This window comes from Dermacentor andersoni, chromosome 1 (assembly GCF_023375885.2).
Source record: "Dermacentor andersoni chromosome 1, qqDerAnde1_hic_scaffold, whole genome shotgun sequence".
NCBI classification, from domain to species: Eukaryota; Metazoa; Arthropoda; class Arachnida; order Ixodida; family Ixodidae; genus Dermacentor; species Dermacentor andersoni.
This window is the reverse complement of record NC_092814.1, coordinates 203,856,383-203,928,471: the sequence shown is the minus strand read 5'-3', so window position 1 is coordinate 203,928,471 and position 72,089 is coordinate 203,856,383. Positions and strand designations below refer to the sequence as shown.

General features: G+C 46.0%; 1 protein-coding gene across 3 annotated transcripts; it reads left to right on the top strand.

Annotated features, from left to right (window-relative positions):
- Positions 1 to 14,680: 14,680 nt before the first annotated feature.
- Positions 14,681 to 63,036, top strand: LOC126547026 (pancreatic lipase-related protein 2-like). 3 transcript variants are annotated; one of them, XM_050194845.3, is made up of 7 exons: positions 14,681 to 14,804; positions 41,620 to 41,702; positions 46,528 to 46,656; positions 47,728 to 48,027; positions 51,886 to 52,138; positions 55,661 to 55,855; positions 62,633 to 63,036. In XM_050194845.3, the coding sequence occupies exons 1-7, from the start codon at positions 14,795 to 14,797 to the stop codon at positions 62,932 to 62,934; spliced, it is 1,272 nt and encodes a 423-aa protein (XP_050050802.2). In that variant the 5' UTR covers positions 14,681 to 14,794; the 3' UTR covers positions 62,935 to 63,036. The 3 variants fall into 3 exon arrangements, with proteins under 3 accessions (XP_050050802.2, XP_054918960.2, XP_054918959.2); XM_055062985.2 differs by lacking the exon at positions 14,681 to 14,804 and adding an exon at positions 22,820 to 22,925; XM_055062984.2 differs by lacking the exon at positions 14,681 to 14,804 and adding an exon at positions 41,279 to 41,432.
- The last annotated feature ends 9,053 nt before the right edge of the window (positions 63,037 to 72,089 follow it).

Below are 72,089 nucleotides of genomic sequence, written 5' to 3'. Positions count from 1 at the left end.
ACGAAACCAGCATGCTATCGAAAATGTTTTACCGCCGTAGTATTCGAACGCCAACGGCCAGGAAACACATCGATACCAATAGGCTGTCGGCTGTCGGTGGTTAATCAAGTACAAAAACCTTGACGCTATGACTAAAAAGCAGCTTCAACAATCAAATTTTAAAAGAATCAACTGCCTATTTGCCTGAGGTAACAAAACATCCTCAGACACCTCGATTGTTTATGTCAATGGTTTGTGTAAAGTAAAAAATTCAGCATGTTCAGCGCCCCTAGCAGAAAAAGCACAAATTAAAGTATTCGACAAAATTACAGTAGCTCCACTTGCGCGCTTACGCTGAAACACGCCTCGATTGATTTTTCGCCCTCTGTGGCCATTTGTTGAACTTGAGAGTGTGCGGTGCCTGGTAGCACCCTAACTCGGCGCCGTTGCGCGGAACCGCCACCCGCCCGCGCCTTCATGGCGCTGCAGTCGCGCCCAGCTTCACTTCCTCACTAGCCGGCTATGCGGGCGGGCCGGACTAAGCACGCAGTGCAGCGTTGGTGTATTCTGTGGTTCGTTGTTGACGGCGAATTTCAGCAAGCATGTCATCCGCGAAACTGTAGCCTTCGCGGAGTTAACAATATCAGCAGACGATGCCGACGTGCTGCGTAACTGGCTGCATAGGCGGCTATCGGAACGATGTCGACAGTTCGGCGCGCCACTTTTTCTGTGCTCCCAGCAATGCGACGCTTCGCTCGTTGTGGAACAGAGCGTTTCCTTGTGCCGACCGCGAACTTTCTGCAAAATCCACGGCACGCGCTCGTGTACTGCTCCCGCGTTCGTCGTCATCTTCCACAGCAGGCTGCGTTGCCGTTCATCATTCCAGCGTAGAATTTCGCTTCTCTTCCCCCATTTATGCAGAGGCGATCGGGCAGCGCTACCAAAGGAGGTACGCCCTGGCAGTTGCGAACGCTATCAGCCAACAGCAAATTACCGCTTCGGCCACGGCGGGATCCGCCACCTCGGCTGAAATATTAGCAGAGGCGATCGCACTCGCTCACGCGGAGCGTTCGCAAAGGGACTCGTTCGTGGTCACGGACTCCCAGGAGACATGTCTCATGTTTCTCAAGGGGCACGTGACTGCGGCTAGCCTCGCGATAATCCCCAAATCCTTCAACCACCATCATCGCCTACTCTGGTGCCCGGGCCACGCGGGGGTACAGGGGAACGAAAAGGCTAACGCGTTAGCTCGAGGGTTCACTAACCGAGCGACGGCGTCCGCTTCTAACCCCAACCACCCGCACTATCCCTCACAAAATTCCACCAATTTAAATGCCAAAGACATCCTTGCTCATCAGCGTGCAGTCCGCAGAAAATACCTGCCGCCTCACCCACAACTTAACGGGGAAGAGGCCGCCGATTGGCGTAAAATACAGACCGGGGTGTTCCCCCATTTAAAATTGCTAAACGCCACGTATCCCACTCGTTATAGGGCCAACTGTCCTTGGTGCGGTGGCATACCTACCCTAATACACATAACCTGGGAGTGCACTAAGCACCCTCATAGGCCAAATACCAGTAGGACAATGGAGCAGTGGGAGGCGCAGCACGCCCGCTCCGACCTGGCAGAACAAAAGTCCTTAATTAGCCAGGTCAGGTAGGCGGCAGAGGCCAGTGGGGCCCTGGACTGAGAGGCTCCGACCACACCTCCTTCAAATCTTTACAATTGCAATAAAGTTTCTCTCTCTCTCTCTGTCGTCGTAATGGGGAGGCCGCGTGTACGAGGGTATGAGCCATTGCTTAAGGGAGTATGAGCCACTCATTGTCTTACGTAACGGGTAGATTTAATTTTGAAGAAATTATTTTCGAAGAATCACAAGCGGCAAATGGCGGGCGAAGGCTGCTAACCACGCCACCGAGCAAACTCGAGACATCGAACTCAAGCGACAACGGCGGACTGCGGGCATACCGTGAGTGACGTCGTTCTCTCTGTCGCAGCCGATTGTGTGTGTAACCTCGTAATTGAGAAATTCTTTAATGAACCCTCGGGATTAACACAGTGATAAGCACAGGGGCCGCAGGTTTCAGCTTCACTTGTTAACCATCTTCACGGGGTGGAAAAGCCGACGATGTTTTTTTTTTCTTTTTGTGTGTGTGTGTGTGGCTTGTGTGTTCAAACACTGACCTCATCTTTCTTTTTGTAGCGCTTCTTTGGCGTGGTGAGAAGCTTTGGTGGGGATGAAGATATCCTACAATCACGAACTTTGGCCAGATCTTCAGGCTCCTGAGCCTAAACTGCGCGAAGCGTTAAGATGACAGGAAGAAACACACGACATTTAGAAACGCTGCTTCTGCAGTTCGCTGTATGCGTTTCTTCTTTTCGTGCAGTTTACCCTTCTTTCAGTATGAACTAACTAGCCCGATAAATCTTATTGCTGTAGGAGGATACCGCTTTCTCATGGTATCACTAGTTCGGACAAGGGAGAATGCCAGCGAGCGTAAAACGCGCGCAAACTGCCCGTCCGCATGAACCCAAGGCTGCGGCGAGGCGTCTGCAGTGGAGCGCGATGGAACGGCGCTGCCATCTGGCGGCTGTCACAGAAGTGGCGACAGCTGCTGTAGGCGCGCGGGCGGAGAGTTTTTCAACTGAAGCTAGTCTAGAAACGTTGGTCCCACCTATCTCATTAACTAGCAACATGTGTAAACTTCTCGAGCACGTCATACATACACAATGCATCAACTACCTAGAAGACCATGATATCATCTTCAAGTACCAGCACGGTTTTCGCAGGGGTTATTCATGCGACACTCAGCTCGCCGGATTTACTAACGATATATTCTCCGCATTTAACGAAGGATTCCAAGTTGACGCAGTGTTTCTTGACTTCTCTAAAGCTTTTGATCGCGTTCCTCTCACAGGCTTCTAATCAAATTAACACACTTAAATATTCACCCAAACGTTCTTGCGTGGATTAAAGATTTCCTCTCCAACAGACAACAATTCACCTGTGCTAATGGCTTGTAACCCTTCTTCTGTTCCTTTAACATCTGGAGTCCCCCAGGGCAGCGTACTTGGTCCCCTACTTTTCTTATTTTTTATTAATGATCTACCCAAATGTGTCTCATCTAGAATTCGATTATTCGCAGATGATTGTGTTATATATCGTAATATTCGTAATAACGCTGACCGACTTTCCTTACAAACTGATCTTGATGCAGTGACCGCTTGGTGTTCCTCGTGGTTAATGTCGTTAAATACGTCTAAAACCAAGCTAATGTCATTTACCAGCCATTCCACTCGACTTCCTACCACCTAATTTCTCAATAATGCTAGAGTAGACCTTGCGCCAACTTACAAGTATCTTGGCCTTCATCTTCAGTCTGACTTAACTTGGCATTACCATATTAACACCGTCTTAGCATCAGCTAACCGAGCACTCGGTCTTCTTAAGCGTAACCTCAAGCACGCACCTTCTCACTTAACAGAACTTGCTTATATCACGCTGATCCACCCAAAAATTGAATATGCTTCTGCCATATGGGATCCTGACCAAGTATACATAATCAACAACATTGAATCTCTGCAAAACCGTGCTGCTCACTTCATCATTTCCGATTATTCACGCTTCACCAGCGTCACATCGTTAAAACAACGTGTCGAGTTGTAATCACTATCACGTCAACGCCAGTTTGCTCGCCTAACCTTATTTCATAAATTTTATCACCATTCCACGCTTCACGATGACTTCTTTTCACAGCAGCATTCCCGCGCCGTGACCACGCTAACAAAGTGAAACGCATAATGTGCCGCTCATCGCTCTACGCAAAATCATTTATTCCTCGCACACTAATAGAATGGAATAACCTACCATCACGCAGAGCAACTGAAGTTAACTTACCATCTTTCCAAACCTTGTAGCAAGAAAGCAGTTAGTGGTAGCAGATTAGTTATTAGTTATGGTTATATGCACATATTAACATATTATGTAAAATGTTCTTGTGCTTCCATGACTAAGTGCATATAGCCCTTGTTCATATCTATTTATTTTATGTTCCTTGTGTGCGGGCGTTTATTTCATGTAGTTTTATTTCTTGTGCATATTTCATATTTGCGCCCCCCGCCTATGTAATACCCTCGCGTGAGGGCCCTTAGGGGTAATGTCAATAAATAAATAAATAAATTAGTTAATGAATTAATTCAGATCAATTATTCCGACTCTTTCTAATAATCCTTTTACGACCAAATCATTCTCGTTAAGCTCTATGGGGGTTCATAAATAATCGATCCAATTTTTTGCGGCAACGTACATACTGCGTGGTAATTTTTTTTTTTTTTTTTTGCTGTTTAAAGAAAGCCCGCAAAATATGAAATAAAACCACCTGACTATGCTCATGCGCTATCGTACTGCAGCGCTCTCGACCCCGCTTCGAGCATATTGCTTACCAGAGAATACGGCGCTTCCTTTCCGCGTGCCACCGTAACAGATGCTGACGCAGTGTGAAGCTGATGCCTAGAGCTGCGGCCGCTCACTTGCATGGTTATCTCGTTAGAAGCAGGGCATACAGTTAAAACTCGATCTAACGAAACCCGATTTTCGAAGTTCCGGATCTAACGAAGAAATTTCCATACCACGACAAGTTCCCGTAAGGTTCAATGTTGTCATCAACCCAAATTAATGAAACTAGCTTGCATTAAACCCGATTTAACGAAGCTTTTCCAGAAATAAATGAGTAAAGAAAACTGCGATTTCTTTCTCATTTTGACGCAGACTGGTTTTTCTTTGAGCATGCGCCCTAACTCTATCGCGTTAAAACATCTAGGCCCCCTAGCCAGGGCCCTAGCTTTATTTTGACGAGGATGCACGCCAAACCCAGGCACAAAAAATACGGACTCACCTGTCGCTACCATTCTTACATACCAGATGGCGCTAGGGGTGACGGTAGCTGGGCCGCCCTCGGGGACATTTTACACGCGCAGGCGTGGGTTAGCGGCAAATACAATGCCGCGGTACCTTTTGGGTGTCGCTACATTACAATTTTAGATTTTGATGGACCGAAAAATCCCTTACTCGATTTTCCGAACTTCCCAATTGAACGAAATAATTCTAGCATGGTGATCACTTCGTTAAATCGAGTTTCAACTGTACACAGGGTGTCCCACCTAACTTCAGGCAGAGTTTAAAAATATGCGAATGCCATAGCTGGACAGAACCAAGGTAATGTTGTTTGCCGTCGCTTGGAGATACTCAAATTATTTTCTTCATTCCGCCAAATTAGATAATGAATCTGAAGTAACTAATCAACTTCTCATATATTATAATTAGATGGAAATTGCCAATAAGAGAATAGTAGAACGCCATGAAAAACTCCCGGTACAGCTTTCTGTTGCTCAATACGTGCTACATAAAAACGTTTTACCGAGCGTGAAAGCAGCCAGCGAATGCACGCAAAGTCCCTCGAGCGGCCAGTCGCGCGGCAATTTTGCGTGTATTCGCGGGCTCCTTTCACGCTCGGGAAAACACTTTTATGTAGCATGTATTGAGCAACAGAAAGCTGTACCGGGAGTTTTTCATGTCGCTCTACAAGTTTCTCACTGGCACTTTTCAGCTACTTACAATGTTTGACGAGTTGAATAATTAATCAAGACTAATTATCTAATTACGCGGAATTAAAATGTAATAATTTGAGTATTTCCAAGCGACGGCAAACAACATTACCTTAGTTCTGTTCAGCTACGTGGCATTCACCTATATTTAAGCTCTGGCTGAAATCAGCTGGGACACCCTGTGTATATTATTACTTGGCCTGAGGCGTGCATTTAGAAGGCTCGGCGCTAAAGCACTGGATAGGTCGAGGCTGCCTTGCATGCATGCTTGCTTCATATGTATACATGGCGCGTACCCACTGCGGGCGACTGGTCAAGAAGCCGGCGGTTAGACGGAAAAGGGTTATGAGAAAACACGTGTTTTTGAAAGCAGAGCAAGTTAGAAGCCAATACATATCAATCAATTTAATCTGATTTTTGTAAAGTAATAAATAATAAATCAGTAAATTAACGTCAATTCGAATTGTATAAAATAATAAATCAATAAATTAACTAGGTATTCGCCTTGTATCACCGAGGAACTCGCATACGGCCCTCCTTGCGTTCCTGTGCCTAAGACCCAATGCAGTTGCCCCAAGGGAGAGTACGTTTTCAGTGTTTATAGCAAAGGCTAATTTTCGGAATGGAATTTCGAAGTATTTCTTTGTCTGGATTGAGAATCGGCGGCAGGCTAATAAAAAATTATCAATTGTTTCAGGTTCTTTGCAGAAACGACAAAGAGGGGACAGCGCAACCTCACCTAAAGCAATGTCCTCGTCTTTTATCTCTTCCACCGCTCCGTCACTTCGTCCTCGTGCGTACAAACGCACCGTTACAATATAAATCCACAGATGGTAGTCCGGTGGCCGGCATAAGTGTAGCCCGACGTTCGGTATGTAGTGGCGCCTGTATTTCGAATGTTTATTTACGTCTCTCGCATCAGGCTGAGAAAGAAACAAATGTACTGTTATTTTTTTAACCGACAGTCCCACTAAACCAACCTCGTTACTAACGAATCTTTGCTGTTTGTTCATTAAAGACGAGGTTCATCTTTGAAAAACGTATCTGCCCTCCTCATTGTTATAACATGAAAAAAATATCAAAATGCACATTTAAAAATAATGGACCCGTATTCACGACAGTTCTGACGCAGTGGTTTGGAATGCCAAATTCCGACCCATCCGGATGTTGGACATTCGTGAAAAGAGCCGGTCAAGGGCCAAGAACCCGTAGACGAATGAAAAGCTTTCCGTACGATGTCGGGGCATTTCATTCCGCTGTGCGGTGTTCACCTCCACGACTCCGAAATATGAGATTTCCGCGATGAAGTGGCAACGTTGATGAGTACGTTCGAAGCGTTCGGGCGATTTATTTTGAGATGTGGCGAAAAAGCTCCGAAATATTGATGGTACGGGGGCGGCTAACTCACGTTCGCCTTATCGCAAAACTACACCTGCGAGGACGAAGCCACGTGGCCGCAGCGTGGGCGGCCTCATCGTTGCGTGGACAGGTTTACACACACGCTTCCGGTGGAGCTTGCGACTTCACTTTGAAAAGCGCGACTTTGTAAGGAAAATGTGCACTTTGGAGAAGCCCTACTCCAAGGTAACATAAACCGAGTATATATGACGACGACGACGACAACAACAACAACAACAATAATAATAATAATAATATAGCAGCTGTATTGTTGTCATATATATATATATATATATATATATATATATATATATATATATATATATATATATAAACGAGAAGAAGGAGGTTAACCGAAGGCCCCGTTATTTATTAAGCATATCATAAGAAGCCAACAAACATTCACACGAAGGACAACATAGGAGAAATTACTTGTACTTACTAAATGAAGTAAAGAAAATGATAAAACAATGGAAAGGAAAATAGATGAAAAAACAACTTGCCACAGGTGGGGAACGATCCCACAACCTTCGCATTTCGCGTGCGATGCTCTGTTGTTTCGAGTTGCGATTAATTTATCGTTTTCTTTAATTCATTTAGTAAGTACAAGTAATTTCCCCTATGTTGACTTGGTGTCAGTGTTTGTTGGCTTATATATATATATATATATATATATATATATATATATATATATATATATATATATATATATATATATAACTGTCATGCGCGGAAATTCCAACCGACTGGAAGTACGCGAAAGTCATCCCCATACCAAAAACAGCAAATCCGACTCTCCTCACATCATACAGGCCAATATCTTTACTACGCACATATGCAAAAACCCTCGAACACATCATTTTCAAACACATTTCTGCCTTTCTTAACAACAACGCAATAACTGACGCAAGACAACATGGCTTCCGGCGAGGTTTCTCTACTCAGCTCGTAGAAACAGTTCCCGACTTAGCGACAGCTTTTCATAGACAAAGCCAAATAGACTTAATATTTCTCAATTTTGAAAGAGCATTTGACCGCGTCTCTCACTCCAAACTACTTCTTAAACTAAAACCCATTTTAAAGAACGACGCCTTAGTTAACTGGATTACAGCATACCTTTCATTACGGAAACAAAGTGTTCAGGTCAATGATGCAGCTTCGACACCCGCAACTGTAGACTCAGGCATTCCACAGGGATCAGTGTTAGGGCCGCTTCTCTTTCTTATCTTTGTCAACGACGTCATCAGTGACATACGCGTCAAGATAAAGCTTCTTGCAGATGACTGCATTTTGTACAACGAAATACGCAATTCAAATGATCAGGAAGCTTTAAACACCGCGCTGTTTACAATACAAACATGGTGCTCGAAATGGCAGATGAGTATAAACCTGAAAAAGACTGTTGCAATGACCATTACTCGCAAAAAGAATCCCTTAACCCCTACTTATAGCATTAACAACCAGTCTTTATCAGTCGTGTCTACGTACAAATACTTGGGACTAGTAATAACATCAGATCTTAGGTGGAATGAACATGTAACGTACATTTAGAATAAAGCAATGAAGAAACTAGGCTTTTTAAGGCGATCAATAGGAAACACTTCACCTGCAATAAAACTCTTGGCATATAAAATATTCATCTGACCCATTCTAGAATACGCTGCGATTGTTTGGGATCCGCACACACAAACCAACGTCACTCAAATTGAGAAAGTCCAAAGAAAATCAGCCAGGTTTATTTTCAATTCGTACAGCTAGCGCACATCCTCATCATCTCTTCTAGAAGCTGCAGAACTGGAAAACTTTGCAATAAGGCGTTACCGGGACAGAATGAAATTTTTCTTCGTACTCTATAACAGTCAATTAGGAATAGATACAACATTAGATATTCTACCGGCTAGCGACCGCTGCACGCGCTCTTATCACAACAAAAAGGTTAGAGATTTTTCCTGCAGGACCAACGCATTTAAAAATAATTTTTTCCCGCGCGCGATTTCCGAACGGAACGCAGTACCTGCCACAACTATCGACTGTCCAAGGGTTTCATCTTCTCTTTCTGCACTTTGTGAATAAACCATAGCGTTCATCCCTCGTTTTTACCAGCGAAATCATGATTGTGAAAAGGTTTCTCTTATGTTGTTTGTTATGCAGATTGTTGTTCAGTGTCTGTTATCTTGTTTGATCTTATTTCATACTTGTTTTTTTTCCTCAAATGCCTACTCCTGCCTAAGGCTTGCTAACAAGGCTGGCAGTACTTGTAAAATAAAATTAATCAATAAGTAAAATAAAATTAAATAATATATATATATATTGTGGGAGATACGGGGTTCTCCTCCGTACTCTTGGGACAAAGGAACGACAACACAGTAGTGCAAACAATCACAAGGGCATTTATTGCACCTTTCATAGATCAATGCCTGCTAGCCGAGTTGCTATCCCCAAAACATGCCGATGGGCGCGCGACAAATCTAGAAGTCCGACTTACCGCGACCGCATTGCGAGCGAATATGTTCGCCCCATGCTGGATCCCAACGTCTGGTCGTTCGCGTGTTCGGTCACGCCAACGGTCGTGCGTTCGAAGGCGGCCACGCGAGGCGGTCTCGCAGAAGCATGGTCGCAGCGCGCGCGGAATGTCCACGCTGTTCGCCGGCCCGCCGGGAAAGAGTCAGCGCCTTGTCCCTCGGCGCCCGAGTAACCTCGCCGCGGCGCGACGGTCGCGACATCTCTCGCACCGCGCTTGTACCACTCCGAGCGCCGCGGGCGCCAGGCCACGCGAGCCGTGCGGGAAAACAGCATATCAGGGGATGCGTGAGAGTCGCGCATCCCCACAATATATATATATATATATATATATACATACATATATATATATATATATATATATATATATATATATATATATATATATATATTGCCAGCTTTAAGTCACACCTCACCCAATAATAATTTTTTCGAATGTCTTTCCGTTCGGCGCAAATTAAGGCTATTTCTACGCACTGCACAGTTGCAGTTCACGTGCGCATTGCAAAAAAATAACAATAAATAATAAAATCTGGCAGCGGCAGCTAACAGCTTCATTTTCTGCCAGTTACTATTTTATAGTGTGTGTGTGTGTGTGTGTGTGTATATGTGTGTGTGCGTGTATGTCGGGGAGGGGGGGCGGTAAGACCTCCTTCTTCCCTATCCGCAATGCCTTCGAGAAAAATTGCGTTCCTGTACACGCTCACTGGGAACTGCGGTGCAACCTGCCATTTGGAAGACCAGAAGAACCTTTGTTTGGCTGGTGTGAATGCGCGCTCGCACCTCCATATAGGAGACATCCGGTTTTGTGTGAACAAAATATTTTACATTGCTATAATGCTCAAAAGTTCAACATAGCTTCAACATAGCTTCAGTTTGTCGCATCCGTGTTGGCTATAACCGGTGTTCTAAATGTGGAAGATTTCAGATCAGGTAAATGTATCCAGAATGAAGGAGCGCGAACCGGTGCTGCGTACGAAAAACGTGAACTTCGAGTTCTCTTACTCATTACGCGTAAGATGAATGTACAGTGATCCGTTAACAACAGTGGCTGCCAGCACAACTCGGTGAGTTATATAGGTGCCTCACCAAAAAGCCACTCCTGTCCTATCAGGTCTTGGTGTTGTACAGCAGCTGGCGATTGGATTGGATAAACCTTATTAAAGGTCCTGCAGGAAGCAGCTGGCCATATCATATTTCTTCTCCGTGCCGTTTCAGGCCTCCGTGCAATCTTTCCCTATTCATTTGGCAACGATATATTCGCGGAAAATTCAGTCGAGCTGCGCGGTTGTCCGCTGTTCTTTGGTGCTGCTCGTCGACCTGGGCGTTAAGCTCAGAGTTTCGTGACTCGAAAGACGTATTGAAAGAGTCTTTAGCACTTTGTTTTCGCAGATTTTCAGGCGTCCCGCAGCGTCCTTCCATGGTGAGACGATCTTCGTTTGTTAGCTTATTCCTAATTACTTGCTCCATCCCATCCTTCTATGGAAGGATGTGTGTTTTACCTTTTTTTTGCCTTGTGTTTTTCACTGCTCTTTACTGTATCCTTTTTGTTTGTCTGTGTGCTCTGTACTTGTAATGTAGTTCTAATGTAATGTAGTCTCTACGTTGTAGGTAGTAGTGTTTAGTGATTTCATTGTACGTAGTGGGGGCGTCCTTGTTCTCCGAGTGGTCGGGTGAAGCCGCGCGGTCTGATGCCTTTGAAAAATCGATGTAAATGACGTCGGTCTGAAAAGACGAATCCAAGTTCAAGTTAAGGTCTGTAGTGAAATCGAATGATTGTGTTTCGCATGATAACCCAGGGCTAAAGCCGTGCTGCTTGCGGAAAAAGAAAGAATTATTATCGAGATGACTGGCGACGTGGGAATATATGATGTGTTCCATTAGATTGCATGCAACCCATGCCAGCGATATAGGCCGATAATTTGACGGGTCAGAGCGATTGCACTTTTTGAAAACCGGGGTTACTTTCGCAGTCTTCCAGTCGGGCGGAATTTCACCTTCTAAAATTTCACCTTCGCTTATCTTGTATTTTTTGGCAGTAAAAGCTTTTCTACGTCAATTAAAGTGCATTATTGCAAATGTTAAGCGCGCAGATTTTATTCATTTACGTTCCCCATTTCCTGTTTACACTATATAGGACAATAAAATGTTTTCAGTCAATGATAAACCGCGCATTTTGCCAATGACTGCTGTGTCAACAATGCCTTTTTTTGCATTTTCACGAAAATACTTTTCACACTCACGTTGGGCGTCCATTAAACGTTTTCAATGATGGCTTGAAAGCGCTGAAACTATCCCATTCTTATTTAACGTGGCCACCTCACTTGAAAAAAAGGTGCACGAATTGTACTGCTCCATATGATGTTAGACACAGTACAAAATGCCGCAGCGCCACACCTTTCCCTTTTTTCCTTTACGTGTGCAAATTGACAGTGCCCTAAAACGAGAGGAACTAACCCCTAGAACTCTTGAAGAGCCTAAAGATTGAGCCCATTTAACTATTCCGCGGTAAAATATTTCACTAATTATCCTTATCATTCTCGCCATTGTTAATCTATTGCAGCTGTCGAGGTACACACTATTTTTGCGAAGCAGCGCACTGAGCCCCAATACGTTCTAGCGAAACGCGATGGGAGGAGTAGGACCAAATATGGCGGACGCCGTAGCAGACGACGCGGTTGTGTCCACCCTAGGAGAGGACGCGTGCATCGAGGCACTCTATGGTGGCCTATCGTTCCACCATTTTTGCTGGAGCGTCAATAGCAACATTGTCGTGCCATGCATCATTTTGGTTTTTATTCAAAAATGTGGCTCTAGGAACTACTCATGAAAACTACTGTTTCCCATTGAAACCCTAGCGAAACCAACAAAGCGACAAGCCACCAGGACAGGTCCCGCCCCCTAGCGGTGCCGAACATTTATTCTACATCCTTCCCCCATTGCGGCGGCACGCCTTCGGAGCGCCTTCCTTCCTACACCGTGGTCTGGAGTACTGCGGAAAAAAAAACATTGTATTGTTCTTGTGCATGTATTCGAAAGTTGTGTCGAAACCTAAGTAATCAGGCACAACTGTTGATGCTTTCAAAGACATTTTCAATTATGAATGAGCCTGCGACCAACGCCTGTCACTATAGTACAATTCGTTCTTAGAAATGAAAGGAAATTGAGCTGATTCTTTTCTTTTTTTTTTTTAGGTGGGTGTGGATGATTTTTCTTTTCATGTGCTTCGAGGAAAGTAAATCACCATTTAGAGTTGAAAGGTTTTAGGTTCTTTACAGTGCAGCCCCTTATTACAGTATACTGCTGGCCTACGCTAATGGCTGCTTTTAATATACACCACGTATCATGATACGGCTTCTAGACCTACTTTGATGGAGCATCACCTCCCATGCCTCACAGACTAGGAAGGTGCTCCTGACTTTCTTATCCTTGTTCACGTACTCTTTGACTACTGTTTGACTTGCCTCAGTTACGCTGTTCAAAGGCAGACAGTAAGTCTCCTCAGTTGACGCATGCGTTGAAGGTTAAAGCAGAAAGGACAATGGAGCGTGTATTGCGTTCGAAGGCTCTGTTTAAGAAAATACAAGTTTTCTAATATCAATAATGGCAACATTAATCAAACTTAATCAAATATGAGAGAGAGATTTTATTCATAGAATGCCAAAGATGTGGGTGTCCACTAGTGTGATCTAGCCCGCTACTGAGCACAAAAAGAATGGGAATGAAAAGGGGGAATGATTAGGATGAATTAGATGGATGCTAGATGCACGATTCTGCAGGACCACTCATGGCATGGGCCCACTAGGTGTTGTGGAAATGTCCCCAGACATGAACGATATCCCCAGTGGACTTTCTCTTCTTCTTTTAATCTTTCCGTCCACTTTTCCCTTTCCCCAGTGTCGTAGGTTCAACGTGCATAGAAAACGACTTCTAGAAGGTCCCTTCCGCCAACTTGGATTAGCCATTACGCTACCTATCATTCTGTCTCTGGGGGCGTCGGCGCTAGGACACTGTAATAGGAACGTATGTGATGCCATATATAATTTTATAATGGAAACATGGAGACTTCCATGCTAATTTTACTGTTTTATATTCCACAACAAGAAACCAAGAATATAAACTTCTAATTTTAAGAAACTATAGCATGAAAATTATTATTAACGATTAGAATTCATTTAATATCTCATTTTCAGCAAAAAAATCCTATTTAGGTATTTATTCTTTTTCGACCCACTGCCGCCCGATTCATGACCAATTCCCCGTAGTGGGTTGTGCCATAACTACAGGCACCAAGCCAAACCAAACCAAACCAGTGTAGGGTAGCCAACCGGGCTCAGTCCTGGTTAACCTCCCTACCTTTCATTTATCATTTGCTCTCTCTCTCTCTCTCTTCCCAGACATCAATCAGTGAAAATTTCTTCGTGTCTTGGCCAACCTCCACTGACGCAAGGGAAGGTCCTTAAAGACCTGGTGGACATCGATACGCATCAAAAGGATAAACTAGTTACTGGCACTCACTCATGAGCTTACGAAAGTGCATGACCTCCGAGCTTCGTAAGTTCTAGTTATAAGGCCACTAAAAATGTAAATGATGAATTGCATTTGACGATCAAAGGAAATAGAATGTCGCAGGAAACCGTTTCAATAATCAGAATGTAATCACTACCTATCAAAAGTAGCTACATATGATATCATGCAGGGTGATCATTTTTGGGTTTTACGGAAGTTTTAAAAATCGCCTGTTGCAGATTACATGAAATTTATTTATCAGTAGATCATCACGGGCATTGGTGAAGCGCTTGCGTACATTAAGAAATGGCGCAGTCGCCAAAATACTACGTTGCAGGTGAACACAAGTCATAAGGGTATCAGCGAAGTTGTCAAGGAGAATATGCATGTCTCTACCTTTAATAAGTTCGTGTTGTCTCGGTGATATTATCGCGTGCATATTTAGAAAGCCGGAGGTTGTCAATTATAAACGCTTCTGCAAAATTTTCATCCTTCAAGTGTCGATCCTGACGCGTCCACAACCTCACCGAAGCTTCTCTAGCAGAAGACTCATGTTCTCCAAGTGTGAGTGCCGCGGCCATTATGAACGCAGGCTGACGTAGTAAGCGGACGTCCTTGGATGGACGAAGTGAAAGAAAGAAATGCCAGATATTACGAAAGGAAGTCGCCCCTCGCGTATCCACTGGGAAGGCCGCTCGAGACGCGTGAAGCAGCGGCAGCAGCATGCCGATAAGTTTTCTCGCGATCGGTTCTGACGCCTGACGACGCGCCGCCTCTGCACACATGCCAAAAGGTAAGCGCTCATTTGGGTGTACGCGCACGTGCGCACCGCTTGCCACTTTGCACGCGAATGCCAAGATAACATATCCGCAGGTGCTAAAAACGATAAACAAATTAGGGTCAAAATTACTTCGCCACGCGCTCGCACGCGTGCCCTTGCGATTTCGTGTGGACGAGCGAGCGCATTTCATATATGAATGGGAAAGGAATGGACTGAAAGGGGGAAGTTACGGAGCGGTGCGTCGACACCATCGGAGCACCGGATACATAGAAGTCGAGAAGACCTCAACCACTTCGTGCAAATCTTTCACAACCGGTTGAAATTATTGTTCTCCATACCAAACAAAACTGGAAAATGGAAGCGTGGGTAGTGTGCTGACAGAAGGTGGCGATTAAAACCAAAAGAATTACTCGAAAATCATCGGCAGACATGACCGTGTCACCTTTCCGATACAGCCTTTCGGCTGAATCGGCACACCTGCATTGGAACGCGACGTTGTACCCTCGAGCAAGTTTTCATCCTTTTTTTTTCGTAGACGCTAGCTATTTTTTTAAAATGTAGCTGTCTCGAACAGAAGCGCTGCTATGGAATTGTCACTTGGCATTGTAGGATGTGCCCTTCGAAATTTGCATTTGACTTTCACGTCCAGCCTTGTCGTCGTGGCAGGGATATATAACAACCTCAGGGCGTAAGATGAATATCTGAGAACGCCTTTAACATAATCCAGGCAATAATCCTTAGTAACAATGGCTGAGAACGAACGGGCTAGTAAAGCGTACGCGGTTGTCGTTTTTGCGGATAACTGAAACTACAATGAAAACTTTCAGACGTGAGCAGTGACTTATGGTTTTTGCTGAAGTGGGTCGAGCCCTGCGTTCTTGTTTCCACAAGACGGTTATCCTTCGTCTGAAGGTAAACTCAAGCATGCATTTATTTTTGTCAGTGATTGCATGATTCACATAGACAAAAACATATTATAGACATCTCATAGTTGAGGCGATCCTTACTGAGGGGCTAACTTTTCTTTTAATTGGGTCAGCGTAATTCCATGTCTGCTTATGTCGTAAGCTTCCACACATAAGACACTTGAGGAGGTTGAAGGACATTCGTCCACTTAAGCAAGTGCTCATTCCATTACTGGCTACAAGTCTTATCGGCAAGCGTCAGCCATTTCATTCCTTGGTGTAGGAGCCACTAGCGAATTTGCCACTATGCTGAAGTGCGGCGTCTTGTGCAGTCGTAAACGTCGCAAGTCTCCATTCATTCAGCTAACGCCGTAAGTGATTTTGGAAAAGCATGTAAGCGATCGTAGAAGACTTTGTCCTCGCCTGTAGCGCAAAAGTTGCATGAACGAGGCAAATACATCAAATAAAAGCGATGGTTTTCCGCCCGGTAATTCCGAAGAAGTGCGACGTCAGCCGGGGCTGTCGATGTCGGATTGCGATGTGCAAATATGCTAAAAACGGATGCCCAGTGCTTTGACTTTTTTGTGTCATAGTGGTGAGAAAGTTTGGGAGACACTTAAGACTGTTTAGGTGTGGTAATTCGAAAGCATTGTAGTCGCTTTGGGGAAATGTTTTTGCTTAGGTATTCACTCGTATGTCGTCGTGCCCGGTGTAAACTTGCACGGCGTTCCTTTTTGTGTTCCCTTGCTTCGTCTTCTGTGGCGTGCTTCCGTGGGCGACCACGTTTCACAGATGCCGCTGAGGTAGACGTTTCGAAGTGCATCCCAGTAAACACGGCACCGATAAAATCTGAAGAGCAGGTGACACGCGGGAGGCGGCGACGTGACGTGTGCAAGGACGCACGCACATAGGCACACCTCATTTTGTACGCTCATGATCTGGCGTCGAGAGTGCATCGCAGTAGAGACAGCACCGATGAAATCCGAAGCGCAGATGACACGTGGAAGTTAGTGACGGAGGCAGTGACGTGACGTGTGCGAGGACGCACGCACTAGGCACAACTTTAGTCAGCCGTAACCATGGAGCCACCTTGGCGTCGGGAAAGCGTGCTCGTCTCGCTCCGCGGAAGCCAGGGTTCGATTCCCACCCAGAACACGATGTACCCATATTTTTTGCTGTGTTCCATCTATTGACTTTGCTTACAGAAGCCTGCCTGACGAATTTCATGTCAGTCCGAGCATTTTTGACGGGTTTTTGCTCTTCGCGCCGTAGGCCATTTTTGGTACCATCTTTCGGTCAGGCCGCCGACAACAACGCCAGACTTTCACGTAATGAGGCATATAATTCTTTCGCATTGAAACTGTCCCTAAGCTAAAAGAAATAAACAGTATTGCTTACTTGGGCGACGAAGTGAGTAAATGCCATCTGAGTCAACAGTTGCCTTTTTGTCTGTTTAACGTTTGTGCCAGACTGTCTGACACAAAAGTTAACGAAGCTTCAGAGACTGGAAAGTATGCATAAATGTTGGTCATAATTACGATTTCATCGCTGGTCCCCATCATAAAAAGTACCCATGAGCTTAAGCGAGCAAAGGCTGCTGACATTTTTGTTCTGTTTTTCCCTAACGCTTCTTTCGGCAAACTCTTCTGCTCAAGTTCATCTTGCTTTTGCGGATGGGTAATATAAACTGCACGAGGCGAATGCTAGGGGCCATTCACGAGGCATTTAGTTTGTAAGTCTTATTGGCTATAGGCCGCCCACCTTTTACTAATAATATTAGCCCTGCTCTATTCTTGATTTTCGGGGAGAGGACAAGAAATGGGGGTGTGCGATGCATTCTAGAAATGCTTGTTTAGTCAGTAACTAAATAATATCGTTAAATTTAAACTCAATTCTTTGTTTTCAATAAAATTTGAGAGTCGACCATGCAAGAACAATTGCAATTTAATTAGCAGGGCTTGTGAGCACACGTACATGGTAGTACGGACAAATACGGACAAATGTATACTGACACATTGCAGGAACGAAGGCAGCATTAAAAGTAACAACATACGAATGAATATTCAAGCGTAATAGCATTTAAATATTCATATATACTATACATTCAATATATATAGTGCACAAAACGAGTGTAAGCAACATTTCACAGAAAAAGTGCATTTAGAAACAGTCGACATTTTACTGGTGCCATGGACGACATGACATGCATCATTAACATCTTGTTAGAAAACGAAATCACGCATTTGTTTTTAGATGCGTGTAAAACAGGCAACTCTATTTTTATATCCGTTTAACAATGATGGCAAAGTGAATCTCAGTGATTGCCGAAAGTAACCAGATGCCGACGCGACACGAGCCATTTGTTGGGGCAGCGTGTGGGAGTCACTCTGTTGTTTAGTTATGGGGCGGCCAATCGCTCTAAGAACGTTCCAATTGTTTTCTAGCTCGTGAATAAGAGTTAAATGAATGAAAATCAAACATGCGCTGCATACAAATTTATCACTGAGCAATAACGTAATGTGGTATGAGTGAATCAGGATCAGGAATAGCAATGACTATGAGTAACGACCAGGAAGCCTTTTATTTTGCACAAATTTTTGAGGGCAGCTCGATGCGATAGATAAAAATCGCCACACAGGTTCCAGTGCGTTCCAGTGCAAAAAAAAAAAAAAGAACTCCGAGCCCTTGCGCTGAAGTGCGGCCGCCGCGGTATCCCGAGCTTCACCAAAATTATAGCCAACCGGCATCGCTTCATGTTGGCGTCGCTTTCAGAATACCACGTCATGTGTACTGAGTCGACGGATGCTGATTCGACAGACATGAAGAGCATGAATAACATTGAGAAGTAGACCTCTATATGTTCGCGTCCATAAAACCAAATTGAGTGAGCCAGTTCAGAAGTCCAGTTGGCACATCCCTTGGCACCGAACCGATAGCTAAATTCACAAGGCTTTTCGTTCATAAACTGTTTGCCGTTGGGCGGTTCACCTTCGTTAATTGTATGTCTGACATCACGATTGACTGTCATCTGCTCTGACAAACAGGTCAATCGTGAAACGTTTTTGCGAATGCGAGCCCGTATTCGCAAAATGGTTTTATAGCATAATTGGTTCAGAAAAGAAAATTTCAGCCAATGCTGATACTAGCATATCATTAATAGTGAAGTCGGCTGGCCAATCGCAACGAGCACTTGCGAATCAAATGCTTTGCGAATTCAACACACAGTCCCGAGTTTACACCGCTTCGTTTTTGACTTCAAGATTACCCGCCGCAAATTGCCCAGAGGCTGTTGCGTTGCGCCTCTGAGCTTGAGGGCGCGAATTCGAACCCGGCCGCGGCGGTCGCATTCCAATTGCGACAGGATGCAAAAGCGATCGTGTACATTCTGCACTGTGTGCACGTTAAAGAACCCCCGGCAGTCAAAATTAACCCGGAGGCACTACGACGTGCCTCATAATCAGATCGTGGTTTTGGGAAGTGCCCAGAATTTATTTTAACGTCCAAGATCATCTCGCCACTTGGCGTTCAGTCGAGGCGACTATAAGTTCACGAACAGTGTTTGGAATTAACGATTTCTGCCTGCAGTTTAACTTTCATACGCGACCGCATTTAGCGGCACCTTGCAAAGCGGAACAAGCCGTGTCAATCTACGTCTGCGCAGACGATTTTACTTAGCTCGACCCAACATTTGGTATGTCTGATCAGGGTATGCAAGAATTAAAACAGACTAAAAGAAACACGGTAGTGTCGACGTGAAGGCTTTGCGAAAAAGCGTACTGCATTTCATAACCGAGCTAGTAACAGAGGCTGCTGCATTGTGTGCAGGTACAGAAAGAGAGAGAGAAATAGAAGAGAGGAAAGGCAGGGAGGTTAACCAGACGCACGTCCGGTTTGCATCAAGTTATATAACACACCGACGTGCATAAATTGTTATTCCTCTTTCCTCGTTCTGTCGCTGTGGCGCAACATATGTATATGATTAACTCGGATTGCTGTAATGCCATTTAGTGCCGAAAGGCTCGTCCGAGCTTGGTTACACTTTTACTGCCTTGCGCCTCCGTGCGGCAGAGTTGGCTGACATTCACTCGCCGGGTTTCATGTTAATGATCGGTTCTCTATAAAAGGCCGCAGCTGAAAATGGTTTCCTTATTGCCCGAAGCCTCTCATATTTCCGGCTTTCCTACCCATGATATTAAGCAGGACGCAACAGACGTTCTAACGTCACCAAGGTAACGCGAAAACTCGCGTTATTTGAAAGCAATAAAGATTTTGGTGTTGCCTCTTGATGCACAAATGTCATCTATCAGTATTCATTCTGACTTTACTTTTTTTCCTCAAATTTTTATTCACAGAGGAACGCTCCACCACACTCGCGTTACCAAGATGGCTATGTCCTCAGTTTTCTAGACATTTCAATTTTGTTGTTGTTTTTAACGAAGAGTTCACATATGACCTTTGATAAGTTCTTTCCGTTGCAGTTTTTCCGCCTGTGAACTCATTTCTGTGCTGCTCGCCTTTCACTTGAAAGGCAGGGCGGCTCCTTTTTTTCTCTCTCTCTCTTATCGCGTCGCTCATTATCTACTAGGACCAGAAGCTTATAAGGGCGCGTTCGCCATAACGCCCCCCTGCAATTGGCGGTGATAGCGGGCTGCACAGAGCGAGAAGCCATCTGGTTCTGATATGGCACTTCCCGGTTGCTAATTGTTTTGTTGCTGCGCGCGATGTGCATTCGCAAGGGCGGTGTTTCTTTTTTTTTTTTTTCTGCGGAGCACTCAATAAGAAGCAGATAAGGGGACGAATTCACAAAGGTTCTCGGTCGAAAAAACTATGTGTTATTGGCTGGTTGCATTCGTCATTACTATATACGTCCCCACTGCGGTAGCGCAGTGATTATGACGTTGCACAGCTGAGCTCGAAGTCGCGGGTTCGATCTCGGCCGTGGTGGCCGCATTCCAGTATAGGGGCGGAATGCAAAAAAAAAAACGCTCCTATACCGTGCCTTGTTGCAAGTTAAATCACCCCAGATGGTCAAAACTGATCTGGAGCTTCCCACTACGGGCGTGCCTAATAATCAAATCGGGGTTTTCGTACGCAAAACCAAAGAATACAATTTTTTTTAATATTATGTTCACTATCACGATTGACCGGTGCATTTTCTTAAGAACCGGATCCACGACCATGTTCTTACTAACGCTTGCGCTGTTAGTAAGAACATGGCGCTGCCTGATTGTGATGTGAACTAAATATTAGCGAATGTGGCTGACAAACCATAAACAACTCTTCCGAACACCAATTACGAGGGAAGGGCTTTGTGAATTCAGCTGCAAATCAGGGGCAGAATTTACAAAGTTTTTCATTCATAAGCGCCATTTGCAATTGGTAAATAGCGCTTATGAAGGATGTGCGTGTGCGTTAAGGGTTGAATAAAACAAAATCATTGTGGTGGGTTTGTCAGGCAATCGGATGAATCAAACATACACTACTTGTTACGCCAAGATGCGACATGGGTAAGTAGGAGCTTTTCTTTCTTTCCTTCAATTGATAGCACTTAGGAGAGAGAATCAACGTTCGGGGCAAGCATGCACGGACAGAGAACTAAAAGCTATTGCCAAAACGTGGAAAGTGAGAGTGGTGATAGAGTAGGATACACGAAAACGCGACGACGATAGGCCGAATGCACAAAGGTTTTCGTTCGTAAGTGTTGCTTTCACGAATTATATGTGTGGCGCCACGTTTGGCAGGCATCTGCTGTAGCGAACAGTTTTAAAGTAGGAATATTTCTTTTTTTTTCTGAATGCCGGCCCTTGTTTTCGAGATGATTGCGTTATTCTACTCTATAATTCTTGTTGCCGAATTCACAAAGCTCTGTTCGTAAGTCCTTTTTGGTATTGGTCGGCCGTTTTCGACAATAATGTGACCAAAATACGATTACCTGGAAGCTGCTCAATATGCTTTTGCAAACAAATATAGCGTAAGATTCGTGTGTGTTTGTGTGTGTGTGTGTGTGTGTGTGTGTGTGTGTGTGTGCGTGTGCGTGTGCGAGCGTGTGCGTGTGTGTGTGTGTGTGCGTGCGAGTGTGTGTGTGTGTGTGCGTGTGTGTTTGTGTGTGTGTATGTGTGTGTGTGTGTGTGTGCGTGTGTGAGCGTGCGTGTGTGAGCGTGCGTGTTTGAGCGTGTGTGTTTGTGTGTAATACGGGTCGTAGATCTTGTTCAGGTGGTTTTTATTGACTACTTTATGCTTGCTCACAGCTTTTATGACTTCCCTACACTGCGGAAGTAAAGTTATAGTAAAACAAAAGGAATATTAGAACATTCTATCATGGCTTACAGTGCTCGAGAGCACTCCCGTACAAAAATGACACTTGATTAACCATTGATGTATTGTTGGGGAATTGTTGAAACAACGGACTTCAACAAATTTTCAAAAGCAATTGAGTTGGCTCAACACTTGCACAATAATATTACCGTTGAGTGCTCTCAATAAGCAATTTATTGGGTAATTTGTGTTGATTTTTGTAGTTGTTTTTTTGTTGTGTAGCAGTTGAGTCCAGTATACAATAATTAGGACTCACATAGGAAGATATTCCAAAAATTTAATGCGAAGCGTTCCAACCTCATTCCTGTCACTTTGCGGCAGGTAGGTTCTTCTTTCGCCTCGTTTTCATAAAAAGAAAATAATGTGTTACCGATGGGGTGGCACTGAACGTCGGCCGTCGAGCCCGGTGCTCTAGCCATTAGGCCACGAACGCGCGCATGCTCCTCTCGTTCGAAAGCCAGGAAGTTCTGAAATGCTTGGCGCGTGCGCAGCGTGCCACTTCCTCGGGCTGTCGCTACAGCTGGCGCTTTCAAGCGCCTATCTCCGGTACCGCCCCACTTTTGTAGCCGTTTCCGCTCTGTAAAAACTGCAGCGTTAGACTAGCTTCATGACCGCCCAAGTACATAACGATTTATTTCTTCGCCGGTGTACAAATGCCATCGTCGTTTTCACATACACTAGATGACATAGCAATTGGTACGATCCAAAATGAGCACGTTTCGGGGACCAGAAGAATGCGAAGTTCACTCGCAAACATGGTGACTACGCGCATGTGGAGTTCCCCAAAAGTAGACACGGCGGCAGCGCGGCCGGCGATAAGACAGACGCCGACACGCGACGACGCTACCTTCGAGCATCCGACGCGCTGTGGGAACCGTAGGATGCAAGTGGCGCACACGCTGCAAACATACACGTGAGAGATCTTCGAATTTCCTGCGTCGCACCCTCTGTCCGGGAAGTAAATATAGCTTTTTTTATCCAACGGCCGTGGTACTAGATAAAACGGACGGACGGAAAAAACTTTAATGGAAAAAGGACCTGCGAGGTTGCCAGCCCGGGCTCAGGCCACCCGGGCATTGTGTGCGGTGAGGCATAGCCTTTCCACCGCTGCCCGGGCCCGCTGGATAGCCCATAATTGGTCGTTTAGTTCTGAGCTAGTCAGAGCGCTTAGCCATCGCTCCTCGAGAAGGTCCGGTTCTATGTTGTCCTCTACGTATACTGAACTGATCTGTGTGCACTTCCACAAGATGTGTGCCATGTCTGCGTGTTCGTGTTTGCAGAGCTTGCAGCTAGCGTCTGGATATTGTGTTGAATTTATTCTGTTTAAGTGTACTGGGTTTCGGAACGTTCTGGTTTGCAATCTTCTCCAATCTGTTTCTTGAGACCTGTCGAGTTGTTTGTGGGGTTGTGGGTATGCTTCTCTACAACGAACACGCTTTGAGATCGCAGCGCGCAGCCGCTATAACCATTGACTTCAAAGAGCTTCTGATTCTGAAACAGCCGCAACAGTATCGCAGCTAAGTGCTGTATCTGCGGCTGCTCCCGACTCTCGCCTTGCAAGATGCATGCGATTTATTTGAGCCTCGCCGAACTGTCGTCCTCCCATCTCCCAAGCCTGCAGGGCAGGTCCCGTATGTTCAGTTAAATAGAAGAACACCAAAGGGGAATGAAAGAAATACAGGTCACGGACTCTTATCATACCTTACGTGTCGCCTCGTCATCTGCAAAGGTGCTATAAACTATTCTAGTAGCGTTACTTTTGTAAAAACAATAAAATTAGTAGTAGTTTTTATTTCTAGGTGGCGCTACGAACGTCAAGGTAGCGTTCGGGTGTGTGTGTGTGTGTGTGTGTGTGTGTGTGTGTGTGTGTGTGTGTGTGTGTGTGTGTGTGTGTGTGTGTGTGCGCGCGCACGCGGTTGCAACCGTTGTAACTTCGTTTTGAGCACACTTTTGCAACAGTACACACCGTTACCGCTAGTTCCGTAGTCGCATATTTTGGTCGTAGTATTTATTGTTTAAGCTACAAATTAGGTTGTTCTTAAAACTTTATGAAGTTTAGTGGATGAAAAATTATTACCAATTAATTAGTGGTTTTTCCGTGCGGTTACTTTGTGTTTGAAAGGTTTTTACAACTCCATACGATAGTGAAGCTGTGAACGGCTTTCGGACTCAGTTGGTTGCCGTTGTGTAGTGAATCACGCCTCGTACTTTTTGATGAAAGCATTTTTTCTTTTCGGACATCATGACGCACATTTTAGTGAAATGCTTTAACGACGATAAGTGGGACGTTTATCCGTTGAAGTCGTTGGCTGACCCAGCTACTAGTCTTCGACTGATGTGCGAGCCTGGCTGTTTTGATGAGCTGCGCTGCAGAGGTCATGATTCCTGTTGGAGAGAAGGCACCCCGAAACAGTCGCAGCCGAACTTATGCAGATAGGTAAGTAATCTCGTTTTCTTGGGCACGTAGCCTTTTTTCTATTTTGACATTGACAAGCGTGAGATGTTAAGCACACCGTTCACTTTCTTCAAGCAAACCGTATGCCCCGGAGCTAAAGCGCGCGATACTAACGCTCGCTGCGCCGTCACTTCGTTTGAAACAATAGTAGGCGAAGAGGCAGCGGCGCCCCACGTGCGTAAAATTGCATTGCTTCATTTGTTCCTGTCTAATGACCTTTCCTTAATTTGTATGAGAGAACACAATAGGAACATAAGGATCAGCTTCTCTGAGCAGTGATAATTTTGTACAGTGGTCACGCCATCTTTCATAGGGGCTCACGTGGGTCGTCTAAGCGCTTGTTATTGCGTTCCGATACGTGAGAGGCGCGCTGCCTTTCAAGGTATTTAGGCAGACACTACGAGCTTAGGAGAACCGCGACAAATAATTGTGCAGCAGGTGTGCAGCTGTGCTACTTTTGTACCACACTCGCACCGGAAGGCGGTGTTGCACGTCACGCTTACGCATTTCGTAACTATGGCGGCCGCCGTGGCAATTTGGGGCTCAAGGTCGTGGATACGATCCCTGCAGCGGCCGCATTCCAAAGGAGCGGAATGCAAAGACGCTCGTGCATTGTGCATTGTAGGTACGTAAAAATTTCCAGGAAGTCAAAATTAATACGGAGTCCCCAACTACGACCTGCCTCATAATCAGATCGTTGGTTTCGCACGTAGAACATCATAATTATTTTTTTTAATCCGTAGTGGCTCATCGTATACCATACGGTTAGTGTGATCACCTTTTGTGCCGTAGCGGTTAAGCGCGCCTAGATTTAGGTTGCGCCTAATGATGGGGCGCACCACAAAATATATTTCGCCTCTTTGGGATTTGCGGAGAACGGCCAACAGCTAAGTCGCAGCTTCCGCGCGGTGACTGTACGCGGATACACAGCGCAAATGAACAGAGGTGTGGTGACGACGTCGCCAAAGAACACAGACGCCGACGGGCTCGCCTTATCGCCTATCACCGCCAAAACTACCGCAGTAAGCATCTTTATCTAGCGCGGTGCGTTTCCGTTGAAGGCGCACTGTACAATTTTAATTGGCGATAACCGAAATATGCCACCGTTCTCTGCTGCCTCTTTGAGCTGGACCGATCCGAATGTGCGTTGCTTGCAGAAGCGAAAGGAGCGCCACTCGGCGCGTTGTCGCCTCGAGCACCGTTTGCGCGGTGAAGAATGACGCGTGCATGAAGCTAGCTCACTGCGCAGACGCTACCGCGCAAAACGCGTAAGGGCGTGTATACGACGTTCTGCACACAAATCGCGTGGGATGATCGGAGGCACGCCGGAGCGGCTAGCTTCAAAGAAGCGGTGCATCTTCTCACTCGTACAGGCACGCTCACGCTCGCATCGCTGTCGGCGTATCTTTAGGTCATTCCTGCTGCTGGACTTCTACTCAAAGATTCGATATCTGCTTGGTATCGGCTATGCACTGTCGCGTGGTCTTTGGTTCTGCGAGAGCCTGGAATATTTCTCCCCGCTGTGAAACATCGCTGTGCGTGTCTTAGCTAACATTTACCGTAGCAACCCATTTCTTCCTTTTCTAGACAGCACTCGTAAAGAGTCGCAAATTTTGACTTGCACCCGCCGTAGTTGCTCAGTGGCTATGGTGTCGGGCTGCTGAGCACGAGGTCGCGGGATCGAATCCCGGCCACGGCGGCCGCATTTCGATGGGGGCGAAATGCGAAAACACCCGTGTACTTAGATTTAGGTGCGCGTTAAAGAACCCCAGGTGGTCGAAATTTCCGGAGTCCCTCACTACGGCGTGCCTCATAATCAGAAAGTGGTTTTGGCACGTAAAACCCCATAATTTTTAATTTTTACTTGCCAGTATAGTGTGTACTTCTATTTTGTGCGTAGTTATGTGCAGTGTGTGGCAGATTCTGAATCCGCGCAATCTCATTTTCTCTCCACATTCCCTTCTCGCAGGTTACGCATGCAGCAGATACCCAGATGCTAAAGTGTTCTACGTCAAGAGCAGCTTGGTGTCGTGCAAGAGACACCCGTTGATATGTCGCTGATTCACTAGCAAGCTCGCATCTCTGTTGCCACTCTCCATCAAGTGGGATTTTTAACTATTTTTTGTGCTGCTGTGTGGTGTACTAGCTGCCGCATGGACGCTGTGAAGGCTTACTTTCGATTTGCTCTGACTTGGGAGGTATTTCCTTTTGCTTGCGAGAATGTTTACCAGCCTAACCAAGTGATACGTGCGTACTGGAAACAGCAGCGCGAACAGAGGCTGACGACGGACGACGAAATAGGTAGGAGCACATACGAGCGCAAGTTTATTTTTGAAGACAGAGGTATTAAAGACGCTGGTCAACTTGACACAGGTAAAGAGCCGTGCATGCGTGGTAGAAACAGCCACGAGCGACAAGAAAAAATATATGAAAAAGCCATGTCGTAGAATAAACGTGCGTGAAAAACGAGAACTATCGGACAAATCTTTCGAAAAAGCGAAATATTTGTCCGATGAGTGATACTACCCAAAGAGAAATACTCTTGAGAACTGCAAGTCTTTCCAACTAAGGGCAACAGATAACATGGTTATGCATTTGTTTCGTTTGTGATCAATAAATATTGCTTCTGGAACTCCTCTGGTGTTGAGGTATAGAGCAGAAAGAACGGTTGTTTCATCACAAAGACCAGAACACAAGAGGACTTATGGAAGAATTATTTATTGATCTCGAAGAAAAATTCATAAGCAAGATTTCTGTGATCCTTAGTGGGAAAGAGTTGCTGCAGAATTTCTCGTTAATATCACTTACAGGACAAACCTTTCAGTTTTCGTGTTTTTTTTTTTTACGCACGTTTGTTCTACAGGACATGTCTTTCGGTCCTTTTTTGTTGTGCCGGGTCGTTTCTGCTGCACATCCATGGCTTTTTCTTTGTGAAGTTGGCCACTGTGTTTAAAATCTTTGTCTTCACGAATAAACTTGTAGTTGAGTCAGCGTTCATGTGTGTTCCTACCTTAATTCATCCTTCTCGTCTCTGTTTGGGTGGTTGTCAAATATAAATGCACACCGAATTGGCGAAGTGTCCATAGAATTGATACATGAAATATTTGCGCTGTTTATTTCAGGAAGAACGCTATAGGGTCTTATCTCCTGTTTTTAATACTGATGTACATTTTTCTAGTTCAACTTCAAGGAGTCCCCTGAGGAAGCCAATAAGAGTGACGGTAACTTCATTTGTGTGAGATTTATGAATTTCATCCATTCAAGGCATGACATGTCACATGCCTGTGGGTATGCAAGTATTCGTACTTTTTAAACATACTAAGCTCTGGTTTTCGGTTCTCATGACGCTGCTTTGTACTGTGATGCGTTCTCCAGGCGCAGGAACCTTCTTTTATGCAGTCAGTGCATGTGTTCTTTTTGTATATATTGGAGAAAAAATTGTCTTGAGCTTAAATATGCATGTATATCACTTGTAATTTCTTTCAACACGGGTGCTGTATCTCCCTTCGTCTTTGTTACTGCTTTGTCCCAATTTTTATGCAACTTTTATGTATTTTATGCAATAAAATTCTGGTAGCATTTTAATAACATTTTACCTGCGCAAATGAGGTCATTGGTTTTTCGTATACGCATTCGCGTTTTTCACTGTCTCACCAATCTGGCTGTGCAGTCATTGAAACCTTTTCCAATCCTTTATGACTATTTCTGGGGTACTTGATACTGCTAGTGCAGGTGACCATCTATTTGGCACTTTGGAATTGTGTTAGCCGTGTGTTACTACCAATTTTCTGGGCTAAATAATTATTTTTTCTCTTATCGTTCAAGGTTTTAGCCTTGCCTTATCTCTTTATTGACTGAGGTACCACTTAGTTGCTGTGTATAGTGAAAAAGGCCCCAAAAAGTGCTCTAGTTAGCTTTGTGCAAGTCCAGAAAAATTAACTGAAAATGAGCTCACTAAATTGAGGAAATACCACCAACAAACTCTTCTGTACCTCAATTTAACATATACAAATGGTGTACTGTTCTTGCAAACCTGGCTCGTCAGAAACATGATTCAGGTGTTCACCATGCCCGACAACTTTCTAAATGATGTCTCATCAATTAACAGCTAAGCTGAGTGATGTTATTTTATAAAATAATTAGGCAACCTGAAAATATATACATCTCGAAGACAAAAAGCTCAGACAAATCTACTTTGGTACTTCATTAAATTTTAATCGCGGTGAAAGACGTGCGCTAAAGCTTGTATATATTTACGTGGTCATTTGTTTCAAGTCTGTTATTTTGCCTTCTCACAGTCAGCCGTAACTGTTCCTGTGATGGATTAGTGTGCGAAACATTTTAATGTAACGTATTCAGATGTCTTGTGTGTATTCACACGCAAGCAGCTTCAAGTGTTCATGTGTTCAAAGTTGGTTGTTAAAAGGGTATGCTTAAGCCCTGCCTTTTGAGTCGCTTTGCCTTCTAGTCACAAACTTAAGTCGCAAGTGACGACCACAATGATGGTTTTGATTGAATTCATATGTTTTGGTTTTCTTTTTCAGATGTATTTACACTGTTAAGAGTGCTGTAGGTACTCGCCTATGTCTCCAGGTTCGATGTAGTACTGTACTGTATGTACTGTAATGTACATACAGTACATACAGTACATGTACTGTAATAACGTTTCATGGGCACGCATCTTTAGTGTAAATAAAGGTACTTCAAATTGATCAGTCTTTCCTTTGCTTTTGTTTGTGTTTGTGAAAGTTATGAGCAGGCACCGGGGCATGCATGTGTGAATAGCAAAGTGATTTCAATATATGAATAAAAATCCACTAGACCAACGAAATGTCAATCATATTTCAATGGAGACTTCTGAAATCTCAATGCCATCTCAACTGGGCCACAATGTGCTTTTCAGTGCTGTGACAATAATAACTCAACAGGTCGACATAACTACCACAACGTCAATTCAATGCAGCATCAATGGTAACCCAACAACCATTCAACAAAATGAACACAAGCCGTCTAAGCACAATGGAATTTCAATGGTAAGTTAACAATCATTCAACATTGAGACACCCAATGGTGTTTCAATTAGATTTCAGTGGCCAATATTCAAGATTACTCAACAGTCAGCCCAACAATTCTCCAACAATATTTCCACAATTCCTCAATGAAAAACTCAACATTGACCAATAATAATTCAATGCCTTCTGAATAATTTTTTTGTACTGGCTGTGCTAATAGAACGAGAAGACAGCTGGTCAGAAGCAGTCCCACAGATTTGCGCAGATATTACAGGCAACTGCTTACTTCGTCTCAGCGGCCGCTTATATTGGCTGCAGATTTTAGATCTTTCGGCTTTCGACATGACTGACATTTATCTTCCCACATTTGTACCGAAGTAGGCAAGAGAGAGAAAAAAAACGATAAATGAAAGGCACGGAGGTTAACCAGGACTGAGCCCGGTTGGCTACCGTACACTGGGAGAAGGGGAAATGGGAGGGAAAGGGGTAGCCAACGTTAATCGTCAGCTATACAAGGCTACCGAACGTGAAGTTTTGAGAGAGAAAGAAAAAAAAGCACATTCCATTTCGGCCCCCTGTAGCGTCGATCGTGAGAGGCGGCTAGGCAGGTTGATGGTACGAAGTTGATGGCGTGGACTCTTCATTGGGCTTGGTCCACTTGTTCTGTTGCAATGCGCCCTGGGGACATGCTAAGCCCTCTTAACAGGCGGCCACGTTAGCTGATGTTAGGACACGTCAAACACTCCTCAAGTGTGTGGCGTCTTTCAGGTAGCGTCTTAAGCACAGAAGACCGAGGCGGCGCGGCTACCAGTGCGCGTGCAGAAGAGAGGAATATAATCCTCATTATGCTTCCCGCTCTTGATCACGTAATTAGCACAACGCCGACTGACTACACTCGCATGAGTTTCACCGAAGGGCAATTATTGTGCAAATTAAGCATTCTTGCCTAGAACGTCGAAACGGTCTGGTCTTGGGCGTGGGAACGCCTAATGTCATAAGCGCTACTGTTTCCGGGCAGTTGTGTTTCTGTGCGCGCGCTAATAAACGAGCCAGCTCGGCAAAGGTGATGGCCGTAGCGATGAATGACAGGGCACGCTCGGAGATGAGGCACCGCCTTCGTGTGTCTGTTAACCCATGATAGTGCGATTGACTGATCAGCGCGAGCTATACATGAAACAATTGTTGATTGTTGTGGTTGATAAAACGTTAAAGAGTTAGCGAAACAACGAAAGCTAAGATGGTCGAGTAGAGATAGCCCGTGAGCGTGCAAATTTCGAATAGTTTTGATTCGATGAGTATCACTCAGAGGATAGTAGAGAGCGAAAACAGAGCAGAGAAAACTGAGTTCATCTGCTCGCTCATTCTACAGTCACGACAGGAATGGGCTTGTCGCAACGGCAACAGGGCAGGCTTAAGTGCGACAGTGTTTGCAGTCACCAGACCAATAAACTGACAGTGGAAACGTCGCGAAGGCTGTTAATGCAGAAAGTTGGGCTAGTTAAGAGCGCGACATTGTGGAGTATTTCCCGCACATTTAGGAAAGAAGAAAAATGTACGAGAAGATTGAAGTACCGATGACTTTCGGCGTTCCTTTCTCGCCATCTTTCTTTTCAGTACGCGATTTTTCATCGCAGCTAAAGAAACGCCGTTATAGTGGGCGGTCTTTGACGCTGGCGCGTTACTTCTGTGGTCTACAGCGTCGACGCTAAGTGCTTGGGACCACCTATAGCAAACAACTTAATGTGCGCCACAAATGGAGCTGCTGCGCGCGTGTGCTATGTGGCAACCAAATGGAATGTATTTCGGGTACATTTCGAGCTCGGTGCTCTTGCTCCTACTTCAACACGCACCATGGTGTGGTATGCACACAGCTGCTCATCAAGAACGATAGCACGTGCGCACAGCGCCCATGTAAGCAGTGGGAACCAGAACGCTGTGCTGGCTCTGGCAGAGCCGGCTGGTCCTGGCATGCATCCGGCAAACCTGCTATCTGGTTTAACTGGAGGGAAGTGAATCCGGCCTTGAAAACCACTTATCCGGTTATTCGCATTTGTTAGAACAAGTATACAGAAAATCCGGTTTTAATTAACCGGTTAGCCGGATAGTCGGATATATAAGCACGAATACGGGGCACCGCTAAGGCTTGACTAGAATGTTTCCTTCGCATGTACGAGGTGTGTTCAAAAGAAACCGAACTTTTGAAATAGCGCGCCAACCGGCAGAGGGAACGCGCTGCGGCTACTGAGCGCATGTAGCGGCAGGTTTGGACAACAAGCTGCCATTTGCCGCGTTTCGCTCTGACCGTTAGTTGGCGAGCTACAGCCGCTGAAGTGAGCACATGAACAAGCTGTTCTTCGGATTGGTGCCAAAGTGACAATGAAGTAATTGAAAGAACAGCGTGTGTGCGTGAAGTTCTGCTACAAACTTGGGAAAAACTTCACAGAGACATTTCAGTTGCTTAGCCAAGGATACGGGGAGGACTGTATGAGTCGCACGCAGTGCTATTATTGGTTCAAGAGTTTTCAACACGGAAGAATGTTGTTCGGTGACGATCCCGAGCCTGGACGACCTTCCACATCCACAGATGATGACCACGTCGAGAGGGTTCGAACTGTGATTCGTGGAAATTGTCGTTTGACTGTTCGAGAAGTCACTGACAAAGCGGGTATCAGTGTAGGATCATGTCATGAAATTTTGAGTGACAAACTTGGGATGCGTTGTGTCAGTGCAAAATTCGTGCCGCGTTTGTTGACTGACGAACAGAAGCAGACCCGTGTTGAAATCAGCCAGGAACTGCTCGCCGCTGCCAATGACGATTACAACGTTCTTAAGAACATCATAACAGGCGATAAGACATGGGTTTATGGCTATGTTGTTGAAATGAAAGTGCAGGGCCAAAGGTTCTCCTCGCCCCAAAAAAGCACACATGAGACGGTCAAAAATGAAGGTGATGTTGGTTGTGTTTTTTGACTGCTAAGGCATTGTCCATCAAGAATTTGTGCCACATGGCCAGGCGGTAAACAAAGAAGTTTACCAGGGAATCCTAGCACGTTTGAGAGACTCTGTGCGCAGTAAGAGGCCTGAATTGTGGGAAAATCAGGCTTGGATGTTGCATCATGACAATGCCCCGGCTCACGCGTCGCTCCTTGTCCTCAGCTACTTTTTGAGACACCACACTCCTGTTGTGCCCCACCCACCATATTCTCCGGACCTAGCCCCAGCAGACTTTTTTCTATTCCCAAAGCTGAAAACCACCTTGAAAGGCCGTCGTTTCTAAACCGTAGAGGATATCCAGGACAATGCGAGAAGAGACCTGCGCACCATTCCAGAAAGTGCGTTCCAGGAGGCTTTCTATAAATGGAAGAAAAGATAGGAAGAGTGCATTGCCAGTATAGGGGACTACTTTGAAGGGGTCAACACTTAAAATGTTGCACCATAAGCAGTAAAGGTGTTATAGCAAAAGTTCGTTTTCTTTTTGAACACACCTTGTATTACGATATCATATGCACATAGCAATAATTCGCAGCTGTAGAATAGCAAAAATACCTGCGAGCTTGCCCATGAAGCTTGGGCATAGTCAGTACAGCGTATCAAAAAATGAAGAGCCTAAAGGATCCCTGAAGTTTCCGGTTGACCAGTGAACCCCAAAGTTCTCCTTAAATTTAATAGTGACCTCCTCTACCGTGAGAACCATTGCGACAGCTCCAAAACACGTCAACGGGTCACTGATCAAAGTTAATTGGCCTGCGACCACACTGTAGGGCAATATTTCTCATCCGTGGCGCTAACACACAGTTGCCAAAGGCAGACACGTCTCAGGCTGTAACTCTCAGGATTTTTCTTTACAGGTGGCGACAGTTTTACTTCAATTAAAATATCTAAAGGCCAAAGCAAATGGACAGTGAAATCATAAACACAACGATTTAGCTGGATGTTTATTACTCTACGAGCAAATCCTGTGTGTAAATTTACAAAACTATGCCACATTTGCGACACAGGCTGCGTGTGAGCTCACTATGTAAACAAAATTTTTCCCTTACCCTACTTAATTTGTTGCGGAACAAACGCCCTCACGGCTGTTTTTCTCTTTCTATGAAAGGTGTCTCATCTAACGTCAGCCAAGCTGTTAAACAAACTAGTACAATATACGATTATGAGACCTACGCTATTCAGTCACCTGACCCGCCACCAGGGTAATTCTTTTTGTGCTAGTTCTCTAGAAAGTTAAAGATTAATAAACAAGGTTTAACTTCTTGAATTCAAGAAATGGAGACCGATCAGAAAGCTGTTATTACGTTCTAAAACAGCCCATACAGATGGACGTTTTTATCGCACTATGTCATGCGTAAATATTTTTTACGTGCTTTTTCTCGAGGCAAGCTAAATGCGAAAAGCCGCCCATTATTGCGCCCCCCCCCACCCCGCCATGACACCAGTGGTCCGAAAAATGAAAAATAATTATAATAAGCCGTTATATTGTTATTATTACAAATATTTTTGAAAGTTACGTAATAGGGGGAGCTTCGACGCGTGGGCCTTCCATGATTTCAGTGCGTCCAAATTATGTCCCGAGTGGGTCTCAGAGAGATACAAGTGGCAGGTGATTGACGTACATGGAGCTGGGAAGTGAACACTATGTGGAGTGTCACTGCTTCAGTCTGGCTGGTGCTCATTCCGTTTTTATCAGCCGGAGGCGTCATGTGGTTAAGTGTGTCTTGTTGTAATCGCACCGCTGGCCCGAGTTATTGGGGTCTCGGTGCTGACGCCCGTTATTGCCAATGGGTCGCAAGCCCCAAGGGTAGCGTTGGCCTGGCGGCCTGGGGCACTGGAAGCATCCGAAGGTCCCGGCAAAGCATGAGAAGACTGGTAACAGAACAACTTGTTTATTCTAACATAGCAAAAGAGCGGCCGGTCAGGACGACCGAAGTGGAGAGACGGGAGAGCACGTAACTCAACAGTACAAATCGGAGCCTCTCCTCTGGCGTCCGGGGGCAGCTGCTCTTATACTCCCGGCGTCGCGGTCCAAAAGGGAAGGAGGGAAGGTCACGGGATGAAGGTCACGGGACGGCGCAGCAGGAGCCCACGACGGCGCGAACTGTCGGGCCGAGAGACCCGCTGAACCGAGTGTAGTGACGCATTGCCAACCCTCACCCACACGACGGCGCGAACAGTTGAGCCGAGAGACCTCCAGGCTCCTCATTCGGGGAACTCCGCTCCCCGGCTGCCGCGCTTTGACAAGCGAGGGCACACACACACACACGCACACACGAAGACACGTGGCACTGAAACACGCCTGGGCACGCTTGGCGGGTAGGCGTTGCGGCGGCGTCGGACGGGCCAAAATGTCCGCCGCTTTGAACAAAGCCCCGGCGTCCGTTGCATCCGCGCCGGCATTACCGCGCGTTGTAGGCGAAACGTAACAGACCGCCCCGCCGGGGGAAGGAGATCCCGATGGTCAGGGGACTGCATCCGCTGTCCGGAGGGATGTCGCTCGATGATGCTCATAACCGAAGTTGGGCGTCCTTGGGCGTTTCTTGAGCGCAGCGCACAGAGAAGGCCTCGTTCTCACGTTCAGGTGCACACAGGACACTGCAAAGTGACTTCGGGAGAGTTGACATTTTTGTTCTCGTTTCCGGCAAGCGTTAGAACCACGCCAAAAGTCAACCGCTCAGTCAGCAAGCACGGCACAACCCTCACTAAGCCCTGCCAGGCTCTTTCCCCTTTTTTACTGCTGCCTAGTTCCTTACAGTAGTTTAGCAGCACTCAGAACGCGTCCACAAATCGAAAAATTGCACTAGAAAGCACATCATCACTTTGAAACACTACACAAAAGCAATAGGTTAAAAATCCTGCCTCAGGAAGAAAAACATCAGTAACAAGCAATTTTGAGGCTGATTCCCACGTTAGGGGCTTCGACTTAAGCCATCGGCGTTACCGTTGAGACTCCCCTTTTTGTAACGCACCTCAAAGGAATATTGTTGCAAAGCGAGGCTCCAGCGCAGGAGGCGGCCATTTTTGGGAGAGATGGTCTGCAGCCATTGGAGAGGGCAGTGATCCGTTTCAATGATAAACCTCGAGCCGGCTAGGTAACATGACAATTTCTGAACGGCCCACACAATACACGCACACTCTTTCTCGGTGGCGCTATACGCCTGCTCACGACTCGTCAGCTTACGACTAGCATACAGGACGGGGTGTTCTACTTCTCCATTTTCCCGTTGGCACAGTACAACGCCCATGCCTCGCTCACTAGCATCACACTGAACAACGAACCCTTTTGTGTAGTCGGGCGATCGTAGCACAGGCTGGCTTGTTAGGGCGCTCTTTAGGGCGCTAAAAGCTCTTTCCTTCGTCTCATCCCAGACGACTGTTTGCGGCTCTGTCTTTCTTAGAGCATCCGTCAAGGGAGCCGCGATATCAGGGTACCTGGGAATGTACCTCTGATAATAGCCGGCGACACCTAAGAACGACCGAACATCGGTCTTTGTACGCGGTTGCGGGAAGTCTCGCACAGCGGCCACCTTTATTTCAGAGGGGCGGCGACGACCCCGACCAATCACGTGTCCGAGGTAGACAACCTCGGCCTGTGCTAACTGGCACTTGGGAGCCTTGACTGTCAAGCCCGCATCGCGCAGGCGGGTTAGCACTGCCCGCAAGTGCGCCATATGCTCAGGCCAGGATGCGGAGAATATCGCTACGTCGTCTAGATACGGTAAAGCGAATTCTTGCTGTCCCCGCAACACTTTATCCATGAGGCTTGAAAAGCAGTATGGCGCGTTCTTCAAACCAAAACTCAAAACTTTAGGACGGAATGTCCCCATTGGTGAAATGAACGCCGCATACCTACTAGCCTCTTCTGTAAGTGGAACCTGCCAATAACCCCTGACAAGATCTAGGGTGGAAATAAACTGAGCGCTACTCACTCTCTCAAGGCGCTCCTCGATGTTAGGGATCGGATAAATTTGATCCTTAGTGATGGAATTAAGCCTGCGGTAGTCGACGCAAGGACGAGGTTCCTTGCCCGGTACCTCAACTAAAATCAAAGGGGAGGTATAATCACTCTCACCCGCTTCAATAACACCGAGCTGTAGCATTTTCGTTACCTCAGCCTCCATAATATCGCTCTGGCGGGGTGACACCCGGTACGCCTTGGATCGTACTGGCTCTGGGGAGGTAAGTTCTATGTCATGAGTAAGGACAGAAGTCCTACCAGGCCTCTCAGAGAACAGACCTTGAAACTCTTGTAAGAGCTGGTGTAGTTCGGTTTTCTGCTCAGGCGACAGCGATGCTTTACTTATTAAGTCACTAATGACTTGATCGGTGTCTTTCCTGTTCGTCACTGAGCCTAGTCCCGGAAGCTCAACCGGAAGCTCTTCTAACTTTCCCGCATCGGGAATTTCCTCTCCAGTATCTGGTGCCTTTAACGCTACAGGCTCAATTTTATCCCGTTCGGGCGTGCTCTGAATACTAGCTTGCTGCGCCTCTGACCCTTTTTCATCGTTCAACAACGTCGGCCCCGCAACTACCGCCTTTGCAGCGAGCTCCTGAACCTTCGATCTGGTTAAGGCCTGAACGCTAGCCTCACCAAACAAAAGCCCCTTCTCGCGCAGGAGGTGATCGGACCTGTTCGAAAATAGGTACGGGTACTGGGGGGGCAGCATAGATGACACTGCGGCCTCCGTCTCAAGTGCTCCGAAAGGTCCTTCAATAAGCACTTTTGCTACCGGCAGACACACGCTATGAGCTTCCACTGCTTGCTTGATCCATGCGCACTCGCCCGTGAACATATCGGGTTCTACGTAAGAGGGGTGAACTACATCCATTGTAGCTGCGGAATCGCGAAGCACTCGGCACTCTTTCCCGTTCACGAGGAGGTCTCGCATGTAAGGCTCGAGAAGCTTCATGTTCTCGTCAGTGCTGCCTAATGAAAAAAACACGACTTTTGGTTTTGTTTCTGGGCACTGCGCCGAAAAGTGTCCCGGCTTCTGGCACGTATAACACACGCGTACTTGCCTCATCTCAAACCGCTTTCTGCGTTCGGCTTCGGCTGCCGCCGTCTCCTCACGTTCGGTCGGACACTGCGCCGAAAAGTGACCCGGCTTCTGGCACGTATAACACACGCGCGCTTGCCTCGTCTCGAACCGCTTTCTCATGGGCGTGAACTTCGGCCTCTCAAACTTGGAGCCAAATTCACCCTTTTGACCGTCCTTAGCTCCGCGAGCCCGACGCGTCACAAACTCCTCGGCTAACTCAGCGGCTCTAGCCACCGTACTAACGTCTGGCCTATCCAAGACCCAGTACCGCACGTTCTCAGGTAACCGACTATAAAACTGTTCTAGCCCGAAACACTGCAGAACTTTCTCGTGGTCACCAAACGCTTTCTCTTCTTTGAGCCACTCCTGCATGTTTGACATTAGCCTGTAGGCAAACTCTGTATACGACTCACTTCTGCCTTTCTCATTTTCCCGAAACTTCCGACGGAACGCCTCCGCCGACAGCCTGTACTTTTTTAGCAGACTCGATTTCACTTTGTCGAAATCCTCTGCCTCCTCTCTCTCCAAGCGAGCGACTACGTCGGCCGCCTCGCCGGGTAGCAAAGTGAGCAAGCGCTGTGGCCACGTTTCCCGAGAGAACCCCTGCTTCTCGCACGTTCGCTCAAAGTTAACCAGGAACAAACCAATGTCCTCTCCAAGCTTAAACGGCCGCATCAGGTCAGTCATTTTGAACAATACTCGTTCTCCTGCACCGTGTGCCTGACTTCCATTACGAGCGCGTTCCATCTCTACCTCGAGACGCTTCATTTCCAAAGCGTGTTCGCGCTCTGCTTTTTCTTTCTGTTCTTTTCGTTCACGCTCATCTTTCTCTTTCTGTTCTTTAAGTTCAAGCTCCCTCTCCTCAATGGTCTCAAGGCATTCCGACAGCTCGTCATCCTCAGCTTCTAACTCAAGAATAGCCCTTAGCAGTTCTGGTTTTCTGAGTTTGTCTGAGACATCCAGACCCAACTCTCTTGCAAGCTCCAGCAATTTCGGTTTGCGCAACGACTTCAAATCCATGGCTGCTCTGAATGCTGCTTTCTCTACTGCCTACTATTGTCTTGCCGCAAACTAACCCGGCAGCAACGACAACCACAATTACCAGCTCTGTTTCTAACACTAACAAAAGCCTGGCAAAACTCAGAAGAAGAAAGTCCCGCACTCACCAAACCTTGCAGCCAAGAATTCCGCGCAGTCGTTCCGCTGCAGGCAACCAGTCATCACACAGGGCTCGTTGCGCTGCTCCCGGATGGTCGTTGTGCTGCTCAGCATACAGTCAACCGCATCTCTTCGCTGCTGGCCTCCGTTGTCGCGATCTCACCGCTGGCAACCAGATGTTGGAATCGCACCGCTGGCCCGAGTTATTGGGGTCTCGGTGCTGACGCCCGTTATTGCCAATGGGTCGCAAGCCCCAAGGGTAGCGTTGGCCTGGCGGCCTGGGGCACTGGAAGCATCCGAAGGTCCCGGCAAAGCATGAGAAGACTGGTAACAGAACAACTTGTTTATTCTAACATAGCAAAAGAGCGGCCGGTCAGGACGACCGAAGTGGAGAGACGGGAGAGCACGTAACTCAACAGTACAAATCGGAGCCTCTCCTCTGGCGTCCGGGGGCAGCTGCTCTTATACTCCCGGCGTCGCGGTCCAAAAGGGAAGGAGGGAAGGTCACGGGATGAAGGTCACGGGACGGCGCAGCAGGAGCCCACGACGGCGCGAACTGTCGGGCCGAGAGACCTGCTGAACCGAGTGTAGTGACGCATTGCCAACCCTCACCCACACGACGGCGCGAACAGTTGAGCCGAGAGACCTCCAGGCTCCTCATTCGGGGAACTCCGCTCCCCGGCTGCCGCGCTTTGACAAGCGAGGGCACACACACACACACGCACACACGAAGACACGTGGCACTGAAACACGCCTGGGCACGCTTGGCGGGTAGGCGTTGCGGCGGCGTCGGACGGGCCAAAATGTCCGCCGCTTTGAACAAAGCCCCGGCGTCCGTTGCATCCGCGCCGGCATTACCGCGCGTTGTAGGCGAAACGTAACAGTCTCTAATATTGGTACGAATTGCCTGCCCGTCACCTGGTTCCTCATCTGGCCTTTGGTCCTCGAATCGAGAAATAATGCTCTCTAACGAGCAGACACCGAGCTCTGCTGGGTGTCCCAGTTCAGATAATTGTCGAGATATATATCTATACGAACCGTTTTCAATGAAATGAACTGTCCACTCAGGCTCTAGTTTCATCGCGGGTGCCTTCATCACCGGGCGAATAATGATACCATATCGCTGCAGATGATGGTAGTGGTGATGTGAAAAATACTAACTGGCGATGTGAAGATGAGAACAGCAACAAATTTATCCCCGCAGCTCTGGCTGTGCGCGTGGCCTTCGAATGCAGGCTGCTTAAAGTCACGCGCAGTGTTGATGTATACGCTGGAAGTAATTCGTCGCTTTCTTGTTCGACATACGCACCACAGAGTAGAGCTATTCAAACAACTTCAATATCAGTACAGAAAGAAAAAGAATTTACGGATATTCGAATATCCCGATGTTATAACCGAACAAGCAGGCAGGCAAACCAATTACTCCGGTTACGCGCTTTTCGAATTTGAATACAACAGTGAAACAAATAGCCAGATTTTGCCGCAATACCGATATAATGTTGCTACACTAGAGGTGCGCCCACTTGGCGTGGGCACTTTTGCATCGAAACGCAATGCACGTCTCTGGAGATCTTCCATCCTTTCATTCAGGGGTCGTGCACGCGCCTCTATACGTTGACAGCACGACAAAGTCGACGACACGACAAGTCGACTGATAAAGTGATAGGTGTAACTTGAATGGGGCAGGAAGCCAGTGGTGTGGATTAGAGGGCAAACGGGGGTATAGCCGGCATTCCAGTTCATATTAAGAGGAAGAAGGAAGTTGAGTAGGTCATGTAATGCGTAGGGCAGATAACCAAAGGACGCCAAATGAAGGGATGCGCAGTCGGGGGTGGAGAGAGTTCGCTGGTGTGATGAAATTAGGAAATTTGCAGTCATAGGATGGAGGTGAGCTAACGCAGTGCAGGAGTCGAGATCGCTTCTAAGGGCCTTCGACGGCATAAGAGATCATGATGATGATGATGATGATCATCATCATCATCATGGTGGTGGTTGTGGTGGTGGTGGCGGTGGTGGCGATGATCAGACCATGTTGAATGAGCGTTAGGCGGATCATATGCGTGGTTGCGGCCTTAAGCTGCAAGCGCACGAAATACGATTAAACTCTGATTGCAAAGTGAAAATCACGCATCGAGCGTTCAATGCGTGTGCTGACGCCTCGCCAAAAATACGCCGGAAATACGCTTTATGTGGTTGCCGCTTACCATTTGAGCCATAATCGCTCCCCTGTGTGCTACCGATGGGTGCGAATGTACTCGAGCTTACTGCGCTGAGATGGAGGGAGGTTCACGCGGTGAAACTTTCAAGCAGTAAAGGAAGTGTGATAATCTAATACAGACACGGTCATAAGGACGCAGTTGCATGGTGAAGGAGCAGTGCTGTTTCGTACATTTAAACACGAAACGAAACCGCAATCTCTTTCTTTTTCTTTCCCCGGCATTTTTACGGCGTGTTTGTGAACTGCAGGGAATTTTCTCCGCGCTCTTTTCTCCACGTGACAACTTGACGCCTCCATTTGTTCTCGGAGATGAAAATACTTCGCCTTTGTGCTTATACAATGTTGCTCGTGCACGTGCAGCTTGGTTTGTGAAAAGGGGCCATTTTCTCCCCGCAATGGCGATGCCGAGCTGCTTGCAAGCTCAAGCGCGCTCGTTTGATGAGTGTTTTCAGCTAAAAAAATCAGTAGTTCGAAGAGCGACTGACAACATGCAACGATAGCCATGCGCTGATTTTTACCTGACGTCAAGGAACTTCTCCTAAATGTAAGCTATCTAGTGCGCTTCGGGGCGACGTCCCTCGATACCCGCGCTTTGTTCTTGAAATAATGCAGGGCACTGCGGCAGCAATTATACGGCTTTAAATTGTAAAATACTCTTGATCAAATCTTGTTTGCCAAGCTGCGTAAAGCTTATGCTTTATGCCTCTTCCTTCCTTTCCATTTGCCCACAGCTACCATGACTCTACTGGTGCTACTGTGCGCTGCCATCGCGTATGGAGCAGGCGTTCGTAATGCCAGCCACTCTGACCTTACGGTACGTAAGTTTTACACCTGTTCTTACAAGCGATTGTTTGCAGGCGTTGACCTCGACGTGATGACAATGCATGCGTTACACGCATGCATGGGCAGCATTTGTCGAAGCTGGCTTTTCGCCAATTAGCTTTCCTGTGGAGGGAAAGACCAATTTCATTATTTCTATGCTTCTATAGGTGCTCTTGCTTGTATATATGTGTGTTGTTTGTATATTGTATTCTTAAAGACCTTCCTTAGCCTGTTACCGCCTCCCTACCGTATCGTGTATGTTTCTGTCATTCCTTCACGGGCCGGTCCCGGAGATAGCGCTGCGTAAAAATGGGGGCGGATAAATGCTGCTGTATATGTGCCCCTGAGACCACTGGCCGCCGTGATGTTTCGGATATATATATATATATATATATATATACCATGCGAAGCCAACAAACACTGACACCAAGGACAACATAGGGGAAATTACTTGTGCTTAATAAATGGAACGAAGAAACAATAAATTAATGGAAAGTGGATGGAAAAACAACTTGCCACAGGTGGGAACCGAACCCACAACCTTCACATTTCGCGTGCGATGCTCTACCAATCGAGCTACTGCGGCGCTGTTTCCCCGTCCACTTTTTTGGGTATGTATGTGTATTAGTAGAACCCTGGGAGTGTTAGCCAGCGCCACCACTCACAGACCTTGGCGGCGGACGTGGAACGTCCTTTTTGCCGCAGGCGTCACGAGAACCTGATCTTTTGGGGTGAAGGCAACTGGTTAATAAACACACATATGCTACCTGAAGGAATCAATGTTGCCGGATTCGAGACCATCGTTATGTAATAAATGAGAAGACAGGGGTTAACCGAGGGGCCCGATTTTCAATAGTCATATCGTGAGAAGCCAACAAACAACATAGGGGAAATTACTTGTGCTTAATAAATGGAATGAAGAAACGATAAATTAATGGAAATTAAAGTGAATGGAAAAGCAACTTGCCGCAGGTGGGAACCGAACCCACAACCTTCGCATTTCGCGTGCGATGCTCTACCAATTGAGCTACCGCGGCGCTGTTTCCCCATCCACTTTCTTGGGTATTTATGTGTACTAGTAGAACCCTGGGAGTGTTAGCCAGCGCCACCACTCACAGACCTTGGCGGCGGACGTGGAGAGCATCGCACGCGAAATGCGAAGGTTGTGGGTTCGGTTCCCGCCTGCGGCAAGTTGTTTTTCCATCCACTTTAATTCCCATTAATTTATCATTTCTTCATTCCATTTATTAAGCACAAGTAATTTCCCCTATGTTGTCCTTGGTGTCAGTGTTTGTTGGCTTCTCATGATATCACTATTAAAAATCGGGCCCCTCGGTTAACCCACTTTCTTCTCGTTTATGTATATATATATATATATATATATATATATATATATATATATATATACACGCGTGATTGAAGTTGTCCGACGGCAGGATTCGAACAGAGGACCTCAAGCACAGCAGCCCAATGCTCCAACCATTAGGCCGCGGGCGCATGCTTCAGCAGACGGAAAAAGAGATCCTAAAGAATCTCCCGCATGCAAGCCAGCGCGTTGAGACGCTTGGCTCCGTTTTAATTCAATATCAGTTATACGAACGCTCCACGTGATTTTTTCGCCGTCGTTGATAATTACACATAAAAAACATAGGCAGAACCCATCTGACGCTGTGGGTCGACGATAATGTGCCCAGCGTAAAAGCAATATAGCGGCACAATGTATTGCCACCATCGAAACGCCCTCTGAATATGAGCCGGGCTCCTCTCCCGCTGCGCTGGTGGGGCTGCACGCTGATTTCCACGGCTCACGCTGCGCCGTCTTTCGGCGCCGCCGTAAGGTCCTCGCACAGCACAGGTTCGATTCCGCCGAGCACGGAAGAAATCTAAAAAGAGATTGTTTATGTCATTATAGAGCGGCATGTTCCCAGTAGAAGTTACCTAGTTAGCGAAGTTGGCGTCAAAGGCGTTCATTTAAGAATGGCAGACACTTATTAGCACATGCCCCGTGACCCAGTTTTGCATCAAAGAGATTCGTTGAAGAGCAGCACAGACCGAAGGGCGCCTCCACAGTGCTCCAAGTTCGCGTGAAAGAAATTAATTGAGGAGCGGTAATACCCATGCCATATACCGAGTCCCGCATCTCCGTGTCGGCGTCAAGGAGGTTCGTTGAAGAGCGGCACTAGGTACACTGTGACACATGCCCAGTGAACCAAGCTGGTCCGACGATTGGTTTCGAATCCCGTTCCCTCAGAAGCATGCTCCTAAACCCGACGTGCTCCTTATTCGACCTTGAACTGCCCAGACACCCAGGTTTGCGGGAAGACGGTTAGATAGATAGATAGATAGATAGATAGATAGATAGATAGATAGATAGATAGATAGATAGATAGATAGATAGATAGATAGATAGATAGATAGATAGATAGATAGATAGATAGATAGATAGATAGATAGATAGATAGATAGATAGATAGATAGATAGATAGATAGATAGATAGATAGATAGATAGATAGATAGATAGATAGATAGATAGATAGATAGATAGATAGATAGATAGATAGATAGATAGATAGATAGATAGATAGATAGATAGATAGATAGATAGATAGATAGATAGATAGATAGATAGATAGATAGATAGATAGATAGATAGATAGATAGATAGATAGATAGATAGATAGATAGATAGATAGATAGATAGATAGATAGATAGCCAGCCTGCCTGCCTGCCGGCCAGCCTCCAGGAAGTGCATGAAGTACTCTAAGAATTATAATGGTTAAAATGCAGATTTTTTTAGTTTTATTATACTTTGTGAAGAATATTACTCGCAATAACTGTACGATTTCCATTTGCGTCTGAATTTGAACTCCAGGTAGCGAAAGATGTCCAGGCATGCTCGTGTTCCAATCGCGTACACTGGTGCTCAGAAGAATCTGTATTGTAAGAGCTCACGTTAGACAGCTTCGTTTGCTTAAATTAATTACAACACAGACTGTGCAGGCCCTGCCAGCTTGTAGCACCGTTTTCCCACGCCTAGTAGCCATCGTAGTAACTGCCCGTGCGGGGTTTCTGCAGCAAAGCACCGCGTTCCTCACGTCGCACAAACATACCTTGCGGGTTCTCAGAACTTTAGCCGAGAAGTTGCAGCGGGACGAAAAACGCACTTAAGTAAGGAGGACCCGCATACGCGCGAAGACCACTCCGTGGTCTAGACGCAGGAACAACGTGCTGCTCCGTATGCAACGCACGCTGCAGCTCAACGCCTATACACGCCGCTGCGGATACAGGATGCCAAGGCTAAACGGCAACGTCGAGAAAGCCTTGCAGTTCAAGAGCGCCAAGCGGGCCTACATCGTGCCAGCCGTCAGCATGTCGCAGTACGGGAACGCGAGGCTGACGCAAGGCGACAACGCCGACGAGACCCTGTGGTACTCACTCGTGCCCATTTCGCGGTCATCTTGTTCTCTCTGTCCATGCCCATGCGTGATACGGCGCGTGAGCTCGTAGTGTTACTAAAGCTAGGATTCTTAATTCGTTTAATATGTTTCTATCGCATTCATATTTCTTCGCCCTCATGCTAGAACTGTGAGTTCAAAAATAAATAAATAAATAAAATGATCTGACGGGCGGATTTGAACAGCCCTATACTGTAACCATTACGTCGCCGACGCTTTTCCCCCCCAACAGCGTGCCTTGTAACCAGATGGTAGTTTTCGAATCTATAAGCTCGCAAATTATTTAAAATTGATTAGCACGTGATCATAATTCAAAATGTGGGCCAGCCTTGAAAGTAGTGCAGTCTAAAAATGTGTGCTAATCACGTAGATAGTACAATCATAAAATTTAAGAATCCAAAGGTCCTCCTGTTTCCCTCACGCGAGGCGTGACGTGATAGAGTGTGATGCGCAGTGACTCCACCCCTATCTCACCCTTGTCTCGCCCATAAAGACGGCCTTTCAGTGACTTCAACAATAGGTTGAATCGCGTTCCATCTTTTTCCACGTTACCGAGAATCTTCATATGCAGCGATAAAGCCGTTAACAAGCAAGCAATAAATGAACAAAGGTCTATCTGCAGCGGCAAACTAGAACCGTCTTGATTTCTGAACCAATACTGAAACCACTGCACTATAAGGACTCCGGAAAGCTGTATGTGCAGCGTGTATATTAAAGAAAAGAGAGAGAGAGAAAGAATAAGAATTGACGCCGTACAAAGGCAAGACCAAAGAATTAAGAGAGAGCAAAAACAAGGAATGCAAAGGCAAGCAGGTCAGCTAGACGAGCATCCGGTTTGCTACCCTACACTGCGGGTGAAGGAAAGGTGGAATAGAAAAAGAAAATGAGGAAGAGAGCTAGCTCTGAAGGCACGCGGGAGGAAGCACAGGAGAACTATAAGTGGTTTCTCAAAGCGGTGCACTTCAAGTTCTGTACTAGTGCACGTATAGCTTTTTGTGCGATGTTCTCTGGTCATTAGACCGTTCTGTGAGTCAAAGGCCCAGATATCTTTCAACAATGCATATGGCGAAAGTATATGCGCATGAGACCTCACACGATGTCCGAAATATAAATCAGTATTGTTAGGCATGCGAGTTTGAGTGAGCTGCCACCGTTACCTGTGCGTGGAAGAAATCTGCATTTTTTGCAAAATGGCTAGCCCATGCTGTGAATGCTTCGAGAGCTCTAATAAGCGTAATTTGCTTGGGAATGCCTTGTTCAAGACCCTGTACAGACATAGCGGGATGTTCGCTCTCGAAGCCTCTGCTTTATGTGAACATACAGTTGTCTTCAGAAATTATCACTTTTTCACAATCTGCAGACTCCAGAAACCACCGACGGTGACGTGGATGGCCGCATCAAGTTGCCTGGAAAAGCAACCCGCTTCATTGGCGCCTCAGTTGAGCTCTTGGACAGCGTATTGCCAGGAAATCTCGCGGATTCCATCAATGTAAGAATGAAAATACGTATATATAAAACATTTGTAAATATAGTTTTTTTTTTCTTGCTGATTTGCTGTCGCGCACATAGGTAACATACGTTCCGCGTATCATCCGGACCCCTAACTTCTCTTTCCCGTGCCCTACTGGAGCTGAAAATGTGCTAAAGAAATGCTATTCACTTTAAAACAGAATTGCGCAAACGGTACCTAGGAATGCCTAGGTTTAATGTTTTACTGAGATCAATGCAGTCGCTTACTCTGTCACGTCCACTCTATAAAACGGACCGCAGCGTTGTGAGCTCTCAAACACACGAGGATGACTTCATGTCATGAACACGAGTAGCGCTCGTCTTTCCTTTCCTTTTGTCTCTCTCTGTTTTCTTTTTGTTTTGTTTTTCGAGTTCTTGCGCTAAAAAGCATCATGTTTCTCAAATGCACATCATTCAGTAGCATAGGACTGGTTCAGCCGGAAGAATGTGCCTTGTCTATATATAGGGAAGGCACAAGGCACATTCTTCTGACTTTTTTTTACTTAAATTTGGTAGAAGATATTTCTCATGCCAATATACTTGCAATAACTAAATACATACGTGATCATTTATCAACTAGAAATAAATTGACAGTCGAAGCTCCACGGGAAATTACGCCAGTTTACATAATCCTCGTTCATTTTGTTTCTCCCTGTATGCTCCAGCGTGCCTTCCTATTCGCTCATATCGGCACACAAACTCATCTCGTTTGCTTCCTTCTCGTTTTTTTTTTTTCATTATAAAATTTGGTATAGAACGATCTGTAGCGGCCAGGTGGTGGTGGCAGCTGTTGCTTTTCATTCGAGACCACGAAACAACGGAGATATTTGCGAAATGTTATACGAGATCTATAAATAAAACACTACATGCAAGCGGAGTATAACAACCTTATTTCATAAGCAGAAAACGAATACAGCTGGTACCGCAGATGTTTAATGTGTACGGTTTTCGTAATACACGCAAGAAACAAGAAAGAAACGAACAAGAAAACATACAGCTGCTGTGTTTCTCGGCCGTGTTTCGCGTGGCTGACGGCCCGCTTGCTCCGCAGGTGACAGACACGAGCAACGACAGCGCCTGCTACCCGTTCGTGGGCTGTTTCCGCACTCGGGACCCGCTGACGGTGCCGCTCTCCTTTCCTGATCCGCCGGAGAAGGTCAACACGAGCTTCCTTCTCTACTCACGGCAGAACCGCGACTCGCCGCTGCGGCTCGACTACCGGTCTCGGGCGAGCATCGAGCGGCTCAACATTTTCCGCGAGCGCAAGCCGCTGAAGCTGATCGTCCACGGCTGGCACGAGACTGGCGACAGCGAGTGGGTACTCGAAGCCAAAGATTCGCTCCTGAAACTGGTAAGCATTGGGGCATGCACGTGGCACCGCTGGCAAATCTCAATAGAGGAGTGAGCGCGTATAATGCGACGCGAGAGGAAGTACCAACGGCATAAACTCAAGCGCGAACCGCTAGAAAGCGGTGAATGTGTGCAGGTGGCGCGGACAGCATCATGCAGGCAAAGGCGCTCACACAAGGCAGTCGTTTTCAAAAAGCCCAAGATTGCCTTCACTTCCTTATGGGCCGACGATCAGTTGAGACGGTGTTCCGGTATAGCGTCCGTACGGATAATGGAAGATCATCTAGTCGACGTAACGCATCGTAAATTGATTGTCTTTCGAAGTCAAATTGAGGACAGTGGCACAATGTGTGGTCTATGTTCTCCTCATTCGCCGCAGGCATTACATTCGTTAATATACTACGGGAACACCCTCTTAAAAAAAAAGAAAAGAAAGAGCTCGCGCATCCTCATGCTTCATTCGACTGAATGTAATGCGGTAGCATTATGGGATACTATCATTTGATGATTACCTATTTTCACCCGCATGACCTCTTCTACCTCGCGGTCGCCAAAGACCGAATTATACGAAATAGTGGGCCGCCTAAAAAGCAGAGTTTAATATGCATGGTAGCCGAGCTCATTTTAGCCAGAGTCTAAGAATATGCGAATACCACGTAGCTGGACAGATCTCCAAGGTAATGACAGACAGATCCAAGGTAATGACGGACAGATCCAAGGTAATGTTGTTTGCCGTCGCTTGGAGATACTCAAATTATTTTATTTATTCCGCCTAATTAATTATTAATCTTAAGTAATTATCAACTACTCAAATATTATAATTCGATGAAAAGTGTCAATAAGAAAATTGTAGAATGACATGAAGAAACTCCTGATGCCACTTTCTTTTGCTCAATACGTGCTACATAAAATTTGTGCTTTACCGAGCGCGAAAGAAACCCGAAAATGCACGCAACATTGCCACGCGACTGGCCACTCGAGGCACTTCGCATGTATTCGCGGGCTTCTTTCACGCTCGAAAAAACACTTTTATGTAGCACGTATTGAGCAACAGAAAACGTTATCGGGAGTCTTTCATGTTGCTCTACAGTTTTCTCATTGAGAGTTTTCATCTAATTATAATTTTCGAGAATTTAATCAATTAATTTGCAATAATTATCTAATTAGGCAGAATGAAAAAATAATTTAAGCATCTCAAAGCAACGGCAAACAGCACTACCTCGGTTCTGTCCAGCTACGTGGCATTCGCATATCTTTAAACTCTTGCTAAAGTTAGCTGGGACACCCCGTATACTTTCACACACCATACAGCTGTCGTTATAGAATTAACTCGCTACAGATTGACCACGCTTATCGCTATAGTATAAACACGCAAACATACGCATACCGAGGAGGAGCACAGCTTTCACTTTATTACAGCCACCTCCATGTAGCGCTTTGTGGTAGGCGGGGAGCATTGCGCAATCCAGCGTGCCCACCGCCGCTCCTCCTTCGACGAGACTCTGTAAAACCACTCCGCTGCTTCTCCTTCGCTACGTCGGTTGCATCCTGCCAGTTACTCCGCCGAGGACATGCCTCTCTACTTCTTGATACTGCGACTTCTTGATGCACTCAACTGCTAGAATGCATAACAGGCTTGCATTTCAACATAGATCCTAACTTACAAGCAGACTACATCTATTTATACTTTACGAGTGCTTCTGACCGCGTTGCACATTCCGGTTTGATTTCGATATCTGCTCTTTACCTAGATTCTCTTACGCTGCCATGACTTCGTCGCTTTCTTTCTCTTTTTTTTTTTCACCAGCATTTTACAAGAGTTAGCGATTTTAATACATCCCTGTGTGACATAACATTAGGTGTGCACCTGAAGGCAGTGTTCTTGGCCGTTTATTATTTCTAATACTCATTAACAACTTGCCCTCCGACATATATTCTCGCCTACGAATCTTTCCTGACGACAACATCATTTACCGCTAAATTGATTCCATGGATGTCCATGTCGCTTTCTAAAGTGGCCTTAAGCTTTCTGGTGTCGTGAAGCGCCATAGACGGGACAAAGTAAGGCTATCACGCTTCACCGTAGTCAAATATGACTCCCCAACTGCCCCAAAATACTCTTCTGATAACCTTCAACTCATCTTCAATTGGTGTAGTAAAGGTAAAATGGCACCTAACGCGACTAAATGCAAGGTTATCTCTTTCAGCCGTAAGCGTGCCAATTCTGACATGTCGTTCCCCATAGATAGCACACTAGTGCCTGAGGTGTCATAATACATTTAGGTCTTCACCTCACGCATAATCTTTCATAAGCAGCGTATATTAACGCCATTTGGGCAAAACTTCCAGGAGACTTGGTTACCTGCGCATAAATTGCGGAATTCCCCTAACAATGCGAGAAAATGGGCCAGTAAACAAGAGTACAGCCGCACATGCATCACTTACATTGTCCCCATATCAAAACTACTTTATGCACCTTCTAAAATTCGTACAAAACAGAGCCGCTCGTTTCATTGCGAATAAGTACAGCCCCATTCGAGCATAACACAGATCACACTTGATACTTCTCTCCAGCCATTAGAGATTCGCCGTTCCATCGCCCTTTTATGCTTACTTCATAAATAACGTCCCAGCACCAGGCCATCTCCATTACCTCGCTAAGCAGCCGCACGCATTCCACGTCGCTTACATAATCACCACAGCATCAAGCGCATACACGGAAGAACATAAACCTTCAATTAAGCGTGCGTTTGTTTCTTTGTAGTTGTTGTTGTTGTTGTTTCGTGGGGTGGAGGGGGGTTGAGCTATTGCGTAGCTTTTTCACTTCTTCGTTCTTTCAGAATAATTCACATTTCTATTAAAAAGAGCTGAATTTTCTTTGTGTAGTTGTGTATTTGTTATTTGTGCTGCCTTTACATACTTAAATAATAATATTCTGCACTTTGCACTAAAGTCTGTTTCTGCTTTTTTTTAAAATCCTAGCCATGTACAATTCTTTCTCTCTCTCTTTTATTGACCTGTATATTTTGCATTTGCTTAAAATAATGTCCTCTTCCGTTCCCTCGCTTCATGCCTTTTTGGGTCCGGTAAGGTATTTTAAAATTATTATAAAATTACTTAATAAACCGCTTCACGTCGTTCTCTTGAATCAAGATACAACGGCCGGGTACAACGCCGACGGCCCGTTTTTGACCTGTATAATGAAAGTAATGTCACGTGTCGACCAGATGAGAGTTGTCTCGCGTCAGCGTAGCCCAAGTGCAAGTTGTAACTGCAGTGTATTCTTTGGAAAGTTAAATGTACTCCTCTGAGCCAGTGAAATTGTCGTTTCGAAGCGTCCGCCCCGGCAGGAATCAGACACGAATAGGATATTTTATTATTGCAATGCTGATATTGCCACTAACGGTGTTTTCGACTACGAAAAAAACCCATATATAGCCCTCCATGGCACTAGTGCAGTCAATATTGTCTCGGTACGGGCAGCCCTCTTCATTGCATTAGGAGGATTTACCACTCCATAATGCGACAAAAAGATGCTGTAACAAAGTCCTTTTCGCTATAAAGGTTTTTAATGTGCTCCTACTATTATTTTTCTTTTACGTTGTCTAGCTTGCGTGAGGGCCCTTGTCTGCTCGGCATTATTCCTAGCGCACGCATTACCTGTTTGCCAAGTCTTCTTTTTCTCTTTATCTCATCTTTCCGTTCGCCTCTCTCGTGCGGGATTGTCAACCGTGCGTGCTGTAACTCGGTGTTTCTGATCGTTTCACTTTGCAGCTATTCTTACGATTTTCAATAAGCAGCTAAATAGTGTCAGAAAATTGCATTCTTGCCAGACACCACACTGTAACCACGTGCGCAGGAAGACTGCAACGTGATCGTGGTGGACTGGCGGGGCGGCTCACAGCAGGGCAACTACATCCGCTCGGCTGGCAACACAGCGCTCGTCGGCCGCGAGGGTTCGCTGTTGCTCCAGCAACTGTTGTCCGTCTACCGCGGCACCTTGAGCCCCGAGGACGTGCACGTGATAGGCCACAGCCTTGGTGGCCAGGCTTCTGGGTTCCTTGGTCGCCACTTCCTCAACCAGACCGGCGTGCGCTTAGGGAGGATCACCGGTGAGCCCTAACCGTTCAAGCACACACACGTGTATGCACAAAGAACGGGCGCGCGCGCCGGAGCTGTTACTTCAATCGAAATTTTCCCGTATTGAGCGAATTTTCGGGATCTCGTAGGACGCAAGGTGAAATGACGATGTTTTAAGAAACGTTCTTTCTTCCTTTATCCAAGTTCTTTTGTCCGAAAGACTTACACTTTCGGAGAAATATTTGCTGTCAATTTCCGAGGATAAACGAACAAGCGAAGTGGCGCTTTAGCTGCTATTAGAAGATAGGTAGATATTCGTTCTGAGCGTTCTTTCTTGTTATAGAAAAAGAACTCATCTGCCCATGAAACAGGCAAGCAAACGAATGCAGGAGGTTCGTTTTTCGCTATCTCCCCACAGCAACGAAAACCGTCGGTCGCTCACGTGTCCATGTGGGATTTTCGAAAATAGATTCTGTCCTCGAGGTACTCCTCTCAGTATACGGTATATACTTCGAGCTTTAATTGAAAGGTCACACCTTACCGAAACCTGTCGTAGCAATATAACCACACACAATGCACGAAAGCGCCCATGTACATAATAACATACGGGGTGGTCATTTATAAATTTTACTGTATCTCTAAAAATCGCCTGTTGCCGATAACAAAATTCGACTCATTGAACCCGAATTACTTTCATAAAAAAAAATCGAAACGCATGTTTAACGCATGTGTTAAGAGAATTAACCCGACTTAATGCCTGGCTCGGCTGCCTCGTGAAAGGGGCGAGGCATCCGAATTGGTGTTGGTCAGCGCGAACTGCGAGCGGCCTTTTCCGCGTGAAGCCAATGCGCAGCGGCATCGAGGAGGAAGGCTAAGGCATCGAGCAGAGTTCATTCTTACGAGTAACGCCTGGGACCGCTGGGGTCGCAACGCGAGAACGCGTAATCATGCAGCTGCTTTCGTATTTTGCGTGTTTTCTTAATAAAGGGAAAAAATAATTACGCGAGCAATAGCAAACTGAGAACTGAACAGGGCGTTTTAAAACGCAATTATTCCTTTTCTCTCAAAATTCGCCCTCAATTCAGTAATTAAAAGCTCGTTAATTAATCTCGTCTAATTATCGATAGTTCAGTTATGCAGAAGAAAGTTCCTCCTCGTGGGGTATAGTCACTGCTGGCAGAATACCATTGGATGCGTCCTCGTATATGCTATATTTCATTACTAAGAGCTTGGCTGACTGGCCGTGGTTGCTCAGTGGCTATGGTGTTGGGCTGCTGAGCCCGAGGTCGCGAGAACGAATCCCGGCCACGGCGGCCGCATTGCAATGGGGGCGAAATACGAAAACACCCGTGTACTTAGATTTAGGTGCACGTTAAAGAACCCCAGGTGGTCAAAATTTGCGTAGTCCCCCACTACGGCGTGCCTCATAGTCAGAAAGTGGTTTTGGCACGTAAAACCCCATAATTTTAAGAGCTTGGCTAACGTTAGCAGGGGCGCCCTGCAGCGACTGTTGTGGATGTGCACTTGGTCCAGTCTATCGAGATTATTTAGCAGAAGAAATATGTTTCAAAAGTTACAACCATTTTTGCCACCATTTTTCATGCATTTCAAACCGAAATCGAAAAAATTACATTCCAGAAAGTGCCCGAATTCACCCAAGATGTTGCTACGCTCCGGCATTATTGTATTCAGTTTGGGTTTAGGAGATATGAGACACTTATGAGAATGCCTTAGGGGCATAATTATTTTTTTGAATTTGTTGAAATTTTCACTAGTGGTCTGCAGGACGTCTGCTGTTCGAGTTGGCGCACAATTTCGCACGTTTCATTTTGCCAGTCGTCAGCTTGTTTGTTGGCCAATTGGAGCTCGGGCTTGTTAATTTAGCGTGTCTAAGACAAATTTTAAGTACTTCCGGTACTGTTTTACTCACGGTAACGTTTTGGCAAAAATAAGATAACCGCGCAAGTTCTTTGTTAACCAGCAACACTAAAGTAAGTTGGCGGATTAGTCTACAGGTATAAAAAATTGAGACAGCGCGACACAGGCCGAGCGAGTGAAGAGCACAGGCCAGAGCGCTGCCCTGTGCTCTTTACTCCCTCGGCCTGTGTGACGCTGTTTCTGTTTTTTTATTCCAAAGATGAACCAACCAGCCCCTTTGAACACACAGTCTACAGGTGACACACACAACAGATGAAATATAAAGGCGAGCTGCAGCTTGTAGCTTCTAAGCAGGACTCAAGCTATGACCCTGGTGAACTTTAGAAATATCGGGTATTGTTTTCGTAGTTGAACATTGGTTTGGATTGGAAACTTCAACATTGTTTTTCTCAAAAGTTAATGTTCGACATTCTCTTGTTACACGCACACTGCAACTATTTCTTTTTATACTTTGTGTACTGTTTCTTTATGCACAAATCTGCACAATCAACCAGTTTGGATCGAAACATGCCGTAAAGAATGACAATACCAGCAATTGCTAGAAAAAAAACTGAAAGAAATGTGTGTTTGTGTGTGTGTGTGTGTGTGTTTTTTTTTTTTTTTTTTTTTTTGTAGCAGGCCTGCTTCGGCCTAGAGATATAGAAATATATGTTATTCATTGTACAACTCAGTGATACGGCTAAATATCTGCCAAACCGTTCATGTTTTGTGCCTTTCGATTTGTAGTTATCACTGTTGGCATGACACCCACTTTTTGGCACATTTCTATGCATTAAAAAAGTTTCTTTTTGATATTTTATTAGTTCAACCATCTTAAAACGTCTAATTAACTTGGCTTTACAAAAAAGCAACTAAGATTGTAACTTTGAGACTCCTTTCTTTCTGAATTTGTTTCTGAAAGGCAGTTACATATTAAACTGGTGTTATGTGTGTGTTAAGTTTAGCATGTCCTATATGTGTATTTCATTTATCATCTCATTCACATGGAGTAGAACACTAGGCGTCCCACCAGACAAACTTCCATGGTTTTCATGAGTGTTAGCTTTCTCTCTTTTATTGCTGTAGACCAGGTGGGGCAGAAGTTATGGTAAGTCCTTAAACAGCGAATTATAAAGCTGTAGCATCGATTGCAATGATTCCGTAGCCCTTTGTGGTCTCAATAGCAGCGCTACACACGTTCTTTACTGCCGCGTCTTTAGTTAAAATAATATTGCCTATCGCGTAGTCGTTCGTTGTTTCTTTCTTGCACATCATGGTCATATCTCACACAAGGGCGATGTAAATGAAGACGCATCTCAAGCAACAATGATTACTGTGTATTATAACCAAGTTAAGACGCTAGATTACCAAAACTATTAACAACACCTATATGGTGCTTGGAGATAAATGAAATGAAAGTATTTTTCGCTGTCAATTAGTCACTGCTCCCTCACGGCGCCTATTCACGCTTGCTCTCTAGTTTTCATCGTATTCCCACTTTTTTTTTTATTAGTCCGAGTTCACTTCCGTATCTTTCAGCAAGCTATTCATGTCCTATAGTAGCACATAAGGCATTATTCCCGCCGCCGCCAAGAGCTATTAAATGGATAAGTTTGCTTCATGTCACGCCTTCGCAGCTCTGGATGCCGCTGCTCCGCTGTTTGAAGACACCGACGTGTTCCTCTCCCGCCGTGACGCCCAGTTTGTGGACGCCATCCACACTAGCGCCGGAGGAAAAGTTATCAAGGGCGAGTTTGGTGTCCTGAAGCCCTTTGGTCACGTGGACTTCTACCCAAACGGTGGCCAGAAGCAGCCCGGATGTCCAAAGCTTGGTCAGTGGGGAGTAATGGAGAGTGTTATGTGCATGTACTCTATAGATAACCGCACAACTTTTGAGACAACACGTACGTCGTCTCCTAAAAGAAGACAAAAAGAACAGGATGCCTCGTTTAAAGTTTCTATTCAAGGTGTAAAATTTTCTGGTTGCCTATTTCCAGTACCTCTGGTAATCATAAAGCCCACTCAATAATCTTGACGCTCTAGTGATTTCTAAAAGCACGAAAATTGGTCGCCTTGCTCGAAGGAACCATCCGCACGCTATAAAAAGTATAAGGCTAGTGGGTAAAATGCGTGCTTGCTCTTGGCTTTCCTTTCTAGTTAGTGCGCTCCGCGCGAAAGAAAACACACGTCATTCACGAACATCTCGGCTGGTGGCAGTATTACCAGCCATGACTTGCATTAAGAAGATTAAGCAGATGAAGTGAAGGGATATTTAGCACATACCAGGAAAAACTGGCGTAGTGTAATGAGGGCACTGGCGAAAGAAAATTTTTCTAGGAAGAAAGGATATCTAAAAGTCGATAGTTTGCAAATGTAAATGAGAGCCCTCGCTGCTGTGTACGGTGTACAGCACGGTGTACAAGCCCGGTGTACGTCAAAGTACCAGTCCGGCTTCAGCCAGGGTCCATGGCAATCCAGTTCAATCCAGGAGGATACAAAATCTGATCGACAGAATAGTGGCAGTGAGCGCCGCTCTATTCGGCGTGTAAAAGTCAGCGGACGTTTGTCACGCTGGCCGACGTGGTGTGCGTCGAGGAAATGACACAGGAGAGAGGCAGACAACTCATGCCAAGAAACACAAAGAAGTGTATTTACAATAAGAACACAAAAAAGGAACAATACACATCAGCGTAGCACTATCCAACGCTGCCGATACTAAAAATACGAATTCGTACGCGATGTAATGCGACGCGCGGCCTAGGATTCAATTAAGACAGAAAGTCCGATGACCTCAGGAGGGGTCAGTCCGTGTAGACTGGTGGGTAAGCATGTGCGGCGGCGATCGTGCTGCTGGAGCTGGCTTTGGCTGTCGGTGGCTTGCGTGGGCTCAAGGTTGTGTCGGCCGGTAGCGGGAGGTGGAGATCGGAGAGGCGACGACGCGTACCGAGACCGCGGGTTAATGCCGCCTAGCTGTTGTGTCAGGCACCCGCACACGCCCGGCCGTGGCTCTCAGCAGCCATCGCTTGCGCAGCCGCCCTCGATCTCGGAAGCGGGTTCCTGGTAGCACCGGAACGTCAGGTAGCTTCCGACCCCGCTCGTAATCAGCGGTGCCCGGCTGGCTGCCTTAGTCACTGTCTTCGGCCCGCTGAGACTCAAGGGATGTCCGCCGCATCTAATCTCTATGGCTGGTGGACGCCGCCTCCTTCTCCAGCCTACGTTTTCTCCTGCCTCTTCTGTCGCCACCACTTCTTCAAGAGCACACTTTCCGCATGCGTGGCCCAATGGTAGCTCAACGCGCCGTCGAAGCACCACGACACCATCCCTGAATGGACCATTTCATTCACGCGCAGACATGGTCCAATCACGATAGCACCCGTTTCCCTACTTCGCCGTCTTCGCGTCCCTTATTGGACCACCTATAGTGCACACGTGGCCCAACCGCGATGGTACGCACGTAGCGTTCTTGTCCTTCCTTTTTTCACATCACATGTCCGCACGCTGCCGCTTCGGCTCTTTACTTCTTTTTCGTCACTCACTACATTCTACACTCCACAAAGGAACTTTCTTTCGGAAAAAACCCTTTTGCACAAATTAACAAATATACGAAACAACATTTCAACACAAAAACCAAGCGAAGTGCACTACACAACAACAGGCACATGTTCGAACAGACGCTCTCATTAGTAGGCGCTCACAATCACAGGCGCGTACATAATTTAACACCAGCAGAAACACAGGAACATAAACCTGGGTAAAAATAACGGCAAAACAAGCTTTAATCAGTAAGCACTCATGCACAGAGTCACCCCTAGTTGATTTTTAATTCGGTTAGCATTCCTTGCGTCCTTAGGTCATTTCGAATCTATCTATCTATCTATCTATCTATCTATCTATCTATCTATCTATCTATCTATCTATCTATCTATCTATCTATCTATCTATCCTCTTACACCAACCCAGTGACTCAAATTGTCTACCAGTTTTCGCCACTACACTATTAAACAAAATTACACCCTTTGGGTCGTATTTTGCTACACAACAATAATCGTCATCTATCTTGTGCACATTTCCTTTATTTAACGCTGCGAGCCTGGTGCTCGTGGTGGTGCTCGCAGTGTAGGTGCACCGGCAGCTCGTAGCTTTGTGCATGCTGTGTGTTCTCGGCGCTCACTTTGCGTTCACGCGACAGACAGCACGAAGATCGGTTCCCTCACTTTCTCACTTCAGCGTTTGGACAGCGAGCGTACGTGGTCATCCAGTATGATGTGTTCATGCTTGCTGTGCACGCTGACGCCGTGCTTGTTAATTTAGTTAGTAAGCGAATGTTTATAGGTTGATAAGGCCGATAAAAGTACTGTCTTTCTTGGTATGGCTGTATCTGCTAATGTGCTATCGCACTCGATGCTACGCTTTTCGGGCGAAGCTGCAACTTCTTCGTGTCCGCGTCCGTGGGCAAAAATGTGGGCCGATTCCGGAGGTAATGCAATACCGCCCGACCTGAGGCGGAAGAGAGGCAAGCTTCAAGAACTCAGAAAATTGTAACAAAAAGTGTATAAGTTCTTTGGAATCACGTATACAATATACAGAACATTCGTTTCAATAAACAACAAGCACAAAACAAGCATCCTACACATATAATTGATGATAAAGTGTTCGTGATAAGAATGAGAAAAACGTAGCGCTCCCCGCATACGTTTCCCGCTAAAGATTACTGTTGCGCAAACTGCCGCGGTGACGGCAGCTTGCGACGGGGAGGGGGGGGGGGGGGGTGGACGTCGCTGGCCTTTCGTACATAAAAGAAGCAGCCTAGCAACTTTCATTGTTATTGCAGCACCGCTATGGGTAGACCAGACAACGTGTAGTTATGACGCCAGAGGAGCGGCGTGGATACGAGGAGCAGCAAAGAGAAAAAGAAACAGCAAAAAAAAAAAGAACAGTGGCGGCGTGCTGTCGAAATTACCATTACCCGCATTTCTCTATCTTAGGTACTCAGCATTACAGCCATTATTCTAATGCAAAATCACCACCCAAGCACTCCGTACAGATGTTTAACCAGCAAAGCTGGAACGTGCGGCCCCGTTCTTTATCACTGGTTTAATCCCGACGGTTAATTAAACGACGCCTTGCAGGCTACCGGATCCTCGGTACGAAGTTGCTGCTTGCGCTCGGGCTGCAGCATCGGCACGGCGTAGGCTAGCTCGTTCCCGGCTCTGCTCGCGGCGTTGCTGATCGAAATCTGCCTGCTCCTCAGGAGTACGTATGACGCGTGACCTGCCCATTTCGGAACCGGAGAGAAACTGCTGCGTGCCCGTTCGGCTGCGACAGAGAGCAACGACGTCACTGCTGGCGCAACCAATCGAGTGCCTTCTTTATTTTTTCCGCGCATGCGCATTGGGTTGCACCGGAGGCGTTTTCGGCGCACAGGCGACAGATGGACGGAAGACTCGGATAGTCGGCCCCAGTGATAAACACCGGGGCGGGCGTGTCAGGTTCGTTGATTAACCATCTGTACGGAGTGCTTGGATGGTGATTATTATTATTATTATTATTATTATTATTATTATTATTATTATTATTATTATTATTATTATTATTATTATTATTATTTAAATTATGGAGTTTTACGTGCCAAAACCACTTTCTCATTATGAGGCACGCCGTAGTGGAGGACTCCAGAACTTTCGACCACCTGGGCTTCTTTAACATGCACCTAAATCTAAGTACACGGGTGTTTTCGCATTTCGCCCCCATCGAAATGCGGTCGCCGTGGCCGGGATTTGATCCTGCGACCTCGTGCTCAGCAGCCCAACACCATAGCCACTGAGCAACCACGGCGGGTTATTATTATTATTATTATTATTATTATTATTATTATTATTATTATTATTATTATTATTATTATTATTATTATCTTACTGTGAGTCCGAGTATCAGCGCTGCTGAGCATAACTGCAATTGATCATGATTTTGAGTGAATCCGTCTTGGCCTGATTTCGATTAATGAATGAAATATACATATTTATGACCTCTGTATGCAAGTGGCGATGTATCGATTCCTTATAAACGTTGGAAATTATTAGAAGTGTTTTTTTTTTTCATGAGTTCTTAGCAGTGCCTACTGAGAAGAGAAGCAATACTGAGACACATATTATTCACGTGCATTTCACACGTCGTTGAAAGACTCTGCCGGAGGTGTCACTGAAGTCTGCAGGTTTTTTTTTTTTTTTCAAAGTCAAGAGAGCACGCAAAGCAATTTGTAGTGAGCTGAATATACAGCAGCATATTCATTCTCTAGGCATAGGCTATCCATACTATTAGAAATAATTGTTAGTTGGCTTCCTCCTTCTCATTAAAAATATAATAAAATTTGTCCTGTGTACGCAGGGTGTCCCAACTATCATGCAGCAAGATTTAAATATATGGAAATGCCACGTAGAACCGAAGTAATGTTGTTTGTCGTCACTTGGAGATACTCAGGTTATTTATTGCATTCCACCTAATTGCCTACTTAGTCTTAATTAATTAACCCTCTATTGGTTGGCTTGCAACTGCTCTAGATCGCCAACACACGGATACACTAAAGTTTCTGCATTGCATTATTAACTCCTCTTGCCGGATTTCTTCATATAATTTGCTAAATCCTACTAAACTGTCTAATACTAGAAGTCAGCGTCACCTAAACATCGCGCCTTATTTTGCCCGTACGGACATTTTTAAAATTTCCTTTCCCTGTGTAATTGAATATGGGGGATTCCTTGCCTGGTCCCCCCCCCCCCCCCAACTCGTTCTCTTCCTTTAAACTTATCTTGAGCGACTATTGAATAGATAGTATTTTCATTTGTTCTGTATTGTTCATACTGCCTCTATTATTTCTCATTGTTCTGCTTTTCACACGCACTTCGGCAACAGCCCCCAATAAGGGTGCTGTATATATAAATAAAAATAAATCCATTGCTCAGATATTCTATTAGATAAAAAGTTTCAAGGAGAAAATTATATAACATTAAAAACATCCGATACAGGTTCCTGTTGCTCAATATGTGCTACGTAAAAACGTGTTTTTTTTTTTTTTTTTAGCCTGGAAGAAGCCCGCGAATACAGGCAAATTGCCGCGCGACTGGTCGCTCGAGGCACTTTGCGTCTATTCCCGGTCATCTTTCACGCCCGGAAAAACACTTTTATGCAGCACGTATTGAGCAACAGAAAGCTGTATCAGGAGTTTTTCATGTCGCTCTACAATTTCCTGATTGACACTTTTCATCTAACTATAATATTTGAGAAATTTGTTAATTAATAAAGACTAATGATCTAATTAGGCGGAATGAAAAAATTATTTGAGTATCTCCAAGCGAAGGCAAACAAAATTAGCTTGGTTCTGTCCAGCGACGTGGCATTGGCATATTTTTCAACTCTAGCTAAAGTTAGCTGGGACACCTTGTACGTTTACATACATTGTCTGTGCATGGTGTTTGTTCACAGTGGAAACTAAAAACAGAAATGAACCGAAAAAACACGGATGAGGTAGCCACCGCTGGTGCTTTAATGCGCTTGTCCTCCTATTGCCAGGATTTGGGGAAATAAAGCGAGAACATGAATTACCAGCCGTGCATCTCCGCGCGAATGATGCAGTGAGCTTTTAGCCGCAATTAGATTCAAAAGAAACCTCAAATGATGTGGGTAACAGAACATTTTCGTAATGAAAACCTAAAGGGGGAAAGGGGGAGGGTAGGCGTCTGCATCGCCGGGGGGGGGGGGGGGGGGATGGGGGGCGCTGCCTCCTGCCTTCCCCTGGATAACTTCGGAGGGAGTTCGGGCCCCGGAGCCTCCCCGTAGTCGGCGCCTATGCAATAGCCCAAGTTGTCTAGTAGCTTGGGAGACTACGCATGTGCTCGTGATCATGATGCCGTCCTGGTCGCTGCATCGTCGTGATTTCATTTTTGTCATGCTACTCTGGACATGTTATCATCATCACGCCATCGTCGTGCTTCAATGCATAAAACAGGGTTGTCTTTACAAAAGTAACTGGAACGCCAATGCATTTCGTCGCACACAGTCAACATTAATATCTCGAAACTGGTGCAGTCCTGGGAATTCATTCCAAGCTAATATCACTTGCGAACTCACTAGCTACAATTCGTAGATTAATATGTGCCGTAAAATGTTTAATTCAACATTTAATTAACATAATAATGTTAATTGTAATTAATGATTTTGATTTCTCGTAGAAGTAATGGCCGCCTCATCGAGTAATTTAGAGCAAGTGCTAGAATTGTGTTATATGCCACAGGCAATATTAAAAAATTTGGTGCAGAAAAAAAAAAGACCCTATACATGTTCTCAGGTGGAAACGCTTGCGGCAACATTGCGGCGGTGTTACCGCCTGTGGCGTATTATTGTTATTAATTATTTTTTTTCTAGTAGAAATTAATAGGTGCTTAGACAGCCATAGACTAATAGCCCAACCGAGTGCCAGCGACCGCAGCACCACCACATGGGTTTATTTCCGTTCAGGCCAAAAGCGATTTGGTCTCTGATATTCTGCGAAAGATGACATATCTTTGCACCTAAATGAAAAGCAACTACTTCTGTATCGACCTCATTTATTGCAGAGCTGTACTGCGACCACAAGCTGTCCAAGGACTTCTTTCTGGAGTCCCTACGCAGCCAGCGATGCCGCTTCGTATCGGAACCCTGCGCCGGGGGCCTGGACGCTCTGCTGGCGGACCGCTGCACACGCAGGGGCGACCGCGGGGAGATGGGCTACTTCGCGGACCGGGCTCCCGGCCGAGGCGTCCAGACTTTGGAGACCAATAATGCGGCGCCTTACTGCCGCGAGAGGCACGTGCCCAGGAACCCGGCCCGAGACGACACACCAAGGCTGGACCGCAACAGACGACCGGCCAGAAATTGAAGACTCGCAATCTTATGCGACGTCTCCGAAGACTCTTCGGTTCTCTCAGTCAATAAACGCGGAAGATCTCGGTTTTCTCCGACATCAACCAGCTGGGCAGAAGGTCAGCGACGTGTTCGCTGCTTCAAGCAGCTTTCAAACGTCGTCCACACACTTGAAACACCTCGCCTCACTACCTTTAGCTGACAGCGTAAACACACACGGAAACTTAACATGTAACGATGGTGTGTCGATTGTGAGTTCCAAGTCACGTGCTTGAGCTAGTTCCCCTAAGAAAAACGGTGATTTTACTACTGCTTGTGAGTTAGGCTGGATTCACAAAATTGACCCGTTTGTTGATCCAGTGCCAATCACTGACAAGGGAGCGGGAGGCCAGCTCTCGCAGCGTGATTAGAGAGCTTGAGACTTAGCGCCCCAAGACTTTTGGGCCTCAAGCCGCGTTGCGTTGGTTGCTCTTGGGTTCGGGGGAGCATCAGAGATTTACAACTGGGACAAGAGCAGCGATGGGTTGCGCACTAGGGACGCCGCATTGGTGAAAACACAAGACGCTTGAAAGCGAAAAAACAACAAAATAATTAATTTTTTAGGTCGCAGGACGCCAACCCGACCTCAGCTATCGTCTCCTTGCGTTGGGCGGCGCGTCTCTTGCCTCTAAATATGGAAAATCACCCGGAACATGGCAAGTCTGCTCTGCAACCAACTGTTGCGTGCCGATTTAGGTTGGATTGAAATGCGACCACCCATTCGAAGCTTTGTGGCCAGTCATGCTTGGCGCCATAACTTGACTATGCAATCCGAGCTCTGGATGGCTGCGGCTCGTATGTCTCTCATGACTATCACGTGACTGCTCGTAGCCCGCGCGAGCCAGCCAAGGTGGCTTGTGAACCCACGTTATATTCCGAGTTTAGCGTCTTTGGGTTTAACCTAACGCAAAGACCCAAGGCCGCCTTGCGTTCTGCGCATGCTTAGTTGTCGCCCGGTATCTTCTTGGGGCCTCAGAGCACCTGGGGCCCCAATTCTTAAACTCTCTGTTGTTTGCAGTTTAGACTCTAAAAACAGTTGCACCCTTTGGAGTGTATATTTGCGACAGAGCAATATTCGTCATCTGTCTTGCCCGCATTTCCTTGCCCGCATTTCCAGGTACTTCCAAGTCACGAACGGCATGCGTGTTATCAGCATGACAGAGCCTTCTCGACAGGAAAGTAACGAGCGCAGCGTTTTCAAGAAAGGAAACGCAGGCAAGGTAGGTGACGATTATTGTTGTCTGGCAGATATACACCCCAAAGGGTGTACTTTTTGTCTAAGAGTGAATTCTAAAATATATTTACACCCTTTGGGGATTATCTTGTCCCACCACAATAGTCTTCATCTGGCTTGTTTGCGTGTCCTCTCTTGAAAACTCGGCGGTCGCTACTCGGCGCTCGCTATTTCTGCAGCACGTGGAGGGCATGATGAGTGAAAACCCTGAAAAGCCGATTATGGCCTCTGACGATGAGCTTCCGGTGGCATAATATAAAATAATGCTTTCTGTGCATGATTCTATTCGGCGCCTTGCCTAAGCTAAGAGTTTTCTTGAGCCCAAAGTGCCTGCGGCACCCAAGAACATCTGGTTGCGAACTTCAGCGACCACGTCAACCTCAATATGACGTCCTAGTCCCGAGTATTTAAACCTGTACGGTGCTATGTTTGGCGGGCGCCAGCCAGAGAAAGACTAGCAAACAGCCACACAATGATAAAAACTTGCTAAAGCCTGCTATTGTGGAAACACTGCCTAGCATCAATACTATCTGATCCCAGCGTATATGTAGTATCGAAGACACATTCAGTCAATAATTGGGGCTCAAAGTGGTTTTATTTAACTGTCTTGCAGCTTTGAATTTTATTTCGCATTTTCCTTCCTTTTTACAGCAAAAGGAAATGCAAGGGCAGGAACAAAAAGCTTCACAACCGCAGCTTGACGAGTTTCCTGTCCCCTTTCTTCGACAACCAAAAAATGCGGAATATTCACAAATAGAATGTGTTTATCATCATGATCATCATTCTGTTTTATGTCCACTGCAGGACGAAGGCCTCTCCCTGCGATCTCCAATTACCCCTGTCCTGCGCCAACTGATTCCAACTAGCGCCCGCAATATTCCTAATTTCATTGCTCCACCTAGTCTTCTGCCGTCATCGACTGCGTTTCCCTTCTCTTGGTACCCATTCTGTAACCCTAATGGTCCAACGTTTATCTAGTCGGCGCATTGCATGACCTGCCCAGCTCCATTTTCGGTATAGGAAGCATATATCACGTTTAATATTCTCGGCACCTGGTACTGCAATCGCCTGAAACCGTAATTAGTTTTTGTGAAAGGTAACACCACTGGCTCTGTTTTCTGAATTCATATAACGCTTCCTTTGACTTGACTAAGTTGCACAAATTTATGAAAGCCTTGTTGTTACACCGAAATTTTTAGGACTATGTTCTATTCATAAAAATATTCAATAGGAAGCATATTAAGAGCGCGAAATATCTCGAGTGTATTTGCATCGAATGGTGCGATAAAGATATGTCGGACAGTTTTCCTTCGCAATATTTCTAAGCGTCGAATGTTTGCTTGCGATGTCGTACCCCGCACTACACTACAATAGCTAACATGTGAAAGGAAGATACTGTTATATAACATCAGTTTTCCCTTAGAGGGCAGCATGTGTCGTAATCGGCAGATTATTCCACATGTTTTCGCCAAAGTGGACACAATACGCTCAACGTGTGCATCCCAAATTAAGTGTTTGTTAAAAATTACTCCGAACGTTTTTTACATTATCAACTAATTCTATCCTTTCTGTGCCAAGATAAAGAACAGTATTGCCGTTTACTGTTTTTCTGGTGGCGTAAACGATACAGCCTTAATTTTATTCACGTTAATTGCTAATGATTTTAGGTTACTCCACTTTTGTAACCGGTTTAAAGTCTTGATTGCCATATTTGTAAGATGCGCAATGTCAAGTGACCTGAGAAAAAAAAAAGGTTAGTATCAGCCTCATTGACTATGAACTGTGCATGTTCGCTAATATTGGTTATGTCATTAATATAAATATTAAATAAAATAGGTCCAAGTACACTTTCTTGTGGAACGCCTTTTGTTAATTCCCTTGCTGATGAAAGTTTTGATCCAATAGCAACACCTGCTTTCTGCGCTCAAGATATGATCTCAAAAGTCTAAGGGGAATGCCGCGAAAGCCAAAATGGTTTCGTTTTGTAAATAGGGTTTTATAATTAATCGAATCGAAAGCCTTGGAAAAGTCAACGAATACGCCTACAGCTAACATTTTATTCTCAAAGTTATTTAAAAGTAATTATTTTTGCGCTAGCAAGGCAAGCTCTCTAGACATTCGATACCGGAAACTAAACTGCATATCTGATAGCACGCTATGTTTATCACAAAATGACGTAATTCTCCTGCAAATTATCTTTTCGAGACCCCTCGAAATTACAGGAAGTATAGGTATTGGCCTATAATTTATTAACTAGGTTTTGTTTCCGGACTTAAAATAACAATCACATTCACATGCTGCATTTCGTCATGGAAGACGCAGTTTAATAAGCAAAGGTTAAAAGTGTGAGTAAGCACATGTAACAAAAGGTCAAGCGCAAATTTAATGGGTTTAATTTGAAATCCATTTATATCGCGCGATGTGCTGTTTCTTTAAGGGCATAAAGGTCGAGTATAATTCTGGTGTTGCAGGTTCAAAAAAGGCTGTGTAAGTATTGGGACTTCTCAGAAAGGAGAGAGAGAGAGAGAATAAAAAGGAAAGGCAGGGAGGTTAACCAGATATGAGTCTCCGGTTTGCTACCCTACACTGGGGATGGGGGATAGGGGTTAGAAAGATGACAGAGAGGAAAACGCAAAAAAAAGGAAAAAAAAAAAAAAAAACACGCACACATGGAGGCACACACACACAAAAGGCGTTCCAGTTAAAGTCGTTCACACAGGCCGGTAGATCGCAAAAAGCGCAATAGCGCTTGCACGGCCTTCTTCTGTGACGGTAGGTCTTTTCGATGTTGTAGAATTCGTTTTTCGGATAACGCTTGGTCGTCCAGTTGGTCAAGTTCGTGGCGAAGGCGTGCCCTCTGTGTACTGTACTGCGGGCAGGCACACAATATATGGCCAATTGATTCCTCATGGCCGCAGTGGTCACAGGTTGGGCTGTCGGTCATCCCTATGCGGAATGCATAGGCTTTAGTAAAGGCAACGCCCAACCAAAGTCGATATAGAAGCGTGGCGTCTCTGCGGCGAAGCTGTGATGGCGCTCGAAGACTTAGTGTTGGATCAAGTGAGTACAGTCGCGTGTTTCTTAAATGTGGCTCATTCCATTGCGACGCGGTGCACTGCCGAGCAAGTAGGCGGAGCTTCCGTGCTGCGTCAGTTCTAGAATGAGGAATTGGGACGTGGCGCTCCTCAGTATGGGCTGAGCGGGCAGCGTGATCCGCCCGTTCATTGCCGATAATCCCGCAGTGACTTGGAAGCCACTGAAAGGTTATCTCATGGCCTGCTTCACTTATATGTTGCAACGTCTCTGTAATATGGAATATTAGTTGTTCGTGTGGTCCGCGTCGTAAAGGTGACAGTAGAGACTGCAGTGCCGCCTTCGAATCGCAGAATATTGTCCATTTATGTGGTGGTTCATCACCAATGTGATGAAGGGCAGTAAAGAGTGCTGCGAGCTCTGCTGCCGTTGATGTTGTCGCGTTGGTCGTCTTAAATTTGATTGTTGTAGCTTTCGCTGGTATGACGATTGCCGCCGCGGAGCTACTTGGAAGGACAGATCCATCAGTGTAAATATGCGTAGAATCACGGTAATTCTCGTACAAATGTAGTAGCGTGAGCTGTCTAAGGGCTGGCGATGATAGATCAGCTTTTTTCGAGATACCAGGTATCGTGAGGTTGATTTTTGGCTGAGCGAGGCACCATGGAGGAATCGAAGGTCTCGCAGCCGGGGTGAAACAAGCTGGCAAGGATTCATCATGTGCGGTTATCGTCCGGCTGAAAGATGTGTGTGGTCTGTCCGCTGTTAGGGAGGCCAAGTGGTGACGAGGAGTCCTGGTCAGATGCCTTATATGGGTCCTGAGTACTTCAATTTCAATGTGGGTCCTGACAAGGTGATCTCCAGCGATGGCTATCGTAGCCACTGTTGAAGCACTCTGAGGCAGGCCTAGACAAATCCGGAGCACTTGACCCTGAAGACTTTGTATTGTGCGTAGATTTGTTTTACCTGTGTTGTTTATTGCTGGCAAGCTGTATCGCAGAAATCCTAGGAAAAGCACCCTGTACAGTTGCAACATCGCACTTGGCGACATTCCCCAGGTCTTGCCAGCGAAAAACTTGAAGAGGTGACAGATGCCTGTCAACCGTTTTTTCACGTATGACACGTGTGGGCTCCATGACAAGTCCCTGTCGATTATGACACCTAGGAACTTGTACGATCGGACCCGTCGTATTATTTGGCCATTTATCGTTACATTGTAGTTGGCCATGGGTTTGTGCGTAAATGGCACTAGTGCGCATTTCTCTGAGGAAATTTCCAGGCCTCGATTACGAAGGTAGAGAACAGTTTGTGTGGCGGCTCTCTGAATTCTCGCTCGCAACTGTAGGCGTGTTACTGCAGACGTCCATATGCAGATGTCATCCGCGTACATTGATAGCCTGACTGCAGTTGGCACGTGCTCAAGGAGAGCAATTAGTGTTAGATTAAATAACACAGGGCTAAGTACACCGCCCTGGGGGACGCCGCGGGAGCTATAATGTAGACAAGTATGGCCTTCTTCGGTGTTTACAAAAAAGGATCGCATGGATAAATAACTCCGTATCCATTTAAACATCCGACCACCCACTCCTACCTCTGCGAGAGCAGAGAGGATGGCTTCATGCGTAACGTTGTCATACGCCCCTTTAACGTCGAGGAATAAGGAAGCGCAGAGACGCTTACGGCATTTCTCATGTTGAATGTAGGTGACCAGGTCGACGACGTTATCGATCGATGATCGACCACGTCGGAAGCCCGCCATGGCATCTGGGTAGGTGTTGTGGTACTCCAAGTACCACTCCAGGCGTCCTAGGACCATCCTCTCCATCACTTTGCCCACACAGCTCGCCAAAGCGATCGGGCGATATGATGAGAGCTCCAACGGCGACTTGCCAGGCTTCAGCAGTGGAACAAGGCGACTTGTCTTCCAGGTTGTTGGTAGCGTGCCATTTCTCCAAGATTCATTGTACACCTCAAGAAGAACTCCTCTCGCTCGCTCCCCCAGGTGACACAGAGCTCGGTAGGAAATTCCGTCAGGCCCTGGCGCTGATGTGCGGCTACACAAAGCTAATGCTGCCTTAAGTTCGTGGATCGAGAATGGTAGATCCAACCGGTGATCACGTGGTGGCGGACAGCTGCTCGAAGGCGATGGAATGTTGGTAGCTGTGAGTTGGCCGGATAATCTGGCGCAGAAATCCTCTGCCACGTCAATCTCCGATCTCTTTTGAGAGAGGGCAAGCGCCTTGAATGGGAATCGCTGTACGGGGAGTGTCCGGAGACCGCGCACCGTTCTCCATAGTTGCGATAAAGGCTTGCGCGGATCTAGCGACTCACAGAAGGCAGTCCAACGTTGCGATTCGAGCTTGTCTAACCGGCGCTGTATCTTCTTTTGTGTGCGCCTGGCGGTCCGTAAATCGTCCATTGTTTTCGTACGTCGGTATCTTCGTTCAGCACGTCGTCGGATTGCTCGAAGTCGTTCTAGTTCCACATCAAATTCGTTCAGTTTCGAAAAGCATGTGAGAGTGCGCATAGTGTCTTGCACCGCGCTCTTGATTGCCTCTTCCAAGTCGAAAGATGGATTGGCGTCGCAGTGGTCTTCCATAATAGACTGAAATTTAGGCCAGTCCACTCTTTGGATCGTATCCCGTATTTTGGAAGGGGACAATCCTCTGATCTTGATGTACGTGGGGATATGGTCGCTTCCGCGCGTCTCTATGTCCGCAAACCACCCTGCACGTCTAACAAGGCTTCTTGAGACGAAAGCCAAGTCAAGACAGCTGCTGTAGGTGGAGCCACGTAAGAAGGTAGGACTGCCATCATTCAGCAGCCAAAGGTCATTACTGGAGGCGAAAGATACCAGAGCTCTGCCTCTTGCGTTGATCATCGGACTTCCCCAGAGTGTATGATGGGCGTTGAAATCTCCAGTGATGACCCAGGGATTGGAGGTTGAGGAAAGGATGTCTTGCAGTCTTTTGTAATCAAATCGACTTGACGGAGATAGGTAGGCGCCGACAAAAGTAAAGGCCAAATTCTTTTTCCTTACGTTTAGGCATATATATTGATTATTGTCATTAGGTGGTACAGGCTGATGAGTGTAGGTGAGGTCACGGCGAATACACACCAAAACCTTACTGTTTTCATAAACAGTTGACGACATAAATAATTCATATCCAGAAAGCCTGATTGTGTTCGATAAGTTCGGCTCGCAAATGACGATAATGGGAAACATATTGGCGTACACGAAGCGACGGAAATCCGAAAGGCGCGCTCTGAGTCCGCGCGCATTCCACTGAAAAATAGCTGCTTGTCGGACCTCTTCCCTAAAAGACCGTGGCTGTGGAGCCATGATCTACTCAAGGGTTGCAAGCACCGGACTCAGAGCGTCCAGTACTTGAAGCGCACTTCTGGCAGACGGTGTGTGCATGTTGCTTAGCAACACGCGAATGGCATTCATTAAAGGCCTAATGAGTGCTATCACTTGCTCATCTGTTTTCCGTGACTCCTCGGATACAGCACCTTGCTGTACTGGGGGCGGCTTCTTCTGCGGCTCTTCTGGTGGTCGTGTACGTGGAAGTGGCGGCCATTCCTTTGTGGAGAGAGATCTGGCAGTTTTCTCCCTTCCAACATCGGTGTTCGGAGGGCTGGAAACTTCCGCTGGTGATGCTGCTTGACGGTTTGACTGTTCCGGAAAACTTGATGTTTTCCGTCGTGAAGACCTTCGACGGTGACGTCGTCTTCGCCGTACTTTCACAGCAGCCTCTTTGTGGGTAGAGTTGTCTCTCACCATTTGTTTAAGAATGGTGATCTCTTTCTTGATCTGGGGACAGTCTTTGGAAGAGGCGCAGTGATCACCCCGACAGTTAGGACACTTCAACTTGATTGCGCTGCAGTTGTCTTCTGAGTGGGGTTCGGCTCGAACACTGTGAAAACAGCGCCTCAACGATGGCCTCACTCCATCCTGTTTGTGCCCCAGAACGCTACTGACAACCTGCGCGTCCTCAACAGGCAAGCACTCTCCGTGTATCTCGAAAACACTGTGCCAAACGAGATCAAGGATGTCAGGATAAACACTAGGCGAAACATCCTGGCAATCGATGTGATGAACCCGAGCGCGCTGACCATACTACAACATGTAACGCAGCTGGGAAACATCAAGGTCCGATCCATCATGCCAACGAATGGTGCCACAATAACAGGAGTCATCTATGACATTGACAATGAAATTCCTAATGCAGACCTCCCAGTTCTTATAAAGCCAGCAAGTGAACGCAACGTCATTGTGCATGTTTGTCGCCTCGGCAACACACGTTGTGTGAGACTAACGTTCAAAGGCGACTGCCTTCCACCCTACGTGAAGGTCGGCCACTTTCGCCACCAGGTTCGACCATTTATTCCAAGACCAATGCAATGCTTCAATTGTCAGAAGATTGGCCATGTGAAGGGTGTCTGCAGAAATTCTGCCGTGTGCCCTCGATCTCAGAAAGGAAGTTGCATTTATATCATCCGTCCTTAAGATTACAGACGTAAAATGGTTGTTACATTTATCAGTTACTTCTTCACCAGTAATTGCTTTATTATCAATTGTCAGCTCTAATTCCGGCTCATTATGAGATTCCAGTATAGAAGTTTATTTACTTCACGCCAAACGACATGGCTGCTTGTTCCCGCTCTATTAAAAACGTTTTTGAAATGTCTGTTCTTGGCATTTCTCATAAATTTATTTAAACAGTTTCTGCTTTTTCTAAATGAAGTGAAGTCAGCGGGATCCCGAGTCCTCAGAGACTTCGCATACAAAGATTTTTTTTTTTGCGGATCCTTCTGAGGCATTCAGCAGTAAGCCATGGTTTCCTAATTTTTTTCGATCTTTT

Coding starts and splice junctions, on each gene's coding strand:
- LOC126547026 (XM_050194845.3), top strand. Junction 41,703..46,527: donor CCAGCCACTCTGACCTTACG/GTACGTAAGTTT, acceptor CACAATCTGCAG/ACTCCAGAAACCACCGACGG. Junction 55,856..62,632: donor GCCCGGATGTCCAAAGCTTG/GTCAGTGGGGAG, acceptor CATTTATTGCAG/AGCTGTACTGCGACCACAAG.